The 65842-nt window shown below is 42.7% G+C and overlaps 3 protein-coding genes across 4 annotated transcripts; all 3 read right to left on the bottom strand.

Moving 5' to 3' along the window:
• Positions 1-20950: 20950 nt before the first annotated feature.
• On the bottom strand, positions 20951-34874 carry foxk2b (forkhead box K2b). Of its 2 annotated transcripts, none has more exons than XM_076086600.1 (9): positions 34335-34874; positions 28470-28664; positions 27343-27496; positions 26328-26474; positions 26022-26215; positions 25569-25768; positions 24478-24720; positions 23292-23492; positions 20951-22599 (listed from the first exon to the last, which is right to left on the bottom strand). In XM_076086600.1, exons 1-9 carry the CDS (start codon positions 34649-34651, stop codon positions 22400-22402), a joined length of 1851 nt encoding a protein of 616 aa, XP_075942715.1. In that variant the 5' UTR covers positions 34652-34874; the 3' UTR covers positions 20951-22399. The 2 variants fall into 2 exon arrangements, with proteins under 2 accessions (XP_075942715.1, XP_075942716.1); XM_076086601.1 differs by lacking the exon at positions 34335-34874 and adding an exon at positions 28834-28996.
• An 8793-nt stretch (positions 34875-43667) lies between these two features.
• On the bottom strand, positions 43668-46307 carry tmem238l (transmembrane protein 238 like). Its single transcript, XM_076086730.1, has 2 exons — positions 46262-46307; positions 43668-44242 (listed from the first exon to the last, which is right to left on the bottom strand). The coding sequence occupies exons 1-2, from the start codon at positions 46305-46307 to the stop codon at positions 43668-43670; spliced, it is 621 nt and encodes a 206-aa protein (XP_075942845.1).
• Positions 46308-46519: 212 nt separating this feature from the next.
• On the bottom strand, positions 46520-46927 carry pirt (phosphoinositide interacting regulator of transient receptor potential channels). The gene has a single exon (XM_076086622.1). The coding sequence runs from the start codon at positions 46925-46927 to the stop codon at positions 46520-46522; it is 408 nt and encodes a 135-aa protein (XP_075942737.1).
• Between the last annotated feature and the right edge of the window lie 18915 nt (positions 46928-65842).

Genomic DNA, 65842 nt, shown 5'->3' with positions numbered 1-65842 from the left:
TGCCCTCCGTCTCCCCCTCTTCTCTTTGTGTCTCTCTTGTTTTGTGTCCTCTTCTTCCTCTTTCTTCATCTCTCTGCCGACCCTCTGTTCCTATCTCATAAACAAAACAAACAACCTTTTGTGAGGATGTTATGAACATGTGTGTCAGTATATTTCCATGCTTATGCCTCCTGCAGAAGACAGAAAGCAGAAAAACAGGTAGACAATGTCCACACGGCACAGCAGGCCATTTTAATTTAGCCCTCTCATTCTTGCACGACGCAGAGCGTAAACGATTTGGACTCAGCAGAGCGCCTCATTAAACGACTGCTGTCTGCTCCCATTCCAATGTCCGGCTGACTGAAGTTCTTGGTGTTGAGCCGAGGCATCCCTCAGTGAGGGACTGACTGGTGCCACCGGCGACGACGTGATCATCCGCCACAATTAACTTGAGCCGGCTTTGATTTGCTTGAGATTTATCGACTGAGATTTATCGACGCCACAACAATCGCCATCAGTGTGAGAGGAATCCTTCAGACAACATCAAAGAGACTTTGACTCTTTCATCTTTGAATGACCTAATTAACTTGACTTGTTCAGGACTGTAAACACAGGACATGGACTTGACCTGGAACTTGCTGGTCTCTTGACTGGAATTGGGTTTTGTTGGTGTTCGTTACTTCCTGTGAAAAGGGAAGTTTATTCTTAAAAGACACTCGGCGAGTGGAAACTGACGCGTCCCAAACTGACGCTACAGAATCCTTCTCTGATCCAGCTTTGGAATGTTGGCCACGGCATCTCTATTGTTTCACAAACGGGCCTGTTCACACACATTTAGAGGAGTCTTACAGAGAATGATCAGTGGGTTTCCATGCATGCGTTAATCCAGCTATTGGCAGGACTCCAGTTGACGTCCTACGTGGGCTGAACCACAGGTAATAGAAGTTTCCCTGCTGCAGGAACAGGTTTAATATGGGAATGAACCAAGTCTCCTATAACCGGGTTTCTCCTAATTCTGATAATGTTCATGCTCGTTGACCCAGGTTTGTTTAGTTGAATGGGTCGGAAAGTGGCACATGGACGGCTTATGGGACTTAGACAATTTGTGTCTGTTTGTAGTAATTTTTTGTCTCTTTGTAATTGTTCTATGTGTCTTTGTGGCCATTTTGTGTCTTTGTAGTCGTTTTATGATACATTGAGCTCATTTTGACTCTCCTCCTGGTTTGGTATGTGTCTCTTTGAGTGACACTAAGTAGATGAAGGCTAGGGGGGCCCCCTGATACTTTGGGTCCCTGGGCCTGTGGCCGGTAGACACGTTCAGTAATCCGTCCATACCCGGCGGTATCGTCCTCCTGCATTCAGACACCACAGCAGAGCCAGCGTTTTAGTTTGTAAAGGAGGAGCAGGAGGACGGGTTGTGTGTGTGTTTGACTGGGGGGGGGGGGTCCTCTGGCTAACGACTCGCTAACCACTAACACACATTTAGTTGCTATGGAGCTGGATCTGCTCAGTGACGGACAGGAAGTCCTTGAGAACTTATAAATCACATATTAAAGCGAATACTTTGACACTGAAGCTTCTAGATGGAGATTCAATCTCTTCAAAATGTTTTATTTAAAAAGCAATTCACTGTTTACAGTTGTCCAGAGAGGTGAAATAACAGTCACACCCACAGAAACACAGCAGGATGAGACAAACAATAATACAAACCATCAATTCATGGTTAGTTACAGGTTGGTGAAGAAGAAAATGCTGACCTGCTGCTGGTTATTTCAGACTAAAACTTTGTTCAAACCTACACAACTTTTGTTTAGAGTCGAATGTAGAACACAAAGATACCAGATATTTATAAAATATGGCTGAATTTTGGGGAAATGTGAAAATATAAAAAACACAATGTTCCATTCAGTAGAATGAAGTGGCAATGACACAAACGGAGTCCTGGGTTTAAGTATATCATCATATGGTTTCAATGAAGAGCTGCAGCAAGTTCACACAGAATATACTGTATGTGGTCCGACCATACAGCAGCAAATCTACAACAGAGGAAAATCAGATCCAATATCAATGAACTGTTTTCGTATCCATGTTTGTTTCCATTGCTGCTTCTAGTCTCTTCTAATCTCCCTCCTGGAACCTTGTGGAGATTGTCAGCACGACTGCTGTCAGTCTGGAATATGAGCGACTTCCATTATTTCTTTAGATGGTTTTGAGGATGAACAGCTGGAGGTTTGGTTTGTAAAGTGGAACTGAAATGATGTCGGTATCAACTGAAACACACTCTCCACTCTAACGTTTTTGGTTAACCAAACATGTATTGTGTCTATAAGATATCAGAAAGTCGTATATTCACAATGTCCCGCAGTCTAAACGGTGACGTCAAAACCCCAGAAGATTTAATTTACATATAATAATAACGTAATTCACAATGCTGTTTGTAATGTTCTTTTTTAAAGGAGACAGGGCAGCAAAACTAAAAACAATGTATTTTCTGGTGCATTTAATGAATTAAATCCAATGTATTACTGCAGAACCAATTCGTATTTATTCACTTGTATAATGTTGTTCATGTATTGTACAATCTGAGTTTTGATGTGCTGAAGCGACCACTTGAGATTCTCGTTAGTCTCCCTCCATGTTGACACATCACATTACAGCCGGTGTTCCTGCAGAGGTGCGATTAAAAAGCTCTCCAGAGATAGTACAGCGCAGTGTCACAGGGGCAGAAATAGTCGACTGCTAGCTTTGACCAGCTGATGGGAGGATTACCACGTAAATCCTCTGGTGTCCTGGAAATCTTAACAAGCCACCTGAACGAGTCGGGGAAGGACACATGTGGATCATTACAGTCACATAAAAGTGAGAAACGATCAGATATATGAAGTATTATTTAGCTTCAAAGCGGCGGGAAGTTATGTTCTTGCTGCTCGACGTGAATGCTTGTCTGACATGCGCTTCACATTGAGGCCTACTGGACTAAAGCTGCGTGGAGAATAAAGGATTAGTCCTCGTAACCCACACTTAATTCACCTGAAGGAAACCATGGCCGATACATGTGAGCCACACAGGACCAGTACTTGACTGCAGCTTTGTACATTAACGTCATATCGTGTCTGTATTTCAGCCTTCAACTCTGCAGGAGTCTGAGCTGCGATGATGCCTTTGCAACAATAACGCCGTGAAACCTTGGAGAACCGAAGAATAAGCATTTTCTCTGTTTCTAGGCAACGTTGTCTCCCCTGACGGCGATGGAGAGGATCAGAGGAGAGTTCACTCTTACGTGTTCTGGTTAACGCGACCTACTTTCCCTCTGCCCACTGGTCGCCTCTGAGCCAATCACCTCTTAATTAGACGGTGGCTTACTTGCGGGTTTTCTTTAACTTTTGCTCCAACCATCTTTTGCATCCTCTGTTTTGCAGCTCAGAGCAGCAGCAAAGATTTAACCCCTGAGTGCTCGTTCCACCTCCACCCCCAATAACACTGCTATTTCTGTCATCCTGTCCGACCAATACTCACAGCACAGTGTGGGAGGATGCTCCTCAACCGCTACTGGAGGAGTATCAGTCTGGAATAAAAACATGCCTCACCACCAGCTGTTGATGTGTTTTCTTCTTACATAAAACATGGCTCTCATTGGAGCTTGTTAGTGTCTCAAGATGTGCTCAAAGCTCTTACAAAAGGCTTTAAGAAGAAAACCGGGACAAGGAGTTTGTTTTGCTGCTCGGCTACAGGTCATGTCATCGAACAATGTTTTACATTCAACAAACAAACTAACGGTGTGGAGGAAAAGCCAGTGCTGAATAAACAGTACTGTGTTGATTCGTGAGAACCACCCATGTTGGCTGAACAGACAAAGAAAACACGGAAACACCTTCAACAGACAGTCAGGGAACCACCTCAAGGGGGGACACCTCAGATAAATAAATATCTCATCACCAGGAAACTTTTTTTGTCTCGCAAGTTGTCTGAAATTTGATGTTTGAATATGCAAATAAGGCATTCTCAAATAAAATATTTGCTAATTTACATACAGAAATCAGAACGTTTGAAGAAGCAAGGTTCACAATTTTCTTGTTATTTATACTCATTAGATCAGATTGAGTATTCAGACCTTTCACTTAAGTAAAAGTACTGATAACAGTGTGAAAATACTGCAGTAAAAGTCCTGCATTCAAGATTTGACTAAAAGTACACAAGTAAAAAAATATACTTCAAGTAACAGCAAGTAACTAAAGCAGTCGGATAAATGTCGTAAAAAGAACAATATTGGCTTAAAATGTAATAGAGTAGAAGTGTAAAGTAGTAAAGTACAAGTACCTCACAATTGCACTTCAGTACAGCACCTGAGTAAATGTACTTTGTTACATTCAGCACTGGAAACTAGCAAGCTCTCATCATAAAGATCACAAACATTTTAAAAGGAGGATCTCAGAGCTTCAGGATGTTGAAAGAGAAAAGATGCTGCTTTTGATTTTGTCCTTCAAAAACTGCTCAATCTTCACACTCAGTGTGATTTGTAATGAATCTTTATAGAGACGACATCGACGAGACACTCTGAATGAGAATAATGAAGAGGGAGTCTGATGTAATCCCGTCAGTTTGTGCCGCTGCGGTACAAACTGAACTCCTCATGTTGATCCGTCTGACTCCCGAGGCAGAAGCCGGGTTAGTGAGCATGTCAGTGAGTGTAACAGCAGCACTCAGGGGTTGTGGGGGGTCAGACCCTGTTCTGGTTTGAGTCTCTTTAAGGCCACCGCTAAGGGCACACGGCCGGGTTTTTAACGGCGGCCCGATGACTCGACTGTGTCAGCATCATCTTAATGCAGCAAACAGGATCCTGCAGAGAAGATAAGGTAGACGTTATACGCCGTCTGTTTCCTCCACCAAAAAGGCGGGGAACCAGACGTTAAATAAAACATGCGCTTGCAGATTTGCCTGGTTCCCTGGCGAGGCTACCTGGGAAGAAGTGAATAATCTGACAATAGTGAAAAAATAGAATCTTTGAATTTTGATTTTTTGGAGTTTATCTTGAAGAACATGTGGATATCAAACGTCTGTTGTTGCTAAAAGCCAAATAATTTGGTTATTTTTTAACCTTCGTACAAAGCTCATTTAAAACTGACAGCATCCTCCATCTCCAGCTTTTTCAGGACATGGTGGATGCTTCTCCCCGTGGAGGACGAGGCAGAGAACAGTACCGGCTATAAGCCCACCACCAGGAGACAAAAGACCCACTGAGACGAGCAGGCAGCTGTGTGGGCCGCATGTTCCCACTGAAACCATGCTAAGATGGTACACTTCCCTTGTTGCTTCCTGGAAAGAATTAAATGCAGGAGGAATTGAATGCAATGTTGTAAAAATAAGCACAAGGCTGTGGACACCAATTATACCAACATCATGTTTCTGTTTCATCCGTTTCAGTTAGGAAATGATTGAATTCAGAGAATCATGCACACATTAACCTTTTCCTACCGACGTTAAAATTCTTTGAAGATCAAAAAAGCTGCTGATATTTTTGGCACAGCTTGATGTTCAGGAGGTGAGTAATAGACAGTGGGAGCTGGTGGCAGATTAATTTGCTGCTTCTGAGAGAGGACGGACATTATTTCATCACAACTGCGCATTTGTTCAATTCACTCAGCGGTATTTGCAGATGCAACATTTTTTGGTTTTGGTACAATCAATAGCTTAATGTGGCTAATGTTAGCTAATGTTAGATGGATATTTTTGCTACTGTTACATCAGCTTTTCCCAATATTTCCACACTGGCTCCTTTGTCACTTTATGCATCTTGGTCGATCTGACAGCAAAAACGGAGAGTGCCATTGCTACCTTTGAATGCAGTTGTATTTTAGCCAGATGTTAAAAATACATCCTACTCAATGACCTTATATAAGAAGTGGATGCAGTCGGCGCGACATGTCTTTCTGACAGAACCTGTATGTACACAAACATTTAGCCGTCATGCCCAAGAGAAACTTTTCTAAAGATCCAGGAAGCTTCCTCCTTCCTTCCTGAAAAGTGCCTGGCAATGAAAATGCTGCGTTCTGCCCGACACTGCAAGGTGGAAATGCCGATATAAAAAGATCACAATAAAACGGCCCGATAGCAATAAAACAGTGCGCAGAGAATGTGTCTTTGTCGGCCACTGACAAATACCTTGTGTTTCGTTTTAAGAAGTATCTGACAATCAATTATTTACAGCGACGCATTCCCCGTGTTTGGTGTACTCGTGGTATTATTCAGTATGTTTTGGTAGATTTTGGTGAGACAAAATATAATTTTTCGTCTGATGTCCGTTGAATTGAAAGGTGTGTTCAGTGTGTGAAGGGCTGAGATATTAGTCTTCCATCCTGATGAAAACGCCTGTGGCTGCGTGCATAAGGGTACATGTGAGTGCATGAATGTGCGGTACTATTAAAAGCTCCGGGTTTGAAGATATCGTCGCCCTAACCCGACCGTGAGATGTTAATTAACATTAATCAGGAGGTGAAATCAAGTTACACCTCAGGACAAACCCATGTTGTCTGTCGTTTCTTCTCACTTGTCCTGTGAAGAACTTGCCACGCAACTTCACACATCCGAGTGACACTTTTACGAGCGAGATCATTATATATCATCATTATAATTATAATCTTCCTGGTAACTGTTCTTGAAAGGCAGCACGTTGTTTTGACACCTCTGACAGGTTTTATTGGCATGCTGTTCTCATCCACACCTTCATACCTGTTGGGTGGGGCATTGTTCCTTGTAAGCAGTCATCGAAAACAAAACAAACTCCCTGAACCCTTGCTGTGAAATGAGGTTGCAACCCTCCCGTTTGTTTGCAGGAGATGAATGTGAGCTGCTACACCTCTTTTCCAGGAGACAACAATCTCATCTTCTCATCTTTAGTATGAAAAGTCGTCTGACTGTGGGAGCTGAAAACTGCGAGGCAGGTCAATCAGACAGTTTGATGGGTTTTTATCAAGCTGAGATGAAAAAGGGGAACGTCTGTAATCTCCATCCGTTAATGAGAAAGGAAAAGGTTATCAGAACCGCAGCAGGAAACCAAGAGGTGATTTTATTCCTGCTCATTCGCCGTCTTTATTCAGGCTGGTGTATCAGTTTGAAACCTGAAGGCTTTGTATTCGGAGGCATTAACGCGATGACAGCTTACCTCACCTGTGGTTGTGATGAAGGTTATTTATTCAGCCTGAGGAAAAAAGAGAATAAATTGAATCGGGAGAGAAAGAATCTAAGGGACGTAATGTAACTAATGGGGTGTGGGGGACAGCAGATCCCTATATGCTTCTCTGTTTTAGCTCTGTTTTTGGTCTCCACCGCAACAAAACCACAACACCGTGTCAAACACCGGTCATCTGGGGGACAGTCCTGTTCGTTGGACCTATCCTCCTCCCCTCCCGTCACTTGCTGTGACTGTCATGTTGATTCATTTAATTACTGTCTCCACCCCAAATACAGCTCCTTTTGACTTTCCATTGGCATTATTTTCGTCCTGAGTGACACAGAAAAAAAACAAGACAATTCGTCTCCACGTGAGCAAAAAACAATAGATTGCATTTCGTGAGTATTTAACGAAGTGCTATGAAACTGGGCTGGTTCATCACTATTCTTTGACTGTCTTTCTGCTGTTCAGAGATCAGGAGGTAACGACTAAGTGAACAGTTATTACCACTTCAGTGAGTCAATTAATCAGGGACGTGCAGCAGCTCTGTCGCCCTAAAGGGAAGAAATAAAACATTAATCTGGGGTTAGAAAGTTTAAGAAATCTTCCCTTACTCCAACCAAGATTGCATCAAAAACAATCATTTGCATTATAGTACATACAGTATATCTGTTATTCAACAGCGTGTGTGTGTGTGTGTGTGTGTGTGTGTATGTGCGTGCGTGCGTGTGTGTGTGTGTGTGTGTTTTCAGATGGAGCCGGACTAAAAACATGCCACAAAGTGCATCAATCGCAGATCATCCAAAGTCCTCTGAATTGCGTAACAGCTCTGCATTCAAGGTAGGATCCCGGCCCGGACTAATGGACTGAATTCATGTTCATTTAGCACAAAAAATAAAATAAAATACATTTCATACAAAGTGGGCACTTATTTGCAGAATAACAAGGACCAAACTCCTGCCAGATATCATCAGTGTGCTGTGGCAAGACGAGATGAACCCTCGTGTCAGTCAGGTCATCAGGTCTACACGAGTGCGTGCGACTCAATCAATGCTCTTGCGTGTTATTGCGTGTCGCTGTTACCTCCCTCCACTTCACAGCTTCAGATACTGTTTATTCGTTAACTTCCTCATGTGTGCTCATTGAGGGTTTTCCTCTGCCACATTTTACAGGCCGATGTGGGCAGACAGGTCACTCACTGAGGCTGCAGTTTAAGCGTTGAGAGTGCAAAAACCTGATGGAAGTTTCACTTAGCTGAGACATTATCTTAATGGAACGGACGGGGGGGTGTTGTTGCCAGGCGGGTTTCTCTCTCTCTCCCTCGTACGCTCTTGCACACCACTGGCTGGCTGCATGTCACCCAGATCACAGTCAAGAACCCTCACCACACAATCATTCCTGTTGCTGAATAATACAAAGCAAACAGTGACCTACTTTCAGGAGCAGGGAACAAGCGAGAGACAAGACCCGGAGTGGAATCCGACGGGGAGGCGGATTGAGGGAGGAGCGGAGGCCGAGCAGGAGGCGGGTGCAGCGTTGACGGACGGTTTGGGTATTGGTTTGTGTTATGATTGAGGAGGGGAAGAGGGCGTGGCTACACCGGTCCAGACGGGAGCAGCAAGCATGGTGTGCCATGTGAGCTCCAGAGTCCGGTCCAGACTTCCCGGCGGCCGGCGCTTGTAGCCTCCTTTAAATGTGATTAAACAGGCAGGCACAAGAATACTGCAGGAGGCCCCTCATCCTGGAGGCCTCCCTGCACGAGGAATGCAGGGAGGCCCTCACACATGTGTCACACCATCAATCTGTGCAATGTACACATTCTGACCCTGTACCCACCCTTCTGCATTCCTGCTATGTTCTACCTTTTGTTTACGTATCGCTCATCTCTCCGGGAGCTGCAGGTACGACATAGTGTTGTTGCACTTGTTGTTGCTGCTCCGTCAGCACGCGGGCGGAAAAAACTGACACACTGGAAACCAAAACAAAATAAATCACAGTAGTTTACAAAGAAGAGTTTTCCCCCACGGCTGTCAAACTCATTCATGATTTTAATATTGCTTTAATTTACTGCTTAGGAAATTTAAAATGCCTCACATAGTAATTTAGAGGTTAATTACAGGTTGAGGGCTGGTTATGTTTTGTAGTGAAAGTTATTAATGAGTAAACCAACATCTGATGAATTAATCATCTCTGTGCGTCTATTAGGGAGTAAACATACATTTTGCCTTTTAGCAATAAGAACTGGATAAAAGATATGAATGTATTTGCATTGAAAAATCAAATGTGTTGTAGGATTTAATCCTCCACAGGCTGACAAATGCAGTTCAAATGAGTTCTCATGTCTCTGGTATCTGTCGGTACATGTCATCCCAGACCGGTAAACATGAACTCGTCTACCATTTACTACCGTCACCACAGGGCCACTAAAGTTCAAACAGACAGACATTTGGAGTCCAAACGGGCTGCAAAACGTTGCCCAACTGCATACTGCAGAGAAACAGATGTAGCATGGATTTCATCTCAACTTGCAGCTTTGTCCTTGAGGGAAATCCTTCTTGCACCCAGGTGAAACACACCTTTGATTAAATTAAACACATGCTACAACTCAAAAGCATAAACTACAACCGACACAAATACATCACCTTCCATCTTTATCAGCGCTGAAAAAACAAGTTTACATTTCTTTATCTTATAAGTTCTTGAACTTGTTTGCAAAGCTTTATCTAAACATCCAGCAGTTACAGAGCACCATTATTCTTCATTTGGAGTCTTTGTGTTTGTGTCACCTGATGAATGTACGTCCAATATTCTCCCTCTCTTTTAGCTCTGCTTTTGGTCTCCACCTTCTGTCTCTTTAGCTGCTAAACGCTAAAAGTAAACTCAGTGAAATAGCTTGCAGTAGCTTCGGCTTTACAGCAATGTAGCTCAGACAGACGCTGCTCTGGGTCAGTAGGATCCTGGTTGTTGGTTGCCAAATCTTGTGTTGCAACTGTTGCAAATTTGCATTGTTGGCTGTAGAGACTGTGGTAGCGGTTTCATTCACGTTGATTGAAGAAATGTAAATTTGAAAGTCATTGTTGAGATGCAGATATTCATGCTTATCGCTGATGTCAGACATTTTTCTGTTGCCATTGTTTAGCTCTGGCGTGGGAAGATGAGGTTAAAACCCAGGTTTTGTCGTATGTTGTTTGTAGTAGGATTTTGTTGTTTGGTTAAATGTTGTGTTGTGTATTTCTGTACGTCTTGGGTCATAATACATTTTAGAAAATCAAGCAGTGACTGATGTGGGCAAGCGAATGAAAAAGGATCACAAACCAATGAAGCAGAAGCAGAGATATCATCTCTTTAGTCTACTCTGCACATTCTCCTGAGAACAAGTGTGTCTCGCCGAGCAGCTCTCAGAGTGAGACCTGAATATCAGAGAGGGAAATGCGGGACGTGTCGTCAGCCCTCCAGCAGCAGTGTGTTAGTGTGTGCGGGTTAAAATAGATCAGCGTACACATGAACTGGGCTGAAGTTCACGGTGCCGGGAGGATGACCGAGCTCCCGGTGACACCGGTTTGTCACCATCCCGGCTGGACGGTTAGGATGGCGATGCTTTTGCTTATCAAATAAGATGATTGTCATGGTGACAACTTCAACTGCTTTACAATCAAATAAATATAAGTTTGAGTGTTTGTCGATACGTTGGATGAAATATATGATCTTGATTTGTTGGAACATATTTCCATTGAACACTTTTTTTATTGGCCGTCTACCTGATTTTGTGATGTACAAAAACACACAATAACAGCAACCCGGTGTGACCCAAAATAATAATGCATAAATCATATAATAATAAATAAATGCTCCCAAAAATGACAGTGTTGCAGAAATCTGGAAAATGCATCTAAAAATCATCCAAATGGAACCAAAACTCAGAAGAAACTGACTTTCGACTGGATGAAAATAAAGTCCATCGTTTTACATTCTGAGCAAATCTTTCTCACATAAACTCTCAACACACAAAATAAACGACTTTAAATAGAAAGGAAATGTCTTTTTTATTAATTTGAGTTGAAGAAGTTTAGTGAATGACTTCAATTTAATACATTTTCCAGCAGACTAAAGGGAACCCGAGCATAATAAGGAAACCACTTTCACAACAAATAACATTCATCTTATTCTCTAATATAACATTATTGATACAATTTATTTGATTTTTGGATACGACCAAAGTTTGCAGAGTTGTGAGAGGTGATTAATTTCACAGTCTGGTGTCAATATTCTGCCCCTTAGTGGCAGTGAAAAGAAACGACCTCTTCAATCACGAGCTGATGTTGAGGTTTTTAATAAGGTGCACTTCTATTAATCATAATGTTGATTTCTGCTCTTGTTCATGCTGGTTAATTGACCCTAAATTTACTAATACAATATTTTTGCCTGTTCCTTTTTCAACTGTCACATTTGTACATAAATTATATTCAATTCATGTATTTATTTTAATAGTCGTTAAATATTCTATATACTGATTTTTCTTGTCCAGATTCTTCCAAACCGAAGCGTTTTAATTCGATATCTTTAACCTGAAACAGAATACAGCAGTAAGTAGTTATGAATGCGTCGCTTTGATTTGGAAGATGACAAATTAATTTCCAGACGGACACATTACTGCTCAGAGCTGTGGAGACTCAGAAAGGTATTCTGGGTTTTAATGGGAGCGTTTGTGTCCCGGTTCAAACGCCATTTCAGACCCACACAAAGAAAAGACACAACAGATGGAGTTTATTGAACGCTCAGAGTGCTCCCTTCATGGGTTATCTGAAATACTACTCTCCTATCTTTCACTGAATGAGGGATTATTGAGAAGGTGTTGACCTCTGACCTCAGACACAAGTGAAGAAGCTGGTCAGCCCCGTGCAGCTGTCCTCGGACTCATCGAGCTCAACAGATGCACGAGCTCAGCATTAGCGGAGCATTGTGTGGCGCAGGCATTAAACCCAATCAGCTGCTGACTGATTATAAGAATGTAAGCCTTTTAGTTTAAGTGATCTAATTAGAGTATCATCATTTCTACCATTTTCTTTGCTCAATGATTGATTAAACTCCAACACCAAACCGACTCATCAGAAGCTGGACCTCCCAGATACAGGTGTATTTATAATGCAATCGACTGAAACCCCCTCGACCACTCGCAGGTGATCTCCATTTTACTAATCATGTGACACTGTGGCAGCGATGATTCAGGTGTGTCCACTTAATTTAAAAAAAGAGGGTAATACTCCTGCAAACATGCATTTAGTGTTTTATATTTGTAATAAATCGAGGTGACGTTGTAGAGATTTGTTTTTACTTTGACTTGAATGTTCACTCCGACTGTCTCGGTCTTTAGAAAACACACATTTCATGCATATTTTATATAACAATGTCAATTTAATGTGGAATTCATTATAGATCAGAGCCAGCTCAGAGGGGTTTATTTTGTTGCAGTTTGAGATGTTTTCTATTGTTTCATTGTTCCCTTTAGACATACAAAGCCACCTTAAAGTCACCTTTAAATACTAACAGGGGCAATCATTCGATGCTACTTCTTATTTTTTTAAAGAGTAAAGACAGGAAAACATAAATCAAGATGCTGACAAAAACACCAACTCTACTCATCCTGTAACATGTTATTTGTGAAACAACATGATTGAGGTGCAGGTGATAGACGGACGCTGAGGGAAGGAGAGACTCTGCTTCTAATCAGCATCATTCAGTCGTTACAGCAGAGGCTGAAGGGTTTAATCAGAGCAGATCTGAGGAGTCCTCTCGTCACTACGAGTGTTCACATGTGGACTCGTCGGCACATCGATGTTACATGGCGGCTCCTCGGTGGTTCTGTAAGTCACCTTCGACTTTATTCTGCAGTTTAGCTTCTGATGTCCTTGAGATATAAGTAACCATCAAAGGAAGACATTTTGAGATCAAAACTAAATAATCTCAACGCAGAATGACCATTTCATCATTTTTCTTTTCTTTGGAAGGGTTGTATTATTTAAGCCCTCTTTTGACATAAGAGAATGTGGTCTATAGTAATAGAAAATAAGAAAATATGTCGTAGTCAGTTTAAGCGTGTTTCTATCAACCCTGTCTCCAGGGAGAAGTATTTTCTCCCGCATTACGGTCGTAGTCTGAAGCACGTTTAAAACACGTGGTTAACGTAAAAATCTAACAAAAGTACTTAGTTATGTTTAGGCACCAAAAGCACTTTGTCTGAAGGGGACACATACATCAGTCTCCTGGGTAAACGTCCACCATCCCGACCATGTGTGTGACCATGATGACTGATTTGCATCTTGCATCGTACACTCGGGTGCTTGCAGTACCTCGTTAAATGTAACGAATATGAGGTGAAACATCAACATCGGTGTTTCAACCTGGAGACATGATGCAACAAGTTCAACAGGGCCCTCATATCATGTTGTGAAGTAAGTGTTACCAAATGGAAACGCGGGGCGGTATTGTGATCTCTGCAACAACTGCAAGTCCTGCGTGTTGGACGATGAAGCCGCAGTGCATTCGGCTCAGTAGAAAAAAGGCCCCGAAAAATCAATGATTGAAACACATTGTGTCCGCGTGTGGAAGCCCACGAACGAACTCGACGCTGCCAGGAGCTGAAGGAAAACAAAACTGCTGCAGTGTGCCAGTGGCTTCGTTTCCTTGGGAACTGAGAGGAGTGCTGGGAGAGAGCGACACTGACCAATTAAGCGACGAGGGGGCCGGTGCTCCTCTCACACGGCCTCGCGAAATTATCCTCAAGAGCCATTTCAGTCACCTCGCTGAAGAATCCAATTAAGGGAAACAAATTATCAAAGATTTTGGCTTCGCTTCATTTAAAGTGCACCCAACTTGATTACATTTCCTTTCCCTCTCTCTCTCTCTCTATTCTCTTAATTGACAATCGTGGCATGTTTTGGGATGTTATTTTCTCTCACTGTGTTCATGGTGTGGCACTCAAAAGTCTATTTCTCTAATTAGAGTTTTTATGACACATTTGGGTAAAAGGGAAACAGAATATCAAGATAATAAAGTCTGATTTTGTTGCGTGCTAATACATTTTTGGATAGTTTAAGATCAAAACATTTGAAATAACAAATAAATGTCACATTGCAATAGATAGTTGTCTTGTTTGTCCCATGATGTTTCCAGCAACTGGTGTAGCTTCCTGTTCCCCATTTAAATGAAGAAAAATTGTGCTTTTGTCAACACAGAAAGAAGAACACAAGAAAAAGTGCCAAAAGCTCTGCTAGTGGCTGAGAAATAATGCACGGAACAAACAGGGCACTGGATAAAAAAGGTTCATCATCTGAGGACCATGAATATCCAGAGTAAAATAGTTTTTGTGACATCTTTATAAGTGTTTGTACATCCTCCGGGGAACATGATTATGTAATTGTAATCTAATTCCTTCATAAACTAAAATTTGTCAAACAATTCGGGTTCTAAGAATTCGACTTACCAAAGTCAAACATTACCATAATCATATATATATATATATATATATATATATATTATCTCTCAGGGAAACTAAGAACTTTGAGTAATGTATGGATCCCTCTCCGAGGATGGACAGAATAGATGTCATGTGTACAGAATGAAATACATAATAGAGTTACACATTCAATACATATGACAAAATTGATTCATATAATGAGAGTATTGAGCAGAATATCGATGGAAAAATGACTAGTAGCAGCAGTGGATATAATAGAATAATAATGATGGTTATTATTATAATTACGATCCATGAAACCTACGAGGCGAGAAAGCACAAAGACTCCGGGGAAGAAGCAAAGTCACTAATGTGCCTTAATGGGAAATTAATTTGTACAGACGGAGATAAAAGGAGACAGGAGCTCAGTGTATCATAGGAAGTGCCTGTAGCAGCATATCTAGGGGATGGACCGAGGCAAACCTGAGCCAGCCCCAACTATACACCTGAACCGGCCCCGACTATACACCTGAGCCGGCCCCGACTATACACCTGAGCCGGCCCCGACTACACACCTGAACCGGCCCCGACTACACACCTGAACCGGCCCCGACTATACACCTGAGCCGGTCCCGACTACACACCTGAGCCGGCCCCGACTACACACCTGAGCCGGCCCCGACTACACACCTGAGCCGGTCCCGACTACACACCTGAGCCGGCCCCGACTACACACCTGAGCCGGCCCCGACTACACACCTGAACCGGCCCCGACTATACACCTGAGCCGGTCCCGACTACACACCTGAGGCGGCCCCGACTACACACCTGAACCGGCCCCGACTATACACCTGAGCCGGCCCCGACTACACACCTGAACCGGCCCCGACTACACACCTGAACCGGCCCCGACTACACACCTGAGCCGGCCCCGACTACACACCTGAACCGGCCCCGACTACACACCTGAACCGGCCCCGACTACACACCTGAACCGGCCCCGACTACACACCTGAACCGGCCCCGACTACACACCTGAGCCGGCCCCGACTACACACCTGAACCGGCCCCGACTACACACCTGAGCCGGCCCCGACTACACACCTGAGCCGGCCCCGACTACACACCTGAACCGGCCCCGACTACACACCTGAGCCTGCCCCGACTACACACCTGAGCCTGCCCCGACTACACACCTGAACCGGCCCCGACTATACACCTGAGCCGGTCCCGACTACACACCTGAGGCGGCCCCGACTACACACCTGAACCGGCCCCGACTATACACCTGAGCCGGCCCCGACTACACACCTGAACCGGCCCCGACTACACACCTGAACCGGCCCCGACTACACACCTGAGCCGGCCCCGACTACACACCTGAGCCGGCCCCGACTACACACCTGAACCGGCCCCGACTACACACCTGAGCCTGCCCCGACTACACACCTGAGCCTGCCCCGACTACACACCTGAGCCGGCCCCGACTACACACCTGAGCCTGCCCCGACTACACACCTGAGCCTGCCCCGACTACACACCTGAGCCGGCCCCGACTACACACCTGAGCCGGCCCCGACTACACACCTGAACCGGCCCCAACCTGAGTCATCCCTAACTACAAACCTGAGCTAAATGCTTAAATATGAAGATGTGATATCACAGTTTGGTGTCAGGTGAGGTTCAGAATATCATGAGGACTCATACCTCCTCATTCTCTCACTTCCGCTCTGCATCAAACTGTTTTCCACAGTGGCTTTAAAATGAGCCCCTCGCACTCCCTGAAGTCCGTCCGAGAGGGTCTCATGTCATGTATTCAGACCGCTTGACAGAGCCGGAGGCACCGCTTTGAGGGATTACAGCGAGGCGGACGCTGGACGGAGAGCGAGCAGCGGCCGACCACATGTCCAAAACTCCTTCCACCAGAGACGAAGAGAGAGACGAAACACGTGATGGAGAGCAACGAGGTCACAGTGAAGAACCTGAATTCTCTTCATGAGGCTGACACAAAGCAGAAGCAACCTCGCACTCTGGGATGTCAAGTGTTTTTTTTTTTTTATACCATTAACACCAGCAGACCTGTGTGCTCTTAGCATCCAATTGCTGCTGTGAGAGAGGTTTTTTAAAGCCCTCCGATCAGTGGGGGGGGGTCCTGCATGTTTCGGGGCCAGTTGTGGAGCAGCTGTTACCCGAGGTTACAGACACACAGCCTCCCGGAGTAGAGCATCTTATGTCCTCTCTGCTCACAGCCACCCACATCTCTCTCTTTCTCTCTTTCCACTGCTTTCTTTCACCCTCCCTCTCTGTTTCCATCACACTCTCGTCCCTCTGTCCTCTTTCACGTCTCTGCTGCTTATGGAAATGGCTGCCATGAAGTGTCAGGGCCATCGAGAGGCTGAGAGAGTGAAGAAATAAAAAATAAAACATTAGAGCCAACAAAGGTTGTGTGACTGTCATCCGGTGCAGCACTTTGTTGTCATGTGCGTGTGGTACGTCTGCATGCTTTGCTGTGCACTGCCATCATGGGGTCAGGGAGAGTACTGCACTCACATTGTTCTTGTGATGGTGTTTTTTTTTTGGCGTGCAAGATATTTTCTTCTGTCCCAGAAAAGTAATTTATTCTGTGGACAGAGGTTTTCTATTAGCTGCTCAGGGATAGGAAAGCTTTTATTCTGGAAAAACAAAATCACCCAACACACAAAGTGATGTGTTTACACATTCACAAGAACCCTTTCATGCAACACAACAGTGACTGCTTCAGTTTATCCACTTAAATTGTAGATCTGAAGGACTGCATGACGAAACCAATTTCAATACAAAATCTTTTAACGAGCCAATGAATACAACTTTATCATCCATCAGGGGGACAGTTTACTCAACAAATACAATTGCAACATCCAGCTGTTGATTTGGAACATGAGGTAATCTTCTCTTGTGTTACGTGATGACATGTTTCACTCATCAAATTAAGGGAAGAATAGTTTTAACAAATAGATATCACCATGACACTTCCCCAGTTCATTACTGACATTAAGACTATTATTTTATGTATTACAAGTTTTCTGAAATGTTATGTTTAAATATGTAAATTAAGCATTATCTAATGGTAACTTTTGGTGAATTTAGAAGAAATCTACAGAAACAAAGTAGTAACATAAACACCTGAATCTGTATTTTGAATGTTTTATCTCCACTAGTCAGGAAGAAGACATGTTATGGAAGCAAAATAGCCCAAAATTCTAAAATATGCCGGTGCATGTCTCTCGTGTGAGCACACAAAAGCTTCGTAGGACTCACAAATATTTCAATTTGTGACAATTATTTCTGAAATGGGAAACAAAAAGACAACATAACCCACAAAGAAAGAAAACAAAAGCTGGAGAAAGAGCATCAGTAAAACCAAAAACAGTAAAGTTGCAGCAGCTGCAGCTCTGATTGGATATAATCTTAGTCTTGTGATGCCGAAAGACTGAAAAGGCTGTTATGTCAAAACAGGGAATGAGATAATTACCAAATAACTGGATTAATCTCCTGAAATAGAAGCATCACAAGAGACAAATCCAGAGTAGGTTTTTCTCGTTGTCCATATTTATGAAGTGGCTCCTCGACGCGAAACTGTTTATCCACGACGTGTGGAAACAGCAGCTTTAAGGCTGCAGGTCAACAAGCAGGGACCAGATATCATCAGAGGATTAGAGTCCTGGAATAGTCCCCCCCCCCATCCCTCTCTGGCAATACAAACAACAAGCGGCCTCATGACCCTGAGAGACGAGCTAATAAAAGACCTCAGGTCTCTGGTTGCTATGCGTCTCTTAGCGGTTAGCTCTTTCGTTTCTTGAAAACAGAAGAGGACGGATAGAACAATTAGAATGAGACTAAACAGAGCAGGTTTGTTTTTGGGCAGCAGACTCTTCATCATCCTCTGAACCAGAGTATCAACACTCAAGCTCCCGGTTTCCATGGAGACTCCACCTACACAGCCAGCAGTGTGGGCAACACAAGCGTGTGTGTGTGTGTGTGTGTGTGTGTGTGTGTGTGTGTGTGAGTGCTTTAAATGCTGTTGCTGCTTCCCTTCCACTGGTGTCTATCAGCAGTATTCAACCAGAGACTCAAGGTTGCACAGTGTGTGTGTGTGTGTGTGTGTGTGTGTGTGTGTGTGTGTGTGTGTGTGTGTGTGTGTGTGTGTGTGTGTGTGTTTACATACAGAGGAGCCAGAGGTGAGAGGTCGTTACTTGCTAATGAAAAAGCAATGTGTCCATTATTGTAATAGTTCAGTATTGTATGAAAGATAACAGGTATGTTTATGCATGGCAGTGGCACTAATAGGCCATCACTCATTTTGGTTTCCACATTTATGTTTAAAATGATTAGTTTGTGTGCTTGTATGCATGATTATCATGCAATTGACAATGTTGATATTGGCATTGGTATCAGCTGACAAGCTGTGTTTATAAATGGCAGTGGCACGGCCCCCCTACTCGCTGTACCTTCACATGTTTAAAATAAAAACATGGATATATGAACCTGTATTATTAGAATAGCTTAGTATTGAATGCACAATAAAGAGGTATGTTTATACATGGTACTAGGCCCAGTTTAATATAAAACACAATTGTATACAATATATATAGTCGGGGGTCCCTGCTCCATCTCTCTATCAGTTTGGGGGTCCTTGGCCTGAAAACCGTTGAAGACCCCTGGTTTACGACATCAAAGCATAAATATAACAGCAAACTACTAATATATATAAGATATTACATCGGGATTTGACTCGGAACTTGTCTTTTTGATACATACTGAACATAATACTGAACATAATCAGTGAAAGCATGATAACCTGAGCATGATATCTCATAATGTAAATAAGTTATGCTCAACACACACGCTCCCATCGGTGTACCTGAGAGTGTAAACAGGAAGGTGTGTTCCAGCCCGTTCATCCATCAGCAGAAGACGCTTTATGTTTATTTACGTCGAGTTATTCCCAGCAGACCACTACATGTGTTTTCATCCGTGACGAGGTGTTGTAGACGTCTCTCTTCTGCTCAGTTTCCCCACTGGGATCTTTAATTAACTAACAAACCTGCAGCTGATTAACATCCGAGGCCGCTTTCTCCATCAGCGCTGCTGTGGAATATATTAATATTAATTAGCTAATGTTTGTGCACATCTTTATAGTTTATATGCTGATTGTAAAATGATTTTAAACGCTGCTTCATGCGATTCTCGCGTTGTTTCAGAGGTGAAGATTAAGGCACACAGAGATATTAACAGGATATGAGAGAATAACTCAGAATCATGAACGTAGTTAAGTAGCTGATTAAGTTTGTTGCTGCTTTAAGTGACTCTTCTGAGGAAACAGCACAGGCGCTGCAGCTTTATTTAGCTCCTCCAACACAAAGCAGGAATGTTGGACCTCAGCGGGGGTGAAAGCTGGATAATTGTTTCACTGTTGTGGGCGTCGGTTTATCCCCAAACACACGAGGTGAATTCTGAGAAACACGCAGAGCTTAAACAGGCTGCACTGACTCATTCAAGTCTTTGTACTTACTGTATCCTTGTTTTCCTACACATGATTTTGATCCACATTTAAGATCCTCAAAGTCTCAAATAACTCAATAATTATGGCACATCTTTCAAAAGCTTCTTAAAACCAACTTATTATTACTTTCATCTTGATTTTATAACTTGAGACTTTGTTGTTTGTACTCGTTATCCTCTTTAACATCTTGTTTCTTATTTCATTTTCCTCCTCCTAGAAAACAATGAACTTCAGTTTGTTTGTTCTCTGCTGCAGCTCTGCTCCGGTCTTGATTTAGCTTCGGTAGCTTCAGCTCCTTACTTTGATCTTATGAACCTTTTCCACATCACACCCTGCTGACCCTTCACCACACCTCATCCTCACATTACTGAAGTTAATCATTTGTTGCATTGATCACGGTGCCACTTGAGCCAGGTCGTAAAACCATTCACTGTACTTTCATCTGCAAAGATAAACATTTAGACTAAAGGTTCTTTACAATTGTGTAACTGTGATTCTTTGCTATTTTTGTGCTGTCATTGTGTAACGACGTTCCCTCTCAAGATAAACTGAAAACTTTTATTTTTCCAATGCTTTTGAATTGATGTGGGTAAAACTAATTCAGAGTATTAAAGCAGGGAGCTTTACGTGACTGTTCATGTGTTTTAGGATGCAGACATCTTGTGTTAAAGCTGCTGCTCTTCTTACCATCCGACAGCCTGATAAACCTTCCTATACTGCCCCCCTGTGGAGACGAGAGGAACTACAACCAGCGTCACGAAACTCCAACACCACTCTGACACTGAAGCAAAAGATACAGGAAAAGAAAAACGGGGGCTTTAAATTAATTTATTAAAAAAAAAAAAGCATTTCTCCACTGAAGCAGAACAAACATCAAATTTTTTTTTCCTTTACTATTGTTTGGAACGTGTACAATCAGAAAACAGACTCGTCAGGTCGCCGGAACAGAGTAAAATAATCAAGCAAAAGGTGGTGGTGGTGAAGGGGGGGGGGGGGTCTGCCAACACCACAACGTCAACACAGCCGGGAGGGACGAAGAGGAGGAAGAAGAGGAGAGGTGGGGAAGGAAACAAAAAAATAATCATGAAAACACAAACATTTAATCAAGTGCAGGTCTGGTTTGGACAAAGCGGGTCTTTTTTTTTTTTTCTTTCCTCTGTTCAATTTACAGTTAACGACTCTGCTGTCGGACACATGCAAGGTCAACATCTGGAACTACACATGGAGATTTCATATGCTTATATCGGTTATCTGTGCAAGTATTAAAATATGAAGGTATAACTAAGCAAATTTCATATGGATATGTCAGAACGGGGGGGGGGAGACGAATATTACGGAAAAAACTATCACACTGTTTCACCGAACAGAAAGAAAGGAAGTCCACATAAGAAAAAGAAATAAAGTGAGATTTCTCTAACTTAGTTACCGAAATGTCACCGACCTCATTATTTTGTACGCTTCCTTTTAATTAAATTATTAGTTATTTAAGTGAAAATACATGTGAACAAAAAAAACTCCTATGCTCCACATCTGAACATCAAAATACTGCATATCTACGTACAGCTGCGATCAGAGGAAGGTCAGTATCGTGAGAGGCTAGCTGCCAGAGTTTCAGGAATATTGGCTCCGAGTTGATCCCTTTCTCAATGCGTTCACCGGTTTTTCTTCCTTCTCGATATTGTTTTTCTTTATTTTTTTGAAACCGTTGAATGCCCGTCGTACTCGTCGCTCGCGTCCTGCCGGAGAGGATGCTGGCTGCCGGAGTCTCCTGTCTGCTCTGAGGTAGATGCGACAGAAAGGTGGCGTCCAGCCCGAGCTGGAGTCAGGGCCTCTCCCCGCCGGACCACGTGAGGTCAAGAAGGTCAGCTCTTAAGGGTTAGTCGTTGTTAAGGCTTCCTGTGGTCTTGGTTTTAGTCACTCTCCTGTTTCAGTGGCTCATGGGGCAGGCGTGTGGGGGTGAAGGGGAGGGAGACACCTTGTTGAGTTTCTTTGTCCCATTTCTTTATTTTGTTCTCAACCCACATTCCAGTCTTTAAGGGGGGGTGGTTGTTCATGTATTTTCTTGTGATGCTCTAGAACAGAAACTGAAAATGAAAAAAGAGAGTCCTCTCCGTTTGGCACCTCAGGAGTCAGTGGTGGAAGAAACGGAACAAAATGACGGGGACGAGAGAGAGAGAAACCGTGGAGGGAGGAGGAGACGGTGGTGGGAGGGGAGGGGAGGGGGGGGGGGGGGTTGTGTGGTGCGTAGTGGTACAGACTAGTTGAGGCCCGGGCCGTTAGCTGCCGACGAGTCCGAGTCGGCCGCGCTGACGGGGCCGCGGGTCGCCTCGTCCTCCGATTTGACGCGCTTGGCGTCGGGCTGTTCGCCGGCCAGCTGGTCCCCGTTCTGTCGCTTGGTGGGGAGGGAGGCCGAGGCCGAGGCGTGCGCCGCCAGCAGGTGGAGGGGGCTCGCCACGGCTGGAAGAGCAGGGAGACAAGACGGGTTAGCGCTGTAGGTTCAGTCTGTGGTGAAGCAACATGTGGTCGGCTCAGCTGCTGTACCAAATAATACAGAATCTATTGTTCCTAACCATCATGCAAACAGTCTTTACTGACAACATGAAACTAGAGTTGAAACAAGCACGAATCAATCAGTTAATCTGCAAAGCATCCCCTGCTTTATGGTCTGTGTGACTCTAAATGGACCATAATGTACTAAATGAACATCATGCTGTATTGAAGAAGACTTGAAACTAGAGATTGAGACCATAAACTCATGTTTACAATGTTTACTGAGGTAATAAATCAAGAGAGAAGTAGAGTCATTTTCTCATAGACTTCTATACAACCAGAGGAGGCGCCCCCTGGTGGACACTAGAGAGAACGCAGCTTTAACACATGAAGCTTTGACTTCACTTGTCAGAAGCGGAGGTCGCCTCCTGACCGTGAGGCATTTAGATCCCGACTACGAATGATCAACTTCCGACTTAAAATGGATTGCAGCAAAAGTTTTCTCCCACTTCAGACTTCGTGACGTCCATCCAACAAGTCCTGAGGAACAACTTCTGTTCCTCTTCCAGCTCCTCCATGAAGCAGACGTCCGATCAAGCGTCACTTAGTGCACAACATCCTCACTACGTTTAAAGAAACTACATCTAATGAAGCCTCACCTGAGCTGGCAGGTCCGTGGATGGCAGTGGTGATGCTGTGGGTGCCGTTCTGTGTGATGGCCTTTATGGGCAGCTGGTGCTGACCGATGGGGGCCTGCTGCACGATGGTAACAGTCTGCAGGGGCCCGCCGGGCTGGGAGCTCTGGATGATGCGACTGGAGCCGCCTATAGAGGTGATGGTGGGAACCGCCTCCACTTTGACTGAGAGGACGACAGAACGAGGGATGAGGAACCGAGACCAGCAGAGACCGCGATAGACTGATAACACTGAGAGGAACAACGTTTAGAGCTCATCTTCCCTCAAACGGTTCACTTCCAACAGAGAAGGTTTCGATACCCGAGCCAAAATAACAGCTTTGAATCTTACATTTATTTAAATTCAATTTTAGTCTCAGCTCCTCTCTATACATTTAGTTTGTGTGTTAGAGCCAGGTATAACTGCTCACAAGTATGTAGCTATAAATACAGAGTATATACAGAGTACACGGTGGGAGAACTGAAGGAGAGGCCATTTTATTTAAATCTTGATTTGAGGGATCAACTTGTGTTGTTTTCTTCAGAGTGTGGTAGTGAAAGACGACTCCGGTTCATTATTACAATATTTAAATCCCGCTCCTGTTTACTTCTACCAGACTTGACTGTGTGTGTAAAACAACAAGGATTCATTGTGACGCTGTTGAAGCGTAACGTCTGATCAGCTTCTGCGGTTCAACATCACGAGCGTTGGAGGAAACTTATGCCGTCTCCTTTCTGTTTCCTGTAGTGATACATCACAGCGAACTAAATAAGACTGAGACTAATCTATGTTGATGTTTATCAATTATTTAAACAGATAATATTGATTCAGTTTTTCTTAAAGGATATCGTTTTTATTTAGTTTATGATAATAATCCTGGATGATACTTGGATTTTGGTACAGACACCCAATATTACTCTTTTTATATTCATCTTTTTGGCTACAATGTATTTCCATAAATCACTATAATTACACATATCTATAGATCTATATCTATTGCTTTGCTTATAAATAAAAGCATTTAATAATCTATGGCTAGCACTCATGTTGGGAAGCACCAAGAGTTATTATGCTTAAAATGAATTAGTCAAAAACCCTTTGTTCTTTTTACCCGAGTAAACTAGAACACAACCCTCGACACCAACATTTCCCAGCATGCTCCTGCCTCACCTTTGAGCCCCGTGTGCTCTCCGTTCTCCAGCGGCTCGCTCTTGATGATGGCGGCCGGCTGGGCGATGACGGCGGAGCCGAGGGACCCGACCGGGATCTGCTGCAGGACGTGGACCGTCTGGATAGCGGGCTGGGAGGTGCTGGTGCTCACTGGGGAGGCCATGGTGTAGGTCACTGGCTTAATGGTTTGAGGTAACTGACGCTGGACTGCTATGAGTACCGGCTGGTTGTTCACAGGCGAGCCTGGAACACAAACAGAGAGGCACACGGGGATGTTTACATAGAAGGTATTACAAATGTGCAGGTTTGTTTATCATTATTAGTTAAAATAGGACATGAGACCATCTCTGCATGCAGGGCGAGCAAAACAAAGAAGCAGTCGTAACAACAACTGCAGCAGCAGATCTGTATTTACATCCATGGCAGGTAAGTAACTGTTTGAGGCCATGTAGCTCTGGTAGCGACCTGTCAATCACCGTGTAGCCACGCCCTAAAGCATCCCCTGCTTTATGGTCTGTTTGACTCTAAATGGACCATAATGTACTAAATGAACATCATGCTGTATTGAAGAAGACTTGAAACTAGAGATTGAGACCATAAACTCATGTTTACAATGTTTACTGAGGTAATAAATCAAGAGAGAAGTAGAGTCATCTTCTCATAGACTTCTATACAACCAGAGGAGTCGCCCCCTGGTGGACACTAGAGAGAATGCAGCTTTAACACATGAAGCTTCACTTCTTAGAACCGGAGGTTGCCGCCTGTTTGGAACGCTGCTGTTCAGAAATTGGCCACGAAACAAATAATGTGAGTCGTAATCAAATGTAACGATATTCTAACATCTTACAGTGAAATCTACGGATGACTTTTAACGTCTGAACAGAGCTGATAACTATGAATGTGTGCGCTCCTTTATGAAAAGCCGACTAGAATCAACATGACAAAGAGATGAAAAAACTAAAAGAACATGTCGTGGCAGAGAATCGAGACCGAAGCCAGAATCAACATCAGCTTTAAACCGCCGTGAGTGACAGAGGGAGGAGACAGACAGACAGACAGATGGAGAGACACAGACAGAGACAGACTCATACCTGTGTTTTGTGCAAAGCGTGCTTCCTGGATGACCGCCAGTTTGGGCTGGACCACCGTGGTGGTCGGCGGGGCGAGAGCCGCGGAGGTCTCCAGCTCCAGGGGGACCGGGGAGCCCTCTCGTGATAGGCTGTCGGGGGTCTGGACGCCGCTGGAGTGAGCGGAGAGAACCCCCGAGTGACTGGGAGACGCCGGGGCACTCCTGAGGGTCGACAGAGACGACGGTTAACTCTCCGATGGCTATGTCGGTTATCAATTTAATTAAATATTGAACAGAAGAAGTAGCTGTTTGTTGAGCATCCATGACTGAATATTTATGCTTCAATCTCAAGCATGAACGTAACAATAAAAACACCGGGAGATAAACACAAGACGATCTGTGAGGCTGAGGTGAACTGTGTGTGTGTGTGTGAGAGAGAGTCAAAGCAGGAGAGTGTGTGACACAGAACCCAGACCTGGAGGAGAGGGGTCCGTGTGGGGTCCTGAAGCAGGGGACGCCCCGCGGCCTTCGTTTCCTGAAGGCCTGCTCGATGAGCTTGCCCTCCGAGGACGGGTCTATCCTCCAGAAGGAGCCTTTGCCCGGCTCCTCCTGCGACCGCGCCACTTTGATGAAGTAGCGGTTCAACGACAGGTTGTGACGGATCGAGTTCTGCGACGGAGGAGAGACGAGTGTTGAGGACGTTACAGCGTTAAATAAAAAACATGTTGACGTTTTATCTCATGAGGGTTCGGTGCAGAGAGAAGTGATCCAACACACTCACCTGCCAGCCCTTGTCTGCGGTCCTGTAGTAGGGGTAGTTCTTTGTGATGTGATTGTAGATTCCGTTTAGTGTGAGCTGCTTGTCCTGAGCCAGCGTTATGGCCTGGACTATCAGCTGTGCATAGGAGTACGGAGGTTTGGAGTCGTCCTGCGGAACGGAGGAGGAATGCAGATTTAGCAATCGCGGCCGACTACGCCCAGAAAACAAACCGTCTTCAAACCGTCTTCCAGCTGTTAAATGTCATCTTACAAATGTAGTTCATCACTTATATCGGCCGGAACTATTTATAGGAAACGTGCACTGAATCAGGTCTGCAAATAACAAGCGTTCCAGAGACGTCTTCAAATGTCTTGTTTTGTCCGACCAAAAGTCTCAAACATTCAGTTTAAAAGGATAGAAAAGCAGCAAACGCTCCGATAGGAGACGATGCAAACGTTTGAGAACTTTGATAGAAAAATGACTAAAATGATTAACTAAATAGTTGCCCATTGTCACTGCCGCTCTAAAATCATTAAAACTGTGGCTGCAACATTTCCTCCTGATCATTATGGACCCGTTATTATCCTCTTCACGAGATTCATCATTAGATCGGCCGAGTATATGGTGGTGATAGTAACATCATGTTTAGAGCTCAAATAATACTGAATTCATTAACAGAAATGATAATATTCTGATAGTTGTTTGAGTGAAATTGCCAAACATTTGACTTTTCAATGGTCTTTAATGTGACGCTCTGCTTCTGAAGATGTGCTGCTGCTGGTCAGACAGGAAGAGCAACATGAAGACGTCCCCTTGATCTCTGGGACATGTCCACTCTCTAGTTCTCTCACATTTCACAGACAAAATGATTAATCAGGAAAATATTCAGCACAATAATAGTGACAATAATCATTTGTGAGCACGAGAAAAGCAAAGAAGAGGGATTCCTCCCAACTCTCTCTTCATGCACTTTGAGAAGATAACTTCCCATTTTAAAGCCTGACGAGGGAGACCAGACTCAAACCCCCCCCCTCACCTTGGGACTGTCCCCTCCGGAGGCGTCTTTGTCGTTCTCGGGCTGCGAGTTGTCGTTCATAAGCTGCAGCTCTGCAGAGCTGACCATGCGTCCGCCCATCCTGTAGCCAGACGAGCCGCCCCCCCGCGGGCTGGAGGGGCACGAGTTAGCAGCACTGCAGGAGAAACACACAATAATATCAATAAGACAAACTTACTGTGACGATTACTTCACACTGAACCACGACATCAGACAGATCACATAGCATCACCCCAGAAGGGGCACCTTTAGGTTTATCCGCAGTGCTGCAGTGGTCTTTTGGCCGACGTCTATGCAAATGGCCCTCCCAGATTGTGTGGAAATACTGCAGTCACTTTAGGAGCCACTATGAGGCCTAAAGCAACAAAGCATCCAAGTCAGAATCCAGTCTAATTATCCGTTTAACGGACTTTAATAACCAGGGGACGTAAAGGAGGATCTCCATCGTTAACGGGACTCTGGGGAGATGATGGTAAACTGAACAAACAACACGTTCTACACCTGCTGCCTGTTTATCTACCAACACATTCTTATCATATAACCTTCACGGGACCCGTGTGGGACAGGAGAAACCATCTGGCTGGAGATCAGGGGTTGAGAGGATCTAAGAGCCTGAGATAGAGGCGCCTCCCTCTCTGAGCCCTGCAGCCTCTGAACTAAGCCTAAGCTGATCGCCACAGAGGGATCGCCTCAGGGTCAACGAGAGGCACCGTGGGAGGGTCTCCTCCCACCGCCGAGATCTGACCCGGGACCGGTTACAGAACTCATGGAAACAAGTTGGTGTTTCCTGTGAAAGGTAAAGCAATACAGAACTACTTTGATTTTTGGTTATATATTTCTAAAAATGTACTTATTTCAACAACTGTTCCTGTTGTTTTCAACAAGTCGTTACTTTTTCTTGAATTAACTAAAACAACCTCAAACCTGATTAGTTTTGGACATCCATCTATACATTTAGAGAGGGATATTTATGCTAAATGCTAATACATCTTTGCACAAATACACGTTTGCTAAATGATCAACCATCGTCGGCGAAGAAGAGACAAAGAAAAGTCACTTCCTGCCCTCTTGAAGGCCGTGGATGCGCGATGACCTGCGGAGGCGAGTACCTGATGGTGCCGGTGGGCGACGGCAGCGGGCTCATGAGGTGAGCGATGTTGTCTGGAATGTTGATGGTCAGTGGGGAGATGTGGGGCTGGACTGGTTTCACTGGGGACTCTGGAGCTTCACGCTTCACTTTCTTCCCACTGGACAGGGCCGTGAACGTGATCTTGATGTTTGTGCTGGGGAACCTGAACGTGCACCTGCAACAGAAAACAAGACGCGGTGTTCAAACGAAGCTTCGTCCTTTTAAAGAATGCACCTCTATGGAAACAACACATTCATGGCTGGAAGCAGAGAGAACCCAAGCATGTCTTTGGTGCATAATAACAGTTACAAAACCATAAATCAGATGTACATTAAACTATTTACATTTTTAAAACCTCTCTGCTCAGCAGCCTGCAGTTCAGTCGAAGCTTCACAGATTGTTTGTCACGTGACTGTTGGTCTCAGATGAGTCAATCATGGCTTCATAGTTGCTCCGAGGAGCTCAGAATTTAATGTTTTTTACAGGATGTGGTTCAAGCTAAAGCTTTCTGGGGGGCGAGATATTAAATGAGACGTGTAGAATAAAACGTTTTTGTAAAATATCACAATTGTAAGCTTTGTTTTGGTTGCTTTTTCTGATGGATGCGTTCGTCACACATGATGCTTTCAAGGACCGGTGGAAAGATGAAAATGTGGCGATAACGGTGGTTTTTACAGCTTCTGGCTGTGATAAAAGGTATAGTTTTGGTGATTCAGCAAAGAAAACATGCTTTTCAATCCCGCGGGCAGGTTTCGGGTTTCAGCGAGCACTTGATTAATGCCACATAAACCTCCGCTGTGGTAGAATCTCTGGATGACTTTAATTAGCAGAGAGAGACATGCAAGTTAATTAAATTTGAATACTGAATGCAGTGGCTTGATGAGAATCCCTCTTTGTCAGAAGCAGCAGATTAGCACCGATAGCTCGTGGTGGTTACACTGCTGAGGACCGGAGCTGCTCTGCATGGAGGACAGGCCTACGTTAGAGCGGATGGGTGAATATGAAGATGTGCTTTAATAAGGGCACAAGCCTCAGCACCATGTCAATTAGAAAAACATGCATCCAATGGTAACGTGCACGTATCTTTCGGGATTATTAGTGCTTTTAAAATGAGTTGATGGATTCACCTGTCCAGAAAATAAAGGTTGTTCAAACCACAATCCATCAAGTACATTTTATATCGCCCAGCCTCAGCTCAAACCAGGCGGTAAAGTCCGGTTCTGAAAAGTGAAGCCGATGCTGAAGTGCCTTAAAGCTGCATTCTCTCTAGTGTCCACCAGGGGGCGACTCCTCTGGTTGTATAGAAGTCTATGAGAAAATGACTCTACTTCTCTCTTGATTTATTACCTCAGTAAACATTGTAAACATGAGTTTATGGTCTCAATCTCTAGTTTCAAGTCTTCTTCAATACAGCATGATGTTCATTTAGTACATTATGGTCCATTTAGAGTCAAACAGACCATAAAGCAGGGGATGCTTTAGGGGCTACACGGTGATTGACAGGTCTCTACCAGAGACGTATACAGAGTCTCTACATCACTCCTCAGTCCAGATATGGTCACTTCCTGTTCATCTTATAGAACTACACATTACTTAAATACTGAGACATTTCTATCATTGCGTCTCCATTCGATGTTCAGGAATAAAAAGAAACGACAACAACCAACAAAATGGACTCAGGAATGAGAGGACGCTGCCAACAGACACAGAGCACGTTGTCGGGAGGATTCCTTTTATCAAAACAGTTTCTGGACTTGATGAAAACAGACCCGTCGTTGGTGTACTGTAGACTTCTATATCTGATGGATGAAAGGGAGCCGTCGTGATAAATCAACACTCACAGATACCAGTGAATAGAAGGAAACTCCTCTAAATCACTGCTGGGAGACGGAGCAGACACACTTTGGTTTTCATCTCGTTAGAGTGCCAGGCACAGCAGTTTTTGTGTTTTCTTTCTCCGGGCCCTCACAGAGCTGGCATCTGCTGAGAGAAGCGTATCCCCGACACCTACATCACAAATTAGCCCGGAACACTTCCCGGAGCCAGACTGGTGAGGGCCGACACTTTGCATTGTGCCCGTTCCCTCTCGGCAGCCTCTCGGGACGGCCACAGACGAGACAAAGTTACGGAAGGATTCCTGAAATAACATCAGAGCACTTCTCAATACCTAGCGGCTGTGGAGCGCTGACAGAGTGGGGACGGTGACGGCTAAATATATCAATAAATAATAAAAGATCACAGAAACAATCCTGCTCCGTCGTGTTCTCGTCTGTGCTTCACCACGCGGACGACGAACACCGAATGTTCAAATATAAATATCGGTTCATAACTAAGCTCCACTGTCAACCATAAAATAAGAGGATATAGAACAATAAGGAGTGTATACACAGTACAGAGTGGGTTAGGCGATTGTTTCTATTTTCATATCATCATCGTGTTCACTCGAGACGGTTGATCTGCTCTCTGATCTCCAGATGGTCGTGGCGGCCTGTGGCTCAGCTCTGATGGAGATCCGACATCTTTAAGATGTTTTGCAAGCAGCACAGTGTTAAGTTACATGAATAAATGATTATAAAAGGAGTGTTAACATCATATCTATCACAGGCTGTAATCTTATCTTTAATATCACAATCCACATCATACACGACCATGAACGGGGCTGAACCAAATAGTTTAAAGCTTCATTTACGACGATGACATAACTATTATTATTAATAACTTAAAGCAACTCTATTCCACTCTCTCAAATAAACACACCACGCGTGATGTGGCTCTTCGTCTCGGTCCAAAAGATTATTTCCGAAACTCACGTTTTAATCTAACGTATAACTCTGCATCAACCTATATTTGTTGGCGTTAAGCCTTTCAAAAAGCCGTCTCCTGCTCGCTGCAGCGAGGCGCCCATCTGTAATCAAATATGACGACATTCAAAGCTTCACTGGAAAAACAACAGACGCTCAATACAACCCCACACATAACGTGAACTCATCGTACGGACAGCAGAGCAACGCTTGGTGAGCAGGCTCATGGAGAACAGAGGCCGTCAAACTGGTTTGTATTGAAGGATTTAAATATTCACTCGGGCGGACACGTCGCTCCACTGAGAACATCTCTACGTGCACAGCAGAGTTCATACTTTAACATCTTAGTTTTGATCGTATGTAAAGCTACCAAAGAAAGAACACTTCTCTCAATAACTTGGTTGGATGATGTTCTTTCTGTACTACCACCTTTCTTCATGTAACAAAAGAAGAATGTGTTTCCTTGTTTAACGTTGTAGTAACACAAGGAGCCAAAATAAAAAGGGAAAAAACTTGTCTACTGTAAATCAGACACCAGCTTCTGATACTCGAAGTCTTTGTTGGTTCGGCCAAGACGAAGAGGGAAACATGTTAACATTCTCAAATACCTGCGTCACAGGTTTTAAGTGGTGATAAATGCAAATTATTCATCCGTATAAATGCAACTCAGTTAATCAAATGTCAACCTAACAGCTCCAAACACAAAGAAATGAATTTAACAACGACATAAAACGTCACATTGGAGAAGCAACGTTCTGCATTTTTGCTAATTTGAATGACCAAAACAAAACAGTTCGATGAAGGGGAAGAGTATTGTTTGAACATGTTAGATGCTGATGAAGATACTTGTGCTTAAATACAGAAAAAAACATGCCTTTTTCCATATCTAGTTGTTTAGATATTTACAGGTTTATGGAATGAAGTGTAGTCAGAAGCTTCATTGAGGAAACATCTATAATTTCATTGATAATGAGACATTGTTGATTATCTGAGGCTCGGTGGTATGGTGGGGGGTGGGGGGCTGTGTCCATGTTGTGGAGTATCCACCTCAAAGCATGCATTCACTGAAGCCTCTTTATTGACCCTATTTTCTCTCTGTGTGAACAATGAGGCCCGAACTCCCCAAAAAGAAACACACAAACGCACAGTTGCTATGCTGCTAAGCTGCGAGGACGGCAACAAACAAAGCTCGATCGACTGAAAAGGAAAAACTTTCCCTTGATTTTCACCCCCACCCACCACGCAACAAAAAAAAGAAAAGAGAAGGTAAACAAAAGAAGACGGCAAGACAGGAAGAGCACCAACTTGGGAGAGGATTTGCGGGTGTGGGAGAGGGGAGGGAGAGCGGGGGAGTGAGGGCCGTTCCTTTCTGTTTACATCACCGAAGAGGAATCCCTGGAATACCAGCGACCTGTCCCCACGGCCCACCGCCCCGCCAGCGCTCTCGTGCTGTCGATCTGCGTCTCCGGCCGTCTTAACGTGGACGCCGAGGGTCGTCCGAGAGTCGCCTCCAGCTCGAGGATTACACTGAAGCACGTGAGCCCGTGCTGGGAGCCTTACTTATGGAGGTCCGTGTTGCTGCTGATTAAAAGCTCCTTATTGGCGGATCAATACGAGAACCTGAAACCAACGCTGCTCCAACCTAGTTCCTCGTTGTGCTCGCTAATGTGATGGTGTGTGTCTGTGTGTGATGTAGCTAACACAACACAAACACGTTCAGCTGCAGACGATATTTTTCTGCAACGTTAGCGGTCTAGATATTCAAAACCAAGTCAAAACAAGTTCTCTTTCTTTGTGCAGAACAAACAAGTGGTTGCACATTGAGAGATTGCACAACAGCGGAGAGCAGTGTGGGAAGTCTGGCCAGTGTTGGCAGGTTTATCTACAGTAAAAGTCACTTCAGTGAATAAACAGAAAACACTTTTACAGCATGTTAAAATCTTAAATAAAGCACAAAAAAAGTAAACAAGCTGGGTTGTTGTATTTTCCACTAGAGACGATCTTCCCGTTCTCCACAGGCCACGTTCACGTCCAACAGACCAAAACACAAAGATACACAACGTACTACAGTACGATGTAAGAGAGAAAAGGAGCGGCTGGTTGACTTTTTGTTTCATAAATGACAATTAAAAATAGTTATCAACATTTGGGATTAACCTCCTGTCCATCAACATAGTAATTAACAGAATAACTGTCTCAGTTCTACTTAAAATTGCTTATTTTCTTCCAACCAACAGTACAAAACACAGAGACATTTGAGAAGTTTCCATTTAAGCTTAATGATTATTTTATCAAAACGGTCGGTTATTAGTTTTCTGTTGATTTAATTATCACGTCAGCACTTCCTGCTGGAACCTGACTATTGTTACTTTGTGTCCGTGTTACAACCTATTACTGAAGTGAAGTACAGACCGGGGCGATAGATTCATCTGCGTGATAAATGTGTGTTTATTTCACAACAACTCTTAAAGTTAAACAATGGCACCGTGCAGACTACAACTCTCCTTCAAGAAATGCACCAATCTCCATGTCAAAAACGTGTTATTTAATTGTTAAATTAACTTTGAGGGTCAGTTCCTTGCTTCAATGGCGAACGTCGCATGACTTCGGCTGCGTGTAAAGAGGCTAAAGGTGCAGCAGGCTCTGTGTTGTGAGCCGGCAGGGCGGTGACGGGCTGGTTTGTTTACGTTTAGGGGTCGAGAGGAGAACTCCATTCACAACTACTAGAGAAGCTGCAGCTAACATGCTAAGCTAACGTGTTTGCATGACGACACGGGACGAATGTTTACAGTCTCACGAGGTACACATCTTTTTGGGACTTAAGAGTGTCCACGTGTCACGTTAATGCCGTTTGCTAACAAAAAATGTCAACAAATAAAATGGCATAGGGAACAGGATGCGTAGTTCTTGCTAACATGCTAATAAAACACGTGGTCCTCTCGATCCTTGCTAGGCAATACAAACCCAGTGTTGTTGACTGTGTACTTAGCATGCGTGGCTACACTAGAGCTAGCATCCACATGGGAGGGGGGGGGGGGACTTACATTCGTGGAAGCTGCAGAGGGGGGGCGCCTCGTCGGAGGAACACTCCGTCCACAAACACCCCGTTTTTACCGAGACATCTCAGGTAAAAATCCCCGCTGCTGCCGGTGCCTCCGCCGCCGCCGCCGTCGTCGCTGGCGGTGAATATCTCCAGGTGCCTCCGGGAGATGAAGCTCGAGTGGCCCATGCTCACGTCCACGGAGCCCTGAGACGAGTTCCGGCCGATGGTCACCGAGCGCTTCTTCATCATGTATTCGAATTCACGGCCCTCGAGCCGGGCGACCGGCCCAGACGACGATCCGCTCACCACCACGGCCATGTTCTGGAGGAGGTTTGAGGTAATATTTGGGACAAATAAAAAACAAAAAACACCGGTTTGTGTGTGTGTGTGGACGCCCGACTGTGTGGCCTAAAACAGAGGCGTGTAAAAATGAAATCTACAAGAGAAGGGGCTTCAAATTCAAAACAGGAATTTAGAGGGGAAACATGCGAGGAGGCCGGGGGACAGCAGGCTCCGACCCACCGCCGAGAGAAAGGGTAGCGGAGAGATCCAACCAAACGGAGCTTAGAGGGCGGATGTGGCTTGAGTGACAGCGCGCTCCGCCAATAGGAATCGAGGAAAGCCGATGCAGCTCTTGCGCCCGCGACCAATCACGCGAGAGAACTAATCTGAGGACAGATTCAAGGTCGGTTGGTGGGTAGCAATACGCGCATATGCTTTTTACACACACACACACACACACACAGGAAAGGAGTGGAGCAACCGGTCTACACGTGCGATCAGTCACAATAAACCCTACAGCGAAATATAATCTATAATCTGTGATAATGCATCTATATTACCAACTATCCATGTGTTAAAAAACAAGAAACTACCACATGAATGGGATTATTATTTTCAGTCTCTCCACGTCGAAGCAACGTAAAAATCCTCAGTGCATGATGGTCTTCCTGCTCCACTACGGAATCCATGCCTGGTTTTGCACGATGCACCCTTTGCAGCATCTTGTTACTGTGTAGTGATGAGGTTAGCTATATTTTTAAATGATCAAGTCTGTAATCAGTACAAACACATCATAACAGACTGACTGGCTTCATATTACGCCGCAGGTCTGTAATCCTGTGCTGTCCCGTATGCAGACCTTGTCATGAGGGTGAGTGACCCTGCCATCTGTATGTAGGCCGCTTGTTTGTAAACACTGAGGAGGAGGGGGGGGGGGGGGGGGGACTGCCTGAGCGGTGTGTGGTGTGGTTGCACGTGCGTACACGCGCGTGCAACCAGTTGAAGGCCTTCCATCAGATGATAACACCTCTGACAAGGTGTGAAGTGTGAGGTGATGATGAGGCGTTAATGGATGTTTGACAGCATGGAGGTCAAAAACAAGACTAGTTAACAGGAGAATAATAAGCTTAGTACTGGAACTAGTTTTAAGTTTGTGGGGCATAAAACATGTCTTCAGAGGAATGACAAACAACATGATCTGAATCATCATTACGGTGACATTTGATTTAATAAAAAATGCATTTGTGTGTCTGATTTCTTGCATTATTTAATATAGCAATGCAATACACAAGATCGTCTTTGTCACTTATTACAAAATATTAGTTTTAAGGTTATAAAATCATAAATTATAGAGCTGTAATTATCAGCTATTAGTAAAAAAAATAACGAGGGAATCATTGTTGAATCATGAACAAATATAAAACTTCTCAAATTCTTAGCTGTTGCCTGTTTTAAGTAATTGTAAAACTGTTACATTTTTTAATGCCTTTTGCACTTTTGCTCAGACAAGACGTCTGAAGACATCACCTTGGGCTCTAGAAACTTCTAATAGCCAATTTTCTCTTATTTGAAATACAAAGCCATTAATCGAGAAATCACAATATCAAGAAACATGGACATTTTCAATGATCCTTACTGATCATTTCCATACTATACCAGAAACAAAGATACATTAAATGGATGAATGTTTGATGCAAGATTAAATGTGTGCAGCAGTGGCGGCTGGTGGAACATGTTCTCTGTAGGGCTGTGCCACATCCAATCAATTTCAGCAAACATCCCAGAATGATTTAATGCAAAAAAAATGATGGTATCAAACACGTATTACTACTTTGCAGTTAAATATTTAACCTTTATTCCAACATGAAAAAAAGCAGAAAATAACACTTTGACAAACACGTCAGGACATCTTATTTTAGTCACCCACACAGGGAATTCAGTATAATATAATAATATATATATATATATATATCATATAATAATATTATGTATAATATAATAATATATATATATCATATAATAATATTCTGTATAATACAGTATAATAATGTATATCATATAATAATAGATATATCATATGATAATAGATATATCATATAATAATATTCACTATAATATAAAACACACATATATATAATGATGTATTTATAACTATACATCATGTCTCAGCAGGTGCTTCATGTCCCTCACTCCCTAGCTGTCCGTGCTGGATCTGTCCCCGTTGTTTTAAAAAGCTAAATAAGTTATTAGCATGACGTCATCCAGCTAGCCTAACCTGTCTGGTGTTCAGCTAGTGGAGAAGCTTCATGTGCTGCTTCCCTTTCCCGCTAGTCTGCTGTCTGATTGTGAGGTCAGGCTGATCTGATATCAGCTCTTTGGCCTGAAGGTTCTCCTCTCAAACGGGTCTTGGGGGACATCAGACGTCCTCCATCAGACGTCATTTCCAACTTCCGGTTCAAGCGAAGATCGCGATGACATTATAGATCGAGGAAATGACAAATAAGAGACTTGGGAGGATCGAGGAGCGTTTTATTATTACTCCAGAAAACGTTGCTGGAGGAGTGCTGGGTGTTTTTGCTGAGAGTTATATTATTATACTGTCTATATTATGTTATTGGAATATTTGTATTGATACTCTAACATGTAAGAAGCATTTTAATGATGCAGCTGGTAGAGGTGGAGCATATTCTAACTACTTTATATAGAGTTGGAAAGTGGAGCTAAATACAACCGAATGCTGAATAGGCAACCAAAATGTTTCATTAATGTGAAAACATGTGAAAGGGTTAAAGTTGGAAGACAAAAACATGGACAACTCCCAGACCGGAGAACACCGTGGTAGAGACCGAATGAACATCATGCTGTATTGAAGAAGACTTGAAACTAGAGATTGAGACCATAAACTCATGTTTACAATGTTTACTGAGGTAATAAATCAAGAGAGAAGTAGAGTCATTTTCTCATAGACTTCTATACAACCAGAGGAGTCGCCCCCTGGTGGACACTAGAGAGAATGCAGCTTTGAGACACTTCAGCATCGGCTTCACTTTTCAGAACCGGAGGTCGCCACCTGGTTTGTCCTCAGTCCAACATGAGAGGAAGAAAAAGTGAAGCTGCCCCGAGGACTTATCAATCACGTTGAAGGTACAAGTGTACGTTTGGATAGTTTGTTTATTGGATGAAATCCAAAATGGCAGAAACGAGAAAACTTTGCTGGAGGAGTGCTGGGTGTTTTAGCTGAGAGTTTTTTGGTTACATTTTGACTGTATATTTAGATATGGACCCAGTAGTCGAGGTGAAATGCTGCCCCTTTGTTTGTTTAGATCACGTGGCTTCATCTTACATATTTCATCTTTAACTGCTGTCAATGCTGCTAATAGGAGATTGCTTTAAAAACACACTTCAGATGGCCGTGCTTCTGAATGTTTGCAGATTGAGTTGAAACAGACCTGCTTGTATTTCAAATTCACTGATCACACATTCAATACATGCACACTCGAAAAGCTATCTTTAATTTAAATTATTTTGTCAACAGGTCCTACAAAATTGTATTAGGTTAGCTAAAGCAAAATTATTAGATTAACATGAGTTAATGAACTTGTATTGTAACACAATGCTTATGAATTGAGCTAACTAAAAAAATAGATAATAAGATATATTTAAGATTACCCAAATTAAGTCAATTAAGTTATATGGACTTCAATAATATATTTACAGGCTGGTGTTTTTAATTTTACTTTTCATCATGTATCTTATTGGTAGAAGTACAATTATTCATTTAAGTTAAATTCATTAAAACATTAGGTTCTCATCCAATTTATTTTGTACCTGTTAGTTTAACATAATTCTAGTTTGTCAACAGGTTCCACACAAATTCATTCGGTAAACCCAACATATTCATTTTTTTACATTTATTTTATTCACCAATAAGATTGAAGCACATGCTGCCCACAATCAAAAATAATGCAGACATGCATTTCATTATTTTTTTATTCAAGTAGGGAATAGTTGAAGGGCCCACAAGAACCCAGAAGTCGCATTGACCTTTAACTTGCACTCTACCAACCACTGGAGGGAGACATGCACCATCGCACTCCTCCAAGAGATGACATCATGGATCACCAGCCATTTTAAGCTTTTAAAGGGAAGTCATGTTCACAAACAGCAGAATAATAACCACAATGCCGTCACCTGAAGTCTCCCAGCATTCATCTGTTTATTAATAACAGGTGCACGTTATATATAATAGTGTGAAGAGAACGTGTTTCTACTTATATTACATGTATTATTATTATATATATTCCTTGTTGTTGCTCTATCCTCTGCTGCCTCACTGCTGTGGGACTAATAAAGGAGTATCCTCTCTTATCTTATTCCAATATGAGCTGCCTAATGGGACCCATCTTTATCTGAGAATACATTCACATATGATTGATTGCTTTATTTAAGTAATCGATTTAGTAGTACAAATCTCAGATAACATTTAACATCAAGATTATATGATGAAGCTGCATCTGAAATATTAAATAGAATTGTATCTGTCTCAGATAGATGAAGGGATTTTTAGAGCTTATATATGACTCCTTGTAGTATTTTAACGTTTATATCTATATATATCTATATATATCTATATATAGAGAGACTGTTTCATGTAGGTAGTATTTTAACACATATATATATATATATATATATATATATATATACGCCCTCTGTGCTTCTTGTAGTACTTTAACGTTTACATATACTCTGTTCTTGTAATATTTGAACGTTTACATATATACTGTCTGTGTTTGTAGTATTGTTTTAACGTTTACATATACACTATCAGTGTTTCTTGTTGTACTTTGTGTGTATTTGTGGTATTACTAGAGCAGTGAGCGCTGTGGCACAGCTAATGGGAGTTATCTAAAGCTCTCTCAAGCCACACGATGAGGATTCATGCTCAGCATTACCGACACAAAGAGGATGTGCTTCACCATAATGTGCTATTTGATTTAAGCTGGAACCAACCATGATGCGGCAAAAGTTGACCGTCCAGAGTTACAAATATGTCTGATTCTGTTCATTTACAGAAAGTTATTCATACCAAAAGCCACAACTCTGTAAACACAGTTCACACTGTTATTCTTTATTGTATGTATTGTGATTTACCATGATGTATTTTAAACAACTTGTGAAGCCAAAGGTTCATTTCCACATTTGTGGACAATAAAAATGATTAGTATTAATATGAAACACAATCAACTAACAGGTAACATGTCAGTGAGATAGAGACACCTGTTTTTAGTGCATCTGGTTAAAAAGTGAAAGAAATACTTATTATGATACAATGCTTCCCAATACTAGTAATAAAGTTTTGACAGATGATTTTAAGATCTCTTTTTTCTTTTTATAGTTTGTTATTGTTATAATTGTTATTATTTAATACGTTTTCTCATTTCTATTATCATATTTATTGTTTTGTGTATCTGAGCCTCATGTCCTCACCGCTCTCAGAGCAGACCCTCTTGTCTCGAGAGATGCCACCAGCATTTGTGGAGCACAGCTGTGATTAAGATTATAATGACATATACCGTCAAGACAACTTGGGGGATTTGAGCACAACAGAGAAGGCGGTGTCCTGTGGGGGGGGAGAGGTGCTGAGCAGCAGGGTTTCCACCTCTTTGCAGATTGAGAGACCCATTACGCCTCTCCTCCATTTCCTCTCTCAGGGGCCGGACCCAAATGGACACATTAATAACTCTCCACGTCTGAGGGAGCTAATGGAGCCTTGAGTGCTGATTAAGGCTGGAAGAATCGGGCGTGGAGCAAGAGTATTAGTTTCACTCTCCTCGCCGGCTGCTGTGAACAAACTAAAGATTGCACTGCGTTTTTCTTCTTCTTCTTTGGAGCTAATTGGCTCAGACCTGTAGCACATGTGTTTATAGCCACTGGAGCTCTGTTGCCTTGTGAAGGAGCAGGTTTCCTGTCTCTCTACATACCTCAATAGTTTAGTTTGTTGTTCCCGTTGAACTCCACTCTGGGTGGATCTGTACTAAATAACCCACAGTACGTGTTTGACCAGTTTTGATTAAGGAGCGGCCTCACAAAGAACACAGCAACGTGTCATTTTAAAGCATGTTTAAATGTCACATATCTCAAAAGCTTTTCCCTCTCATGTTAAAATACATATACTTCAACTCACAACATATACATTCTGTTATAATAATGACATAAATAAGGCACACAGTGTCATGATGGTGCGCTTTTTAAAAAGGTTTCCTCCCAATGAAAGTGCTGAGAAATAAGATTTCCGCTCCAACAAAGTCCAGTAATCCCTGCTGTCCATATTAAACATGACATGTTGTTTTCACCCTGAAGTCAAAGGGTGGAATAGTTGTTTCTTCTTTTTATATATATATATATATCTGCTGGGATTAGTCAAATGTGTTCCTTCCCAGATTTGGTTTTATCTCACATCCTTCACGGAGGCAAAACCTCAGGGTTCACAAATTCATGATTCTTTAAGGGAAGCTTCTGCTCCAATCTGTCCTGCCGGCCCCCCTCCCCCTCCTCATGCTGCTGGGTTGAAGGAGTCCATCAGCTGGAAGCCAGCGCTGACTCAGTCCTGCGTCCCTCACACCGGAGGTCACAGTATGTCCGGCTTCACCAGGTTGAGCTCCTCCTCGGTCACAGTGAGGTTCCCCATGTACCAGAATATCCAGAAGATCAGGCTGATGAAGATCAGCAAAGGCCCGGACAGCACGAAGAAGTCCCAGAAACTCAAGGGAGCGAAGATCCCCACGAAGAAGAGGATGAGGCCGACGACGTCCAAAATCACGGCCAGCGACAGGAAGAAGTGGGTGCACTTCCTGTGCTCCATGACCGCGCTGGGTGAGTCGGTGGACCAGGTGGATGTCGTCTCAGCAAGTCTCTCCGGTAAAGTGCTGTCCTGTCCTTTCAATCATTCACTCTCAGCACGCCTCACATTTCTTTTAAATGCACAAGACTCCTGGTATGCAACCACAACGGGTTCTACTGTCCATCCTCATTCCCTTGCAGGGTGGACTTGTTTTGCACCTTTTTATGTCATTAGAACGTGACGGACGCATCATCAACCCATTGTCTGCAACCCCGCGCGACAGATTTATGCACATATATTTCATAATCAGATGCCACTGAGCTTGTGCTTACACAGAGATAAGCCTGATAATTAATGAGCCCCCCCCCCCCTGATCTTTTTGTTCAGCTAATGACACCAACGTGCAGAGCTGCATCAGTGTGTTGCATCTTCTATCAGCTCTTTCCCACTTGAGATTTAACCCAGGAAAGAAATGCAGCCCTTAATGTTTAACCAGGGAGCAGCTCTGCAGGACGGATACATGCTTTCAAGCCTTCCCCGTAAATATTTGCTGGTTCACGGTTCATGCATCTCCATAACAATGACACCTTTTGTGAAGTGACTGTCACAAAGAGGAAACACACGCAATGGAAACTTTCCTGCGAGCGGCTTGTTTGACCAGTCAAGCTGCCACTGTTTGTGTCCGCTCTGTGGCTTTCACTGCCCATACCTCCCACAGCTGCTGGATTACCTTTTATTTACTGTAACGTTGTCATGTGTTTGATTTAAAGATGCGTGAGGCTGTCAGTCATGTTAACTCTGTGTGACCCTAACACAATAAACACAACCCTGGCAGGCACCGGGACATTTGCATAAGGTGTGCCATTATCTGGAATCCATCTTGTGCGTCAGTCTATATTCTCAAAATGAAATAAGTAGAGACGGATACATCTTAGTGGACATACAGCATGTCATACTGGGTGTCACATTCACATTTCAGCTTTGTTTAACCGACACCAAAACCACTGAGGCAAACCAGTCGGACCAGTGTTTGTGTTGCTTTCACCGCCAGCCGGAAAGCAAACACGACTTGAGTTCACTCGGCCTGGCAGCAGCTACGACATGAATAACAGATGTTCAATGTGTTTGGCAAAGCATTTGTGTAAAAATAATAATAAATTAAGATGAAATATTGGAGGACAGTCAACAAGGGAACATTTCTCCTTGTTGCATGGACACAACAGCCTTTCTGAGAACGCTATAAACTATTGTGTAGATTCAATATACTTTCAGCAAGAAAATAAGTAAATGATAGAGTTATATTCCAGCAGAAGGCCGGATTAACCGGCAGGGGGCTGAAAAAGAGCTGCTAGCCCCTATTGACCCCCATCTCTGATAGGACTGGTAACTCGATACCTTTAAGGTATCGCCTGAAACAACCCAGTGCCGAGTATTATCCAAAGTTATCCAATCAAACGATACCTTCAATCGATCATTGTTATGCCTAGATCTATAAATAAATGGACTATTTGATTGGTTTCAGTTGCAGCAATCATCGCAAGCGTTTATCAATTTAATGCAACCTGTGGTAAATATATATATTAACTAACACATTTGAAATGAATAGTTGCCAATCCAGCTCTGCATGACAGTGAAGAAAGCTTTGAAATGTCATTTCGACCTCGATAGGAATTGAATAATTCAGAGTGAACCATCTAAACACACTGTTTGTTCTTTATCAGTAGGACTGAAGTCTTTCCAGGAAATGTATAGACCAGTAAGATAAAGTGTTACTGAAAATGAAAACTCTTTAGTGTCTAAATATATTGAAGGGTGTGCCTCAGTATTTCTAAAAACCCTGTGTACACACACACACACACACACGCACACACACACTAACTGTTGTTTCCTTATCCTGTTGTTCTTCATTCACAGATATAAATGTCGTCTGGTTTCCATAAATGCAAAAGGACTTGCAGGACTTTTTAACATGTGATTTGACATTCAAATAGATATTCAGGGTTTAAATGCATCATGACTCAGCAGCATTATATACTTTGTTTGTGCTGGTAAAAACCCTGTCAATGAACCTTCATTTAGTTTTGTCTGGGAATGATATAATAACATATAACAGTCGTTACAGAAGCAGCAGCATTGATATGTATCGAAGCAGACATGGCACATTTAAAGCATCTAATGTGAAGCTACCCATCAGGTGCACCAGCTGGAGGTTCAGAGCTCTGTTTTTTCTTCTTGTTCTGTCTCCACTTTCTTCTCCACAGAAAGGGAGTCCACAGAGTCCTCGTAGCCCTCGTTGTGGTACACTGTGGATCTGCCCCACGTCACCCGGCTGGCCTCGCGAGGTGCAGGTGCGCTCACCTGGCTGCCCTCCTTCTCATCCTCCTCCACGTACTTCACGCGGGCCTCCGGCTTCAGCTTCTGGCTCAGCCTCTCCGTGAGTTTCCTCGCCAGCCGCGCGACGCCGCCGCTCCTCTTCCTCATCCAGCCGTCGTCCTCAGACACCGGCACGTTGCCCACGTACCATATGACCCAGAAGGCCAGGCTGGTGAAGATCACCAGAGAGCCGGTGTAGATCAAAAAGTCGCCGTAAAAGCGGCCGCCGATGCGCACGTCTGCGAAGATGCCGATGAAGAGCAGGATCACGCCGAGAACGTCGAGTAGGACGGCGGCGATGAACGCAGACAGGCATCCCCCTATGCAGTTTATCCGACCCATGGTGGGGACATTACCGCTGCCTCGAGCTCGTATAACGGTGAGGATGGCGAGCCGAGTGCAGCGCGCTGCACCTGCAGAGAAACGCCCCACCTTAAAAGTGAGGGTAAACAAGGTGTTTCCCTCAGGCTGCTTCAGTGCGCACACACACACACACACACACACACACACACACACACACACACACACACACACACACACACACACACACACACACACACACACACACACACACGGACTGTTTCCTTAGCCGGTTGTTCCTGTTGTATATAAATGTCGTCTGGTTTGCCATGAATGCAAAAGGACTTGCAGGACTTTTTAACATGTGATTTGACATTCAAATTGATATTCAGGGTTTAAATGCATCATGACTCAGCCTTTCTCACCACGTTTTGTTTTTTGCTCTGGGCGGCTCACACTACCGACAGTGAGGAGTGAGCGGAGGGATGTTCCGTTCATTGCAATCTGCAACTTCGCCACTAGATGGCACTAAATCCTACGCACTGTCACTTTAATATATGGGCCATGAAATATTAGAACTTGACCTATTTCTTTCTAGTTTCTTTCTTCTGTCATCAACAAATGAGGCGAAAACTAATTTTCTATTCAAACTTGCGTCTTTATTACATTTTATTTATTTGCATGTCCACTATTATGGAAGGTTTGACTGAGTTAATGTCTTCAACAGGAAAATGGATTTGACCATTTAAAGGTGGTTTTAGCCAAAGTCTTGTCAGCTGATTTCTCTCTTGTATTCTACTGAATAGTTCTTGGCTGTAAACTCAATATTATTGTCATTATTGATTTATTTGTCATTTATTTAAAGGAGTTAGGGGTTTGCTTTTAGGTCCAACGTTACAATAAAGGCATTGGAGCCGTCTAAGAGAGAGGGCCCTGGAGTTTCCTGTTTTTGATGGCTTTAGTTAACTCAACCCAAACGTTGACTTATTTGTTACGTAACTTCCGTACCACTGCAAAGTCAATCCTGCTGTTATTTCAAACCAAATTTGTTACGTAACCTTCGCACTTAAGTAACGCACTGTCTGTAGTTATTTTAACCCAAACCATGAACTTGTCCTAAACCCGACCAAGTAGTCTTGTTGCCTAAATGTCTTGTTGCCTAACACCAGCTCGTGTTGCTGGACGTTAGTAGGAAAACACACACAAAATAAAAAAAATACTTTTCATAAGTTATCATGAGAACCATTGTATAGGGATACTTTGCATATTGTCATATTATCCCCTTATAAGTTAACGACATTTGCCTAATTAAACATCTAGTAACTAGTTCCACTCACAGTATCGGGCTCTTTAGCTGCTAAATGCTCCACTATGTTCAACAGCTAGTTGCTAACTGTTGTGTGTGTGTTGCTTGGTGCTGGGTAAGTAATGTAAATAGTTTCTTTGTGTGCTTTTTCACTGAAAACAGTGTCCGCAGCTCAAAATGTTGATGTTGAGAGCAGTGAGAGAGAAACAAAAGTGTAAAACAATGAGCTGAACGATACTGAAACTCTGTCTCTCTGTCACTGTACAGAATACGGTTGCTTGTAATTATCTACTTTGTTTTCTTGTGTAAAACATAATAAATCAACAATATGTCATTTAGCAATAATGTTTCATCAACTTTAACGTTCATGCCTATAAAGCTTATTTGAATTAGAGAAACTAGTCATGTGATCCATTACATATCGATTATAGCTTAGTTACTCGGGCAAAGACTATTTCATTGAATATGAATATTTCATGCTTATAATGGACGCTGGGTCAGAATGGGTTAAATAAAACTTCATATTTAAATCTCATGAAAATGTGCTTTCTGGTCACAGCAGTCAAATCTTTACCCGTTACATATATTTCAGGATGAATGCACGCAGACTAAGGACGCCGGTGGATGCAACGAGACTCAGTAAACCGGAAAGTGACAATTATAAGCTCTCACAACCTTTAATTATTCATGAATCGGCATATACTGTACCACACAGCATTAGGAAATCCCCCTTGTCCACTTTTACCTCATGAATATTCATGAGGACAGTTTTCTAGTATCCTTCTCGCTTAAGTTGTGCGTGAACAATTGCATTTTGTTCTCGCACGTTGTCGTCCTTGTGCTCTCACCTTCTCCTTTTGTTGCACAGCCATGGTTATTAATGCAAAACGTTTTCATGCACACTTGAGATAAGCGCTTAGCGTTGTCAATCCCAGAGAAATAAACATAAATGTCACCACGCGGAGTCCTTTAATTATGAGTTTCCACGGAGGCTCCCATGCTGGAAATAAAGGTGTATTTGGATCCAGCGTGCTCTTTAAGCTTCTCCCTTTGAACGGCGTCCAAACGTGAAGCTTTGTGACCGTCACAGGTTGAACACTGGAGGCTTGTAGTAGCTGAAGGGCTTCTTCATGATCGTTCGCTTCCTGTTCTCCTTGGTGATGGGGATCAGGACCACGCCCACCACAAACACCATCAGCCCGATGGACAGCAGGGCCGGTCCCATGATGTTGGTCACCTTCTTGCAGTGGCCAGCGAACCACAGGCCGCTGATGATGATGCCGCATGCCAGGAAGCTGCCCCCGGTGGACATGAGGTGGATGGCGAACCAGAACTCCTCACACTTGCTGGGGGAGGTCTCCGCGGTCCAGACGGACTCGCTGCGCGACAGGCTGAACACGGTGCTCTCTGTGCGGCTCGGGGGCGTCAGCTGGTCCCTGGACTGGGAGAGGGTGCACACTCCCAGGGGGATGTTCTCTGGGCTGCCTTGCATGGCCTCCTGGGGGATTCTGTAGAGTAAACGCGGAGCAAGAAACCACATCTGAGGTCTCTGATTTTAATACAGAAAGTTACGACTAATGCATGGTAAAGTAAAATCTTTTCTGTAAACAACATTACTTATTTTAAGAGTGATATACGTCATAAAAACTGCAGATAAATGTGATCAGAAAGAGTCTTTTGAGCACTTTAAATCACACATCGTAAGTGTGACGTATAAAAGACACGAACATGTAAAAAACTCCGCTTTGAATATATAACAAAAGCAGCGCCGAAAATTTGCGCCAGTTGCAACCCTTTTTCATTAAACGCTTCAAGCAGAGCAGCGTTTGTCAAACTGTTTTGCCTAAAGCTACCGTAAGATATTCTATTGAGTTTCCTTTTAGAGAAACTCTCTGAAGAGAATTTGAGTTCCCACAGTGCAAATGATTTTGTTGTGAAAGGTTTTGCACGCCGTCCTAAATCAGACGACACAGTTGCCGTATTGTTGCACACGATAGTTTAGAGGCAATGTGATTGGTTGATGCATTTATTCGCGGTTTAAAAAGATAATTCTGAAAAGAATATGGCGCTTTTTTGCTGCGTAATATTCAAATTCTGTGTAAAAATTACTCTTGACAAAAACGGCAGTTTTATATATATTGATTAAAAAAGCCTTTAATTGTTCAGATGTTGACTTTTCCCCCAAATCAGCTTTATGGAATAACACATACTATTCTACCTAATAAAGTCTCCAAGCTTCCAACATTTCTTGCCACTGGAAAAACAGTTGAAAAGCAGACGAATAGAAGTAACAACAAACACCCACCTTTAAATCTGGATCAAGTTTTCTTTGTCTGTATTTTTTGAAGAATCAACAATAATATTAAATCTCTTCACCATCAGAAATATCCAGAAATGAGAAGGAGACGCTGACAAACAAAAAAAAATGTCCGCCCTCCTGAGAAACCAGTAACAAATGCAGTGCTACAGATTCCCACCAAACAACCATCCACCCTTCCTACGCCCATCTCCACCTCCTCAAGAGAACGCCTGTAAACCACCAACATCCCCTTACCATCATCTACCATCACAGGCGCTCAGTCCATCATGTTGCATCCAGGGCGAAGAGCTTTTTCCGGTCCCCAGAGGATATCCACAGACCCCGAAAACCACTCAGGCCGACGCCCTCGTTGGTCTGCTGAAACGGTTTCACAAACTTCTACCAAACAGCTCAGGCGTTTCTTTTTCTGTTTTGTTTTTTGTTTAAGAAGCCTGAAAAGGACAATGAGGGGGAAATATCTGCCTCAATTGGCTGGTATACTCTTTCCACACAAAGAGGAGCAGGGCAGGGCAGCGACTCGAGGAAATGGCTCTCTGTTGTAGCCGGATTGATGTAGCAAGCAATCACCAGACACTTTCCAATACAGCCTGATATGTTGGCACAGTATTGATCCCAAAGTACCCTGAAGCAATTATCTGCAACTTGTAGTTTTGTTCCTCCGAATGTGAGATCAATGACGTCAGTGTAGCATAAACAACCCTGAGAAAACGCAGGAAGTCTTTGAGAATTTTGGTCAAATTATTGTTATTATTTTTGACCATCTTGTTGTTCACCATCTCAAATGTCCTGCTTCAGATTCACAGGCCGGGGAAACACAAGAGGGATGTTTCTGCAACTTGACACTCCTGCTTCCATTAGGCCTTATATTACATTTGTGTCTTTGTTGCTTTGCGTGCTCTTTAGGGAAGACAAGTGTCAGTGTGTCGCCATTGATCTGAACATGATCTCTCTCTCTCTCTCTCTCTCTTTAACACAATTACGCTCCACAGAGAGCTCTAAACCGGCTCTTCAGGATCTGCCACTTGTGCTTACTTAATAAACACTGACGCTCCTGCACGAACTCCTTAAATTACTGCTGTGATTGGTTTAAAATGCACCACTGTACCATCATGTGGTGCGACGCTGACACATGATGAATCCCGTCAATCCATGAAATGAGCCGCTCAATCCAGCAGAGGGCAGTACCAGCATGTGTGTTGAATTTAGATTGAAAGCGTCATTAACTTTTAGTGAAATATTTCTGGGCAGGATTAGTAAATGAATCGGTTAATTCAGAGGAGACGACACAGATGAAACATTCAACTCATAGATATCACCATGAAACTATGAGTTATTTATTATTATCTTATTGAATAAATGAGTGTCTGAATGCTGTGTGAACAAACCCCTCTGTGTTAACCTTCAGCACACAGAGAGGAATGAAAGTGTAAAGTTTGGTGAATGTAAGAGCTGCTGAAGTGGAGATTTCTGGATCAGAGTCTGAGAACAAACTCATTGAGAGAAAACGTAATTTAAAGAGACGTTTAGTTACATTACAGACATTTAGAGACTCTACAGGTGAACAGGGTCAAAAAAGATAGACATCAACATGAAACTTCCTCAGCTGATCACCCACACCAAGGCAACTATCTTGTTACATGACAAGTTTTATGAAATGTTATGTTTAAATATGCAAATGAGGCGTTATCTAATGGTAACATTTGGTGAATTGAGAAATCTACAGATGTAAAAAGACAAAGTAGTAAATTAAAACACCTCAATGTGCATTTTGGATGTCTGAGAGAAAAAGTGTTATGGAAGCAAAATAGCCCAAAATCTCAAACCAATGTTTTTCTCTGTAGTTTCCCGCCTTAATTCAGTATTTTTGTCGTTACCTTATAGCCTCAATTTCATTCTGACGTGACTTCTGGATCCAATTCCTTTTTATTTTGCAGCCACTTATGAGAAATTAATTAACCATTCCATGTGATGTGCCACAGTATCTTGCGATTATGATGTGGCTAATTCTCTTTAATGGTAATTTTGTCCAGGATGAGGACGTCCAACAGAGGCTCATACGTACTCGTTCCACATGCCTGTCTTCACAGGAGTTGTCACTCGTGGACATTGATCCAAGTGTCAAACTTGCTCAGGCTCTGCCTTGACGTGGGCGTAGGAGATTCTAGAACCAAAGAGTCTCAAAATGGTTAAGTTTAGTAAAAAATAACATGTTTAGTGTTAGAATAGGGGATGAAAACCACATCTGGATCTTTCTTGAATAACTTTTTCTGTGAATGTCCCAAGGACTTGTAAGTAGGCTCTACCCCTACTAATTCAAGCCCGATCGATCGGTACCATCCCCGAGGTTCTAGGACCTTGAGAAGGGCATTTCCGTGGCTTGTGGCCACACGTGGTAATTTTTAGTTAGTAGTAGTTTATAAAGCAGTGTGACTGAAATCATTAATTTAGTTAATCAACGATTATTTTAACTACTAAATGGTCAGGAATAATTTTTAATACATGAGGACACGAAGAAAACAATGTATTTTAAAGTAACTTTAAAAAAGTAAAAACGATGTACAATTAAAATATAGTGGTGTGTTTCTCAGATGTACGTTCCTATAGTCAAAGAGAACCCATCGTACCACTGGATCATTTGACTTGTTGGTGTTACTAAGTTAAAAGTTGAGCCAATATATTGGTAAACCCACATACAGGTATCTAATCCTATAGGATAATACAAACACAGAGGGGTTGCCAGGGATTAGAGCTAATAAGCCTCGTCTTGAGACAGCACGCCGAGTTCGTCGGGTTTAGGACTGGATTCAAATGAACTGTGGACTTTGAGGTGCAGCGCGCTCACCCTCCGGTTAAAGCCACCAGAACTAAGATGCTCTAACAACTCCAACCCTTGCGTTTTTTTTCCGAGGCTGCGGATTAAACAGAAATACCTTTTGGCCAAATGGAGCCTCACACAGAGCCTCGTTAACTCCTGAGCAAATATCAATGAAATCCGTGCAGCAGCTCATCTGCAGGAATCCACTCGTCTGCAGACGAAATCTCATATTAACGCATGGAGCCCTCTTCTGTACAGGTGACCTTGGGAAACTAATTAATCTGCTTTGCATATTTACAGCTTTTTGTTGAGTAATCCCAGGGGAGGAGGCGGGCAAACAACCGCAACATGAAGGTTCTTTCACCCATGGAAACACAGAGAGATGTGTGGAATTCATAGTTCTCTTCCAGGCATCAAACTCTAAAAAGGAAAACAGCGACACTTTTACTCTTGATATGATTGCTCCGTCATGCTTTTAGTTCGTCTTGAAGTTAGGATGTACTTTGTGGGTGTTTCCACTTTCCCATAACCTACTTTTCTTAGCAATTGACTGTTTTCACCCGATTTGCTGATCATTTAATAAAATGCATCGTCTCCTATTCAAAAGGGCAGGTACGACAAATATACAGTCAAACAATCATCAACAAAGTCGGACAGTTTTCAGCTGCCTTCAAAGAATGAGCAGGAAATCAAAGAAATAGTTATTTCCTGTTAGATCTGATCTGTTGATAAGTGTTGTATAAATAAGCTTAATTATTATCAACCACACAAAGTATGTTTTTAGATTAACCCTTCACTGCACAACATGAGACTAATAGCCACCAAATAGCGTTAAATATTACAATTACACATAAAGATAGGATTTTCTACAAAACGTGGTGTTTGTTGTCAAATCGAAGAGCCAATCAGCTCTTTGATCTGGAGACAGCCAGGCGTTTCCCATCATGCCCTGGGGTCATGCAGTCGGTGGAGAGCAACTCTGGCGCCTGGCTCTAAAAACCGTGGCCGCCTCGATCTCGTGAGGTCACCGTTGACCACGTGTGCATGACGTCAGAGCAAGTCGGGCACAAATCTAACCGGCATGCATGGTGGGGTGAGTGACGCAGGACTGGCTCATCTCAAACGACCCTATAGTGTCTTGCCGCTGTCTGTCTGGCAGGATATCAATTCATTTCAATGGAAAAAAAACAAAAAAACTCTGCAACAATATGCTGATTATAGCTCAGATTTTGCCACAGTGCTGAACGTCATCGAGCAATTCAGACGCCAACACATTTCTGATGTGACCTTCCAGGCTGCCAACGACATCAGTTGTAAGTTTCCGTCAGCCAGTTCTTTGTCCTGTAGCGGCCCAGACTTTAACCCTCTTGGACTTGTATCAACAGCAAAGTTAAAATAAGCTCCTAAGGCCCTGTTCACACATGTGTTTTGGTGATCTGATCATAAGTGGGCAGCTTTAAGTACAGGTGTGAACGCACACAAGACACATTGAGATCTGATCACTCAGGCCAGTGAATTATGTGCGTTTCATTTAACTGGTTTAGAGCGAATAAACTCTGCTACAGTGAAGGTTTGTCAGAATTTGTAGGCTATGCATGGCTGTTCTCCGCTCGTCAACAAAGTAGAAGTAGAAGAAGAGGTTCTGAACCGGAAACATAACAAGTCGGCTTGGCCATCTCGTCATCTACGAGAGAAAAACGCTTTAGGAATTTGTTTAAATTGTTCTTTGATGTCAGCTGGTATCGGCCATGTTTCATGTTCTTTGGAGAGGACGACATTATAAATATATAAATCTGGGAAAACGCAGACAGCAGATCAGATCAGCCGGTATTTGATGCGTTGGCAGTGAGAACGGGTTGACCAGGTGAAAACCACAGTTTCAGACCTCAGAGCTTTAGTGAGTCAGAGCTACTGAGCCTCACTCCCTGCTGATGTTGACTGTTTGCTGGTGCACACAGAGGAGATTTGGCCTTTCAGAATAATCCCAAGATCCGCTTGTTTTTCTGATTAATTCTAATTGCGTAGCAGAATATTGCTTTTCACCAAAGCCCCTCAGCATTTGTAATAATTTAAAGTGACTTTAAAAAGGGACACTTTGTTAACATTAAGTTATGGTAAATTGTGTTTGTGTTTCTTGTCTCTCAGCTGTGCAACAATCACAACAAACAATAACGGACATAAAGGGCATCCTTGTCTCATACAGCAGTATGCTGGAGCACAAAGGATTACTAGTTATTACTATTGCAGACAGCAGCCATTGGGACCTATTAAAGTACAGTCAGCCATAGACTGTGTATAAGAGGTGGACGTATCGTGACATCACCCATTGGTTTGTGGACTGCCGTTATGAAGCCTCGAGTTCAGCATTTTGGCCGTCACCATCTTGGTTTTTGATCGTCACCATCTTGGTTTTTGACGATCGCCATTTAGTTTTTTTGCAATCAAAGTGCCACAAGCGGGTGGATCTAACTACAACCAAACGCTGATTAAGACATTATCAGGCTACTAAATCGTTAGAATGAACTTTTTATCAACTGAAAACACTGTGAAAGGGTTAACATTGTAAGACAAAAAGACGGACAACTCCCAGATTGAAAACGCTGTGGTACAGACCTGTCAATCATTGTGTAGCCCCGCCCTAAAGCATCCCCTGCTTTATGGTCTGTTTGACTCTAAATGGACCATAATGTACTAAATGAACATCATGCTGTATTGAAGAAGACTTGAAACTAGAGATTGAGACCATAAACTCATGTTTACAATGTTTACTGAGGTAATAAATCAAGAGAGAAGTAGAGTCATTTTCTCATAGACTTCTATACAACCAGAGGAGTCGCCCCCTGCTGGACACTAGAGAGAATGCAGCTTTAACACATGAAGCATCGGCTTCACTTTTCAGAACCAGAGGTTGAACGTTAGAAGACAAAATTACGTAATTTTCCTTGTTGCTGAAACGTATAAATATTAGCACCCTGTCCGTTAATTCTATAGTATTAAATAGTGTGACAGAGGAAGCTTTTACATTTAAGACTCAAGGCATCTCCTACTGCTTATACATTTAAGTAAACATTGCCCAATGTAACTACAAAGTACGGAGGCAGAGTAACAACACTGTGCACACTACACATCTTTGTAAAGAATAGTGTTGTGTGATAATGAGCCCATCATGACGCAATAGAAATGTTGGTTTTAACGTATATAGGTCATTGATTTGACCGAGAGAGGGAATGTTTTTCTCCACATGAATCAAATATGTGTTCAAGCTGTTAAATATTTTTTTTTCAGGGAGCAAAACTGACGGTTCATGCATTTCCCTGCTTTGAAGATCATATATTAGCATACATGGCCACACTGGACTGAAAATAGAGCATATAAAACATGCTACATTAGGGTAAATGCTGATGATGGTCAATGCTTTCGTGACGTCAACGGCCTGCTCTGCTCCGGCGTGTCAGACGGAGAAAGGCAGTGCTAATAGATGCTGCTGCTGAGGAAAAGATGTGGGTTGTACAAACAGGTCAATAGCTCAGCCACGTCTCACTTCTGACAGATTTGCTTCCCCCGGTCTGATAATTGGGCAAATAACAAAGTGTGCCACACTCCTGTTGATCTGATGGATCGTCTGGGCTCACTGCTGTATTTTTGTCAAGGTGGGGACGATCGACTGAAACTGACCAGGGGACACACGGGTAGGGTTTTCGACAAATGCTGCCCCGACTATATTGGATGGGGAACGTATTTCCCTCCACCATTCTTCTCTCATACAGTCTGGTCACTTGCTAAATGTGATGCTTAACTGTTCAGCTGCGTTTTCACATATTGTCACTAAAACAATACCTCATATGTGCAATAAACCAGATAAATACACACATTTATTATCTCAAAAACACACATTTTGGCACATTTAGTCACAGAGAAACCACATAGCTTCTTTTTCTCCAAAATTAAAAGGATTTATATTTTTCTGCTCATATTTGCGACCATTCTGACCGTGGGTCAAGCTAACTCTGCACTCGACGCCTCCTCCGCCAAAACATCGGGGAATCTCTGCCATCTCGAGGCCTTACAACATGATTCTTTAGAGTAATGTGAAACACATAAATCTTGCATTCACCTGTGGCCTCTAAGGTGCAACAATGCAGTGCAGCTTTTAAACAAAGTGCTTTAACATTTTCCTCCATATCTGAGCCACTGGACTGTTTTGTTTTTTAATACGGCAGCGAGACATGAATGCTAATGCAAACCACAAAGAGGAAGCTTCAAAGAACATATTTGTATTGAGCCAAAAGAAGAGATTTGAGAAAATCACAGTCATTTTCAAATAGCCTCTTTAAAAGTAGAATGTGGAGCAGGTGTCACTGCCAGTCTGCATGGACGCCGTGCTTTCAGGTGAGAGATCAGCCAGAATTAACAGGCCTGTCATGACAGAGCCTCAGAGGCTCAGTGGGTGAACCACCCTGGCCAGAAGAATACACTCAAAGGGCGATTTTCACACTTGAAATGAATAAATTGATGTTTTTTCTGAAACGTTATCTAATAATGAGTCTGTGACGAGTCACGTTTTTTGGCCCATTTTAAATGAGAAAAAAGGCACGCAAGAGAGCAAGAGAGGGCCAGCAGCCCTCTGATAGAAACGCAGCAGAGAGGAAAACCTTGATACAAGGAACGTTGAGTGGGATCCAAAAACCTTTTAGCATTTTCATTTTTGATGTCGGCCAGATTGATGTCTACATAAAGATTTATGTAAATTGTAATTGTATTTAGAAAGGCTGGTGCTGCTCACCTGGTATAACATTTTAATATGTTCTAGACGAGTGGCGAGTTTATCATTATCATGCAGATTCAGAGTGTCCACGTTTATGACAGTATCAGATCAGGATCACGTCACTTCCTGGAGTCTTGTTATCATCGTGGTTTCGGGCAATTTAACTTCAAGAAGTTACTCCCACAGCCAAGAAATATATAATCCATGTAAAACCACAACATGACATTTTACGTTTCATGTTTTGTACAGATTAAAGATGTATGTTTTAATTAGTAAAGGTTTTAGGAGGTGGATTTTGTTATGTTTTTTTTAGTGCTGGGCAAGTTAACGCGTTAATTTCGCGTTAACGCATTCATTAATTAATGCCGACAATTATTTTATCGCGCGTTAACGCATTTCTTTTAATTTATTATAATTTTTTATTTTTTTTTAAATTGAAAGACAAGAGACAATACATAACATACATAACAACAAGATGATGACAAGAACAGTGGGATAAAAGCCAGCAAACATCCTATAGTCAGTCATTTTAGTGCACCTATATGCTGAAATTCACGGTAAACACATTTAAATGGCACAGATCGGGAGCAAGCGAAGGACTTTGAAAGTTAGCAGAAAGATTAACGTGAGACAACATCCGGTTTCTTCAGAATAAGATGCCAACAAAGTATGAATTATATTCACATTAAGTATAAAACATGCTACCTGCATCTCATGAAGCAAATGTTATTGCCCTTTTGTTCATATAGCAGTACTTTTAAAATAAAAGTGCACAATACACTACTTTTGAATTCATTATTGAACTTTGCCATAACAATGAGATTAATCGCGATTAATCGCAAAAAATCCATGCGATTAATCGCGATTAAATATTTTAATCGTTGCCCAGCACTAGTTTTTATTGAAGGCATGTGTAGTTCAGGATTTTTAGCGGGAACCAAATACCTTTTTGTATTTTTATTTTTGATGTTGGTCAGTTTAATTTCTACACATTATAACTGAAGCCAACAGATCAAAAAACTGTCTAAGAATAATAGCTTCCATCTCTATTCAGACTTTCATATTGAACTCCATACAACTTTCATCACAGAGCATCAGAGGTGTTTTATGTTTGGAGGACCGGCACGTACCGCATACTTAAAGTGCTAGTCAGAAATATACAAAATACTGTGTGGAGTACGGTGCACTTAAGGTGAATAAGGGCTGCGTGAAAGGGTTTCTCCGGTCCTCCTGTTAATATATACAGCCTGAACAATGTCTAAGAGAGTACAAGTGTGGTATAAATTGAGTTGGTGCTCTGTATGAAGGCTTAAAACAGCCATACTGGAATATATGTACAATAATCTCACTTGAAATTCCAAGTCTCAGAATTATCCGCATTAAGGCAACACTTTAAAATGTGCAATCATGTACACTAAGTGACATAAATGTACCTAGAAGTATATAAGATCTCATGGCCGGCTGCTTTAAAGTTGTGGTTCATTCTCAGGTGTTGATGTCGGCCGCAGCAAGTGGGGAAAAAAGCTGTAAAGTACCTCACTGTACTCCACCTGCTCAGCAGCAAACAGCAGACAGAAAATGTTAGAGACCAACTGGTGAACATAGTGGAAGCTAAAGAAAGAGATATTTCCCTCAGGAGGTGGTGGAGACCAAAAACAGAGCTATAAAGAGGGAGAATATTGGGCTTACATTCATCAGGGGACAAACACAAAGACTCTTAATGAATGATGATGTTGCTCCGTAACTATCACATGTTTGTCAATTAAAAAGTGATTATATTATAGTGTTGTGTTTAAACTGTTTCTGCTCTCCAAAAACATCAGTTATTGATAGTTTAACTGAGCCTGTTTATTTCATTCTTGCTCTTATTTTATTTCTAACTATAGCTAAACTTGACATTGGGGTAGAGGGCTATTATTTCTCTGTTATGGAATATCTGAGAAAGCATGTTTCACAGCAGCAAATGTTATTAATGTTAATTGTTACTTGGAATATGAAAGTCATTACACACCGAGAGCATGACCAATTGACGACACGAAAATGCGAAATACTCGCCTGTGAATATTATTTGTTTTGGGCTTTCATTGTAAGTGGAGCGGATCTGGTCTATGCAGCTATTTTTAAAGTTGAAAGGAGTAATTCAAGTTTGCAATCTTGGTCTGGACTTCATGGTGATTGATTTATAAATATAGATGCGACCGATTTCGATCAACTTGATTGGTTGATGCCTTTATTCACGGCGCGAAAGCTCAGAAATATCGACCTCTTTGTGGAAAAAACTGATGTTGCTTTCTCGCCGTGTGATATTCGTGTTATATGCAAGTACTCAAAAAGAACAGTCAGACGTTATGTAAAGGCCTTAGGTAGAGCTGTAGCTTGATGGCTGACCAAGAGAAAGTAGACAGGGCAGATGAAGGAACAAGCTCCGCCCACATCAAGTCAAACGTCCCGAGAGAAAATCCAAGGACAGTGATGTCACAGGCCTGGACGTTAATCGATTGACACGTGACCTCTGGGAACTAAAAGGGATCTTCCAGTATGTATAGAAGACTCTGGATGTTTGTCAGAAATAAAAGGAAATGTCAGCCGACAAGTAAACCTGTGCTGCGAATATCAAATTTTCAAGATGTCCCCGAGGATCGTTATTGATGTGAAAGCTCGCTTTCCGTCAATGAGGAGGGATGATGTTATTTAAAACCTTTTAGCAGGCGAAGGCCAATCGCCCAACACAGAAGATTTAGTGACTAAACACAAAGAAAGTGAGAGAAAAAGCTCTCAAACAAAAAGTCTGATAAACACCGTCTGTTGCCTAAAAAAAAGTTGTCTGCGCGATCCTCTTGGAAGCAATAAAACTCTTAATAGTGTCAGCCCCCGAAACGGAGTCGAGAGCCTTCGGTCGGGGTTACAAACCCGAGTGAAGCAATATAACAGCGAGTTATGACTCTGCTTCACAAGAGAGACTCTCACATCTAATTGCAGATATCAAGAGGGCCCCGGCTTCCTGAACCATGGGAAATAAGAGCAATCTAGCCGGGGTCAAAGGGATGAAGGCGGTGCAGCTATCCCTGCCTGCGTTCATGACGGAGACATCCCGTAATGCGGATGTTTCCATGGTGAGCAAAGCTGCAGTGTATTTGGTCCAGTCGGTCTTTGCTGAGGCACAGAGTTCACAGGTCAGGGCATTGACATGTCTCGCCTTTTGATGGAGAAACCCTCCGGTCGATGTCGCTTCACTGTCGTAGCTGGAGTTCATTTTGGAAATGCCAATTCCCCCTCCAGAGCAGCGGTGACCAATCGATTTATATTGATCCACATGCCCATCTGCCGAAAGAAGAGGATCCCGCAGTCATATGGATGAGTATTTTACCTTCTTCCGTATTTCCGTGCGGACGCAAAGGAAGACTCGCCAGGAGTAACGTTCAATGGCGCTTTGACGGCCCGAGGCTGTGCAGACGTTCGGGGCCTAATCAAGATAAATGGGAGCCTTTTGTTGCATGCTGTACAAGTCAATACGGTGGTCCCACTGAGCAATACCTGCAGCTCCCTGTGGAGCGCAGAGGCCTGGCAGACTTTAGATTACTCCGAGGAAACAGTTCGGGACTCTCGCTGCAGATGGCAATTAGCAAGTTTCCCTCTCGACTGTTCCCTTATTCTGCAGCTTCAGCTTAAAGCTCCTCAAAATTCAGAAGAGAGTTTAGGAGGTGATTCAACAACATATACTCCAATTTATATGTAACAATTGTTCGTATCCAGGATTTATGATTGTGTATTCTTAACATGTTTCCCTCAGCATCATCTGTGGCCCGTGTTAAAGTCTTGATGAGATAACGCGCCAACAACATCCGATAACAGGCTGGCTAGTACTTGTCTTTGTTGCTTGGGTTGGTTAATTTAAGGCATGAAGAATGAGCGGTTAGAATAAGTAAGTTCGGTATCAGGGTTAGCCAATCAGAGGCAGAGTAGGGTGGGTCATGCTTAGGATATAAAAACATTGCAACCGGGAAGGTCTAGTGATGTCATTCCGCATAATAAATTAGCCATATTTGCTTCTGTTCGTTGTAATCTCGCAGCACTGGGCCTTTAGTACAATGAGCTTTTCTTTTCAGGATAACAGGCTGTTGGACAAATGGGGACTTCTTTTTGACTATTGACGTTTCAAAATAATGGGTTGTCGGGAACCACAGACTGCAGATAATAAGTGGACGTAGTCATCGGGACGTCACCCATTGGTTTGTGGACTGTCGTTTTAAAGTCTCGGATTCGGCTATGTAGTCGTCGTCGCCATTTTGTTTTTTTCGCAGCCACTGAACGGAGGTTACCATCTTTTGACTGCAGAGGAGTGACGTAGAGACGGCAGATACGTCTCTGGTAGACACCTGTCAATCATAGTAGCCCTGCCCTAAATCATCCCCTGCTTTATGGTCTGTTTGACTCTAAATGGACCATAAGTTACTAAATGAACATCATGCTGTATTGAAGAAGACTAGAAACTAGAGATTGAGACCATAAACTCATGTTTACAATGTTTACTGAGGTAATAAATCAAGAGAGAAGTAGAGTCTTTTTCTCATAGACTTCTATACAACCAGAGTAGTCGCCCCCTGATGGTCATTAGAGAGAATGCAGCTTTAACACATGAAGCATCGACTTCACTCGGCAGAATGGGAGGAACAATGGCGTGGTCTAAAGGGCATGAAACGACATGCCGAAAGTGAAAGGCGTTGTGATAGCACGAGAAATGACTTAAGATATCAGCATGTCATTTTACTTCATCTGGTGAAACCAAGCTCCAAATCAATATGAAATACACTTATTGTGACGTTACTGTCTTCTGTTATTAAGGGTTTGTTTACAGCGTTTATATTTGAAAGGACGAGTGAAATAAAAGGTTGCACATTCCTTTATAAGCCGGATGCCAAATACTATATGTCTGTGATTTACATGGTAAAAACAATTATTGATTCCAGCAGATAAAAGCTGTAACCTTTTAACACAATTCACATGAAAGCCTGGTGTAGTTTTTAAAAGCATCTTAGCACCCAAGATGGACAGAGGACCAGGATCTTAAGGACTCGTGTTTTACAAAATATCACTGTGAAAAGATAACGTTGCTGTTTGGGTTCATCTCACATATCAGGGATCACATTTGTTGGTGTGAACACAGAGAACCAGCACTCACAAACACTCAGCGTGACGAGCTGACCCGGCCTCTTGGTGCCTTCATGAGGTCATCCCATTAATTTCCCCCTCAGCGTGGAGACGGCACATTGTTAGATGAAGTAAGACCTCCTGTTCAACTCGCTCCATTTCTGTGTCAGTCCGAGGAAAACACGCATTGATTTTATGCTCTTTTGCTGATTGTGTTGTGTATTTTTTGCATCGCTTGTTATGCAGGGTAGCGTTTAGCCAAAGCAAAGAGAAATTCAGTCACTTTGAGTCCGGCATCGCGCATGATCGTAATCACAAATACTCTTAGTTTGGGCAGCCCTTTCCTCTCCAGAGAGGTTGTAAAAAAATTACAATACCCATCATGAACTCCTGAAGGGATGCATTTATGAGATGAATGTGAGCAGAGCATTGCTTTAAATGTAACTAGAGGAAAGAAAATACTTTATGGATGTAACGCTATGAAGGCTTCTGAATGTCGGCCTTAGAAATAACAGTTTGATGAAAAAAACTCTCAACTGAAGTGTCACTTAAAGTCCAATATTTTATCCAGACTTATTAGAGGAAAATAAATAATACTTTAGGAACCTTTTTTTTCAAGCGTTTCTAATTTCTTTATTAATAATAATAACTTTACAAAGCAAAGCAACATAACAACTGATAGACCAACAGTGAGGTCCAACAAAGGCAAGACAAACTAAGGTAACATTTCAACACTGATAAAATATTACAAGAGATGAAACAATAAGAAAAAAAAGTTAACTAAATAAATATATATAAACTATACAGGTGTTAAAGTCTTGGGGTCAGAATAGTTTGGTCAAATGCCTTCTTAGTTAAAATAAACTTTTCCTTTAACATTTGTGTCCTGGTGCTTAAATGTTTTAACAAGAAAGCCTCAGTTGACTTTTGTCCATTTCTAAACCAACCAGAGCATGAGGTCGGGGAGGTCGGGGGCCTTTTAATGTTGGACGCTGACATCGCTGAGACTATTTTATCAATGAGCCGCTCCAGCTGATGATGCAATTTATTGATGAAATTCCTCTGTGATGATGGAAGTCTCATTTCCTCCGTGCTGTTTGAGCTTTAAAAGATTTCATTCAGGTTTAAAGATTTTGTTCAGCACTTCTCCCGACGAACAAGCGGAGGAACACTAACTCCTCAGATTACGTCAAAACAATTGATTTCTTTCTCTCCTTCATCTTCATCTCTCTATCGAGACAAACATTGATTTCTCTTTGGGGGTTTTTTTTTTCCACTCGCTTCATTTCTAAAGAGGAACAGGCTTGTAATTACAGCAACTTCTCCGTGTCTGAAGATTCAAAACAAACCGGTTGAAAATGTTTTTCATGCAAAGTTACTCAAACTGTATATCTGATTGTATTTGTCACCTCCTTTCTGCACGTTCGCGCTTGTATTTTGTAATTGACTCAAACATTGTCAGTATCAACACGTTCTTGGCAGCTTCACTTTCTTACACTCACAGTTCATTATAAAGTGGTGTTTGCTGAAAGACTAGCGTTTTGAATTATTCATGAGCCTATACTCTTTTTCTCCCCAATCTGTTTGTTATTTTTGTTTGCTCCAAACTGTCATGCCGCATTTTAATTATTCCGCTGCCTTCACAGACTTCTAGAGGAAACACAAAGAGGTTTGACCTTAACGGGGCAATCTTTTTGCCATTTCAGATCAAAACATTTATAAGTTTCTTTATTTTTGCTTTAGCAGATTACTCGCAGTGGTTGGCAGGACGGTTGAAAGGCCAGATAAAGTCAATGAAAGTAAAAACAAAACGCCTCCTTTTCTCACTGTTTCTTTCTCTCACCAGAGAGTTCAAACCATTTAAGGCCAACAGTTTTTTTTCTTTATCAGGCTTAGTGAGAGCTGGTCCATAAATCCACATTTAAGAATTTCTCGATTTGATTCCTGCGCTCTCGTACGCTCAAAATCAATACATGTGACTGTGAATGAAAAGCCAGAAGCCAGAGACTCAAACTTGAGATAGGATCAGGTACAGAGCGCCTGGAGCCGGCCCGCACTCAGTGAATTAGGGAAGATAGTGGAGGTGAGTGGTGGAGCTTTCAGGGTTATTTTCTGCAGATATAAGAGAAAAGCTGACAACGCAACAAACGGATGAAGCAGAAGAAGTAAAACATGAAAAACACAACAAAGAGTTTTTATGGACTTGTTCAGCTATACTCGTACTAGTTTCCATTCCTTACATACATAATGTCTTTTCAAAATAAACTTCTGTCTTCACAGAAAGTGAGGTTTACGCAAGATGACCACTTAGTTAGGTTCAGGAAAAGAGTGTGGTTGGTGTTGACTTGACGGACTACCGACTCACGTGACAAAATATGTCACTGTTGTCGTTTGGTGTCACACAGAACACGAACAGCGGCCTCCTGGGTGAAAGTCCTGTGTTTGTTTGACCCATCCACCACACCTCTCAGGTGCCCTTACATGGACTTTCCTGCTCTTTATACTATGCCAGTTGCTCTGAGTGTCTAATAATGACGCAGACGGGTTTATAATGGAGTTGGTTGAAAGCCTGGTGCTGTCGGTATCGGACAACTTGGTGTGTGAAATCATAGACTGTGTATAAGAAGTGGACGTTGTCATCGTGATGTCTCCCATTGGTTTGTGGACTGCCTTTATGAAGCCGCGCCATCTTGGATTACGGCCGTCGCCATCTTGGCTTTTTGCAACCAGTAAACAGGAAGTGACCATCTTTGGACTGTGGAGGAGTGACGTAGAGACGCCGTATATGGCACTGGTAGAGACCTGTCAATCACAAGGTAGCCCCGCCCTAAAGGAACCCTGACTTCTTGGTAACATATTTTATTGACCGTTTTATACCGTCATTGACTCCTGACTCCTCTTCACCAGTCGGTAGAGGCTGCGAGTGATCAACAACGACTTTATTTTGGACTCTTGTTTCCCTACGGATTATGAATTGTTCCTCTCTTGATTTGCACACCTTCGGAAAGACAATAATGTAATGTCTAACTATCGCCCATCTAGCATGTGTCTTCTTGTCGGTAGCACGAGAGCTAGTTAGCTGTTAGCAGCTGATGGGAGTCCTACGTTGTGTTTGGCTAACAGAGCTAACAGCTAACGGAACTAAATGCACAGCAGGACAGACACTTTCTCTTCAGAGGAAGTGTTGAATAGTCAACATGAAGCGGGACAGCGAGCTGCACGGAGCCCCTGCAGACAGCTGCATAGATCAAAATGAAATCCGTTGCATGATGCGTGCATGAGGAAAACGTGTCTGACACGGTCTTGCATTGTTTGTATTGATTCAATAAAACATTACGTTAAAACTGTAAAAGCAACAAAAACTACAACCTCAAACGTGACCACAGAGTTGAATCAACAAATCTCTGACAGTCTCAACATATGATGAAGAATTGAAGAGTATACAGGTGTTATTGTCTGTTATTGTGTTCACTACTTTGTAGCCCAGTTATCAAACAAAATTAAACCTCAGATTACTGCCTATAGGCCTCGGGAACCTCTGAATAAGCACACTGAACTGTATAACTTGTGAATGTGAAACAGCCTTTAAAAGCTTTATGTGCTCTGTCGTCGGATTAAAAAAATATATCTTTACACCCCTAAAATGGAGCTCTTATCTCCATCTTGCTTCTTTTCAGCCGAAAGCATCGTGCATCACCGGAGCACATCAATAAACACACAGCAGTTACCTGATAACAAACGAAGACTCACACTTTTCTCTCGGCTTTAGGTAGCTTGTGCAGCACTGGGTGAAATTAGCACTCTCTGATTTGCCAAATCACAGGAGGGACGACACGTTAATTAGGTTAGCAGTTAGCCTGGTTTCCCACATCCCAGGAATCGAATGTGACACTTTTCATTTTGCATTTCATGAAGTCATTGATTGAACACAGCTTTTATGGCGTGTGACCCCGTTTTTTAGGTCGCAAAATCCTGATGACCCCAATTGCAGAGATTTGAATGGGCTCCCAGTGGCACTACAGGAGGGTTGAGACAGGCTCAACTTTACTTATGTATCCTCAGTTGTTGTATGAAAACAGTTCCAACAACGTGGACCACAATAAAAAGAAGATGGCAAAGAAACTATTCTGTACGCTGAAAACGAATGAATTACTTCGGCTGAGTACGGCTGCAAAGTCAGAACACGACTGTCTGGTTTTGCACTTCATTAGGATCCAGGCGCATTGAAGACAGTGACTTAGTTTAAATATACAAAATATTCCACTATTATTCCGAAAATGACAATATTCTGAATTTGATACGGCTCATATAAAAAATGTATTTGGTTTGGATATTCTTAATTAGGCCGTATTCCGAATGTAGCATCTTTTCCGATTGAGACGTGTAGTATGCCGATATTATTCAGGTTTTAAGAGCATTCTTTGGACATCCGTACAGCTCATTCAGACGTCTCAATGGGAGCTTTACGGCAGTTTGCGACACAGGCCTCTTTCCCGTTTACGGCCTTTCCTGTTGGGTTGTGTGCATCGAACACTAACCAACAATGCAACTAATTTCAAAGCTGGGGAAGAGATGCATGCCCAAAAGAAAATCAGGAGTAACACACCTACTTTTAACCGGTATGAAGGACTTGGATATCAACAAATATCACAACCCCGACCCTTTCAAGGAGTTGCTTGAAGGAATGAAGGAGGGAGGCTGTGATCACACTGTCCAAGTCCACCATCGTTGAAAAAAACAAAACAAAAACATATTTAATGCAAAGAAGCATAATGGCACAAGCAGCTCCATATTTTGATGTGATACACGACACGTTAGGGCATCGACCCGTCAAACACAGAAGAGAATGGCGTCGACGTGGCGTTCACTGGCCCCAGTTATGAGGATGCTGCAGGGGGTCGTTTTACAGTAACCGGAATATGCACAGCTGCATGTAAACGAGAATATTAGTGGACTAATCATTTTCATTAGCCATGTAAACAGCTCAGTAGGAATATTGTCTTTTTCAGAATATGTGCAAAAACTGGAATATTTGATGCGTGTAAAAGTTAGTGTTATTCCACTTTCAGACTCCACGTTCAAAATGTCATCCTCCCTCCGCAGCCTCCACACTAAAGTAGGCTGCAACCCATCACACCGCTCAAACACAAGGTGCAGCTTTTCCTTTAGGCTTAAGGAAATGAAACGGTGCTCTGTAGGTTTCTCTCCTGGAGAAATCAAGGTCACACAGTGTCTTTTTAAATCTAGGACAGCTCTCCTCATGAGACAAGCTGTTCATCCATCTCACATTAGGGTGGCAGAGCGATGGTGGAAGCGAACAAAACGACGCCACAATCGCAAAAGAGTCGTGCAGGTTTAT

The sequence above is a fragment of the Anarhichas minor genome, unplaced genomic scaffold, assembly GCF_050575085.1.
Source record: "Anarhichas minor isolate MPS153535 unplaced genomic scaffold, ASM5057508v1 ptg000007l, whole genome shotgun sequence".
Taxonomy (NCBI): Eukaryota; Metazoa; Chordata; class Actinopteri; order Perciformes; family Anarhichadidae; genus Anarhichas; species Anarhichas minor.
The sequence above is the reverse complement of the archived record's forward strand: the minus strand, read 5'-3'. Positions and strand labels throughout refer to the sequence as shown.

Excerpts from the sequence above, each read along its gene's own strand:
- foxk2b (XM_076086600.1), bottom strand. The coding sequence starts at position 34,651 with ATGGCCGTGGTGGTGAGCGGATCGTCGTCTGGGCCGGTCGCCCGGCTC. Across the intron at positions 26,216-26,327 it reads CCGCAGACAAGGGCTGGCAG|AACTCGATCCGTCACAACCT; the intron begins GTGAGTGTGTTG and ends CCTCCGTCGCAG. Across the intron at positions 23,493-24,477 it reads AGAGCACACGGGGCTCAAAG|TCAAAGTGGAGGCGGTTCCC; the intron begins GTGAGGCAGGAG and ends TCGTCCTCTCAG.
- tmem238l (XM_076086730.1), bottom strand. The coding sequence starts at position 46,307 with ATGGCTGTGCAACAAAAGGAGAAGGTGAGAGCACAAGGACGACAAC. Across the intron at positions 44,243-46,261 it reads GAGAGCACAAGGACGACAAC|GTGCAGCGCGCTGCACTCGG; the intron begins GTGCGAGAACAA and ends GTTTCTCTGCAG.
- pirt (XM_076086622.1), bottom strand. The coding sequence starts at position 46,927 with ATGCAAGGCAGCCCAGAGAACATCCCCCTGGGAGTGTGCACCCTCTCC.